The sequence below is a fragment of the Chelonoidis abingdonii genome, chromosome 3, assembly GCF_003597395.2.
Source record: "Chelonoidis abingdonii isolate Lonesome George chromosome 3, CheloAbing_2.0, whole genome shotgun sequence".
Lineage (NCBI taxonomy): Eukaryota > Metazoa > Chordata > Testudines > Testudinidae > Chelonoidis > Chelonoidis abingdonii.
Genome location: NC_133771.1, coordinates 200,064,037 through 200,136,125, shown reverse-complemented (window position 1 = coordinate 200,136,125; position 72,089 = coordinate 200,064,037).

The window sequence follows — 72,089 nt, the reverse complement described above, 5'->3', positions numbered from 1 at the left end:
CACTTTTCCAAATGTACATCTAATGCTGCTAGTTGAATGTATGCATCAATTTTTAAGTAAATTTTGTTTTTACTGGAGGGTTTGATCACAAACATGATACTTGATGTTTAAAATTCAAGTTGTGTTGCTCGGTTGTGATTGGCCAGGTAAGTCACATGGTATTTTTAAGTTCCCTGACTGGAAGAGTGCACAAACACTTCCACATGTAACTCTAAAATTTGCCCAGGGTGAACATTCTTGCAGACACTCAAATATCTGCTAAAGAGGCCTGAGCAAATTCATTTAAAGAGTCAAGAGAAAATGCAGAGGAATTAGGGGGTTTGGTATTCACACAGATTCCTTTAAAACATTCTGGGCCCATTCCTGCCCCACTGCAATCATGGAACTTCCATTCAGAGTTCCGACCGCATAGTGGCTGCAGGATCAGGTCCTACATATTGTAAATTTTCAAGTGGAGTTTTTATTTTTAGATGTAATTTGACTCCCGGGCCCTGGCTGAAGACAATACCTTCCTGCTGGGGCCCTGGAGATGTTTTCAGCACAGCAAGTGAGTCCAAGTTTAACACAAACGAAAAGGGATCCTTCCCAGCTGCCCTCCTCTATTAAAGGAGCCAGCTGTAGACAGGTGAAAGAGACACCACAGAGCATGACTACTGCTGCGTGGGAGAGAACTTGTCAGTACTGTGGGAATAGGGTGACCAGATGTCCCGATTTTATAGGGACAGTACTGATATTTGGGGCTTTGTCTTATATAGGCACATATTACCCAAAACCCTCATCCCGATATTCACACTTGCGGTCTGGTCACCATCTGGGGGAGAGACATGAGTCTGGACTCAGGCGAGGCGGGAGCTGTAGGAGCCAGGTTTAGGCAATATTGCCTCTGCAGAACAGAAGCTAGGAGAAAGAGCTCCCCCTGCTAGCAGTGACTGTAGGCTCTATTTCCCAACTCCCCACAGAAAACTCATTCTCTTGGTACTGTGTGACTGAGTTAAAATGTAATCTGACCAAAGTGGGTTTTTCATTCGTTTCATATAAGGTTAAACAAATAATTTTAGGCAATGTATTCTCATGTGACAGGTGTATGCCCTACATACTGGCCAGTTCTTGTCTGTAAATATGGAAAAATACAGTGGTTTTATAAAATTAGCTGCAATATATTGTATTCTAATCGGCTGGAACACTGTACATGCATATACAGTATGTAATTCACTCTTCATTTTACGGATGCAAAAGAACTGCAAAGCCATAGGTAATTATCATAGTTACATGTTGTGTATGTGTGTTTGAGAGTCAGACTCTATTTTGCAGAATAATATTTTCTTTTTCCGTGGGAAGAGCCCCATCTTTTTCCCATGGGGAAGTTAAAGCTGCAATACATTTCCTGTTCCATGTCCCATGTAGCACTTTCTATCACCAGTGTCTATGTTTGTATAACTGAAGTCAAGAAGCAAGACAGAGTATAGGGGAATCCCTGGTTTGATAGCTGGTTACATTTCATGGAGCATTTTACTCTCTAGTTCTAAAATTAGCTCACAGCAACAGGAAATCTCTGAGATTCAGTGGATCAGATAACACTGAGAGTCTAGCTCTGCTAACCGTGCTCATGTTGAGTTATACATTACTACACAAATAGTCTCACTGAAAGCAAAAAACCCTTCAGAAGGTCTTACAGATCATCCATAAAGCCACATGCTCCATCTCAGAGAAGGTAAAAAGATGACATCATTTATTGAGAAAGAAATGAAAGAAAACACTTATAAATATAAGAGAGAAGAAAACAAAGTTGGAATAGACTCTGCCTGGTCACCACAAAAATGCAACAGGAATTCAGAAAATGATTCAAAGGTTTCATTAAGGAAGCAGTTCAGCAGAAAGCTCCTCTCTTCCTTTAAATCTGGCACTGTTTAACCATGTTCACAATGAGGAATAATACATATGATTTAGAAAGAAAAGACTTTCAGTAAAAAAAAGTCCGTCTCAGACTCGAGAGCAATAAGCTGTACGAGCCTGATCCTACAAATCAATGGGAATCTTTCAACTGGCTCCAGTGAAAGCTGGATCAGGCACTAAGAGCCTTTATCTACCACTGTGTCAATGGGAGCTGAGGGCACTTGGTACTCAGCACCATGGAGGATTAGGCCATTGGTCTGTAGCGTAGTTATATCCTGTCTGGGAACTGGTTTAGCCTTGTAAAACCAGATCACATAACCAAGGTAGTTAGAATGAAGTTGCTAATAATCAAGTCTTCTCAAACAAACAAAAAATACTGAGTGCCCCAGTAACTCTGGAGCTATTCAGATATTTAACTCATGTTCACTACACTTGGGATCAGCTTTGTGGTCTCAGAAAGACTATCCAAATGGGAGGTCTAGGCTGAGCCAAACTTCTTGTCAGTGCTTCATACTCCAAGGCATTCGTATTTCTAAAGGTCTGTTACTTAACGCAACAGAGTCTAGCATAACAAATGCTAGAAGATTGCTGGGCTGAGGTCTTCATTTTCAGGGTCTGAATGAGCACCAGAGCTTAGCTAAATTAGAAAGCATTTGTAGGGCATCTCTGTTCGAGCTGCTGCTTGATGTTTTATGTTTTAATATTTTAAGTAAAGTTTATTATGACAAGTCAGTGACAGTGCTTTTAGTAGGATAATAAATCATAGGCCTTTCTTATCAGCAGGTGACAGTTATGCAAAGCACAAGGAGGTAATCTGATATTATTTCAACCAAACAGCAACCATAGCCACTCATGGCAAATACACTTCAGGCTGTTGATTTTTAATCAAAAAGGTAAATATTATATTTTGATTCGGATTCTTTGCCAATGTTACGCATTTGGCATTTCTAAACTGCTCATCGGAAAAAGTTTGATTTATTCCATCTAAAATGCTACTCCTGATGCTTGCAATGGAGTCTTTTCTATAATTACCTAATGTGGAGGGGCAGGAGGGAGAGACAAAACAGATGAAAAAGAAGATAAAAAAAATTCGGAGATACTGAATTCAGTCTTGGCCTCTTTCCAACCATATGGGAATTGAAGGGAAGCTAAAAAAATTCTGAGGCAGGACACATCAGGGTAAGGGTGGGAAGCTTCCCTAGTTAATATTATCAGAGAAAACCTCTTTATATATGCAACTTTTAAGTGCCTGTTAGATCTGGGTGTCTGAAGATCTGGGTGTCTGACTAATATACAGTTGGAAAAGCAACAGTAACTTAAACAACAATAACTTTAAATTGTTTACACCTGATCCAATACATGTGAAAAGTCCCTCATTGGACCTTTATATGAGAAGGAGTTTGATATGCTCTAAAAACATTCATAGAAAACAATGAGACACCACTGTTCTAGTCCTATTCCATGACACGTTGCTTTGAAATCTGTGACATATTGCACTATGGACAGCTATTGATCTATGTCTGGTCTAGTTCCTTGACTCCAATGCTGCAGTGGGAAAGATATTGCATCATTGAAGAACAGACTACTGGAAAGAACAAGGGAAGGGTTCATGTTGACACCAAGCATATAATTAAAATTAGACTGGAGGATCTAGTGTCATGTTTTTCCATACGTAATTGGCAAAACACCTGCTTTGATTCTGGGAGACTTATTTTCTGATTCAAGAAAGAATGAACAAATAAAAGACCTGGTGAGAAATACAATGCACTGAGGCCCAGATCCTCAAAGGTATTTAGGTGCCTAATTCCCATGGAAATCAATGAGTGTTAGGGACCTAAATACCTCTGAGGATCATGGCCTTAGGACCTGATCTCAACCCGACTGAAGTCAACAGAAAGACTTCTATTAACTTCAGAGGGCTTTGGATTAGGCCTATCATGTGTCACTCATTCTATGACAGCCATCTTGAGACGAGTCACAGCACAACTCCGTCAGAGAGGAAAGCACAAGCCTTGCATTTAACTGTGTAGTAAACATCAAAGAAAGTCACACCAAGCCCCCTACATTTATACAGCTGCATACTCCAAACCCACAAACCAGATGTTAAACATTTGGAGACCAGTCTATCTGTCCACTTATATGGCCATCATCACTGCAATATCTGAACCTCACATCACCATTAGCAGAATTTATCCTCACTACCCTCCTACGAGGTAGGGAAGTATTAACACGATTTTACAACTGTGGCACCAGGCAGATTAAACGACTCATCCAGTTTTATGTAGAAAACTAAAGGGCAAGCTCGATACTAAACCTAGGTCATTTGAAACATAGTCCAGTGCCCTAGTCACTAGACCAGTATTTCCCAATGACCAGTCCATGAACTGGTGCTGGTCCCTGAGATCTCCCTGACATAGCTTAGGCAGGCAGCAGGCCGGTCCCTGGTATGAAAAAGGTTGAGAAACACCATACGAAACCATCCTTCCTGCCCTACAGAAGTGGTCCTATTGAAGTCAATGGAACTACTTGTGTGAGGTCTTGCAGGATCAAACCCTTAGGATCAAATATAAAAACCGGAAGATTCAGGGCTGTATTCTCCAAAATATCACTAGTGCTACCTATTGGGATAAACCAATTTCAGCAGTACAGGATCATCCTGTAAAGATGGCAGGGCTGCCTGGGGGCAAGTGGGGCAATTTGTCCCAGGCCCCACAGGGGCCCCCATGAGAATATAGTATTCTATGGTATTGCAACTTTTTTTTATGGAAGGGGCCCCCAAAATTGCTTTGCCCCAGGCGCCCTGAATCCTCTGGGCGGCCCTGAAAGATGCAGCTGAAAAGTGACATGGAATTGATCGTGCTAGATTTGTGGCCTATTGCTGGTGGGATCAGAACAGAAGGGGCCTGTGCAAATAGAAATTGTCAACACTGGAACAGAAAAGGCACAGTGTGAAACTAGATGACGATTTTTAACTACCGGGCAGGGGGAAATGTCAAGCACAACTGAGGAAGCTATACAAAAGCCAGCAGAGGAAGCGGCTCCATTATTGCTCAGAGGGAGTGCAGCTTAGTGATTAGGGCGCTGCACAGGAGACGTGGGTTTTATTCTTGGTTCTAGCTGTGACATGTGCCTCTGTTTCCCCTCCATCCCTTATTAAGTCTTCTCTGTATCAATTATAAGATCTTCAGACTGTCTGTTCAAAGTGCCCGGTTATGCTTCTGCTGAAATCAATGGTATTTAGTAAATGATTTCATTGGGTGAAGGAACAAATCTAAAACAGAATCTCTTTGTATTGTGGTTGTACCTACAGTCCCTGATGAGAGGTCAGAGCCCCATTGTGCTGGGCACTATATACTCAGACAGTAAAAAAGACAATTTCCTGCCTCAAAAATAAATAAATAAATAAATAATTAAAAAAAGCTTAGCTTGGTTTTGAGACACTGAAGAAGAAAGTCTGATCCCACAAACCCTCACTCCCATGGAAAAGTACTTTACAGGTGAGGAAGGATTTGCAGAAGCAGACCAAGAGCTCTGGGAAACTTCAAAGCAAGAGTAGCCATAATCTATTTAGGGTTACAATCAAGGACTCAGGAGGAAATTAAACCTGCAGAATTCCCATAGAGGAAACAACAGATGGACGAGGGTAAGTTTAGGTTGGAATAAAACGAGAAAGCGAAGAGGGAAGGAGTGGCCGGGTGGAGTGGGGGATGCATTTGGAGACAAATGCATGCTTGCTATCTAATAGTAAATACAGCAATATAAAAAAAGAAGCCAGTGTGGATCAACAAGGAAGAGCAGGGTAAGGGTTAAAGGTAAGAAAGGAGCATATATCAAGTATACAACATTAGCTGAGAAGGGGGACTGTAAGGATCGCAGGGCAAAGTTAGTGTCATGTAAGTTGGTGTAAAATATCAGAAAAAAGTAAAGATGGAGAATTAAAGGGAGCAAGATCGCACTTTAGGGTAAAATAAATAAGACATTTTAAAGTACATACGGAAGGAGAGGTCAGTGAAGGACACTGCAGGGCCTCTTAAAGACGGCAAGGTTAATTTACTGATACAAGCAGCAAGGACATTGTTAAAAATAAAATATTATATGAATTATTTGCCTGTGTGTGCAAGACAGGAAGGGGGATAGATGCCAGAAAGAGACATACATTTCCCCAAGGAAAAAGAAAAATACTTAAGGAAACTCAGATCATCATACCAGGACTAGTGATCAAGAAACTGGAATGTTGGAAGACTGACAGAACTCTATGGACAAATGGGTTGCATCCCAAAATCAAATAGAGTGGCAGAAGTCCAGCAAAGATACTTAGAATCTGATACTATGCTACCATATGGTTAAAGCTAAATTTAGGTTGTGGATGCCATCTAGCAAGCTGATATTTTTACTTCAACAGTCTTTTGTTTACTGACAATAAAAAGGACAGTAATTTCTGCTTCCTTCATGTTTACACTGCTGTCTTCCCAGTAAATGGTTTTTGAATTCGATCACTTCTTCTTGAAATGAGGCCTAGTTAGCCAAGGCCCTGTACTTCCTTGTGCACTGAGATTGATGGGTGGGAGAGTATTCTCTGGAGGAGTGATGCAGTGCAGCAGAGTGGTGCCAGGGATCTGCACAATGCATCCCTCGGAGCAGTGCTGTTTTGCACTGATCGCAGCGCAGCCCTGTGCCTAAATGCCAATATATGAGCCTACAACAGAATAATGTTCTAAGAAAGGGAGAGGATGCAGAAGATCTAGGCCACCCAGAATAAATCACAGATTCAATGACCTTAGCTGATTCATAAAAGTAAGAGAAACTAAGACCCTGAGCCTGCAACTATGAACGCAGGTGTTTAGCTTAAAGCTTGCAATCCTCGGACTTACGATACAATTGGTTCCTGAATATTGTGTCTTAAGTCAAAAAACGTCATACTCAAATTTCACATAGGAACAATGTTGGATCGAGGTTGTTAAGTTGAAACCGACGTCGTAAAGTCAAAACACGACGACAATGTATAAACGCCATAAGTGCCATTCGTCGTAACTCAAACATCATAAAGTCAAGGACATTCTATGATTCTATGACTGCCTGTACTCACGGCACCAATCTCAGCACACATATTAGCAATTCTGTGAAGAAGTAGTTAAGAGGGGACCTCGGTGTTTACCATGGAAATAGAGAACAGAGCTAAAGCAGAAGTAATGTTTGAGGGAGACAGTGTCAATTACATGCACTAAAGCAAAACAAGGGTCATGCCCCAAAGGAATTTATGCAGAATTTCCTTACACTGAAAATAGATAGTACTTGAAACAAATCACTCTGAGTAACAATGGGGGCAGCTGGTATGAATAATTCTAAACTTGGTATCACAAGCATGTGAAGGGGCTAATTACTGCAGGTTAAACACAGGTTACCAGGAAAGAAGGGAGCGGATTGAAAAGCATGATTAGGCAGGGTGCTCAGCACCAGCTCCTCAAAGGAGCTACACTGATTTACACCAGCTGAAGATCTGGGGCTTAAGTGCTTCCAATGGGTGATGAACACCCTCAAGTCTCATTAAAGTTAATGGGAGTTAAAAACCCTTAGCACTCCCAGAAGTACTCAATACCTTGTAGGATTCTGCTCTGAGGGTCTGATCCAAAGCCCATTGGAATCAATGGGAGTCTTTTCACCAACACTAATGCACTTTGGAACTGGCCCTTGATAAGTATTGTCAGTCCAAACGTTTATCCTTATGTATCTATGCGCATTGAGGAATTAGCTTTATTAACTCCACTGCTCATGCATCAGCTGAGCCACACAAGTAAAGAGGTTTAATCCCAACTGTGTTTAGATTTATGTGTTTGGGGATTTTTTATTATTTTTATTTTGCAGACAGCAGGGGAGGACCTGAATACTTGTGACCAGAGGCCAGGATTTTAGTTCTGTGCAACTCTGGCATATCTCTGCACAGTAATCACTCTGCTGCCCTTGCAAACGATAATGATGTGCCTAAAATAAATAGAGCTGTGGCTAAAAAATTTAGGACAAGACAGAAATAAGAGCTGAAGCTGTTCCTCTTTGGGAGATTTATAATTTATGTTCGTTCTGTGGCATGAGTTCAACTGCGACCTCTTCGCTGGCAGCTGTCTCACACTGCTTTCTCCTTCCACCTGCCTCATGAGCAAACAGCCACCGACTTTCTGAGCACGGATAAATCTGTCATACTGACTTCCACAATGAACTCTCTGGAGGAAGACTAAAGTAGTCCAGAGAATAAATCTAACCCTCAGAAACAGCAGCAAGGTTGTCCAAGTTTACAACATCTCCTTTTAACCCCTTTGGTATAGACCTTATTGACTATAATTATAACTGGCATTGTCTGACATACTGAAGCCTGGAGTCCGCTGCAGCATGATGAATGTCTGGCTCTGTACAAATCTAAGCTGGACGCTGGAAACATCAGGGACAGGCCAATGATGCAATAATAAACTCCCATCTGACGTGGCAGCAGCAAGCGTTAGAGCTTTCACAAGGACATCCAGGTGGCTGCAAGGTTTTACAAGCAAAAAACTACTTACTGAAGGATTAGGATCACAAGGTCATAGCACTAGATTAGATTATTCATAGATTTTAAAGCCAAAAGGGACCATTAGCTCATATGGTCCCTTAGTTTAACGGGTCCTTCCCAGCCCCCACCTGCCCCAATGGGACATGGCAAATATTAAACTGACACTATACTTGATCTCAACTAAAAGGACATCATCCCTTTAATAAAATAACAGACAGGCTGTTGGGGTGCTCCAGTAAAGCCTCTGACACACACCAAAACCCGTTTTATAAATGAGAGCCGACGAGTTTGTGAAAATATCACAGGTATTTTTTAAAATAATAGGCCTTTCAATAATTTAAATACCAATTTTGGGTCATGCTGTATACGAAGGTTCCAATTCTAACTAATTTATAAAGGGTTAATAAAGTATTACTAGACGTTTTAATAATGGGTGAATCTATTGTTATAGAGGCCAGAGGTCAATAGACTTCCTAGAATGGTGGTTCTTAGCCCATGGCCCAATCAGCACACAGCTGCGGCTCATGTGACCTCCTCAGGGCCATACAGGTAATATAAAAAAATAAAAATAATAATAATAAAAAAAATATATTGTGTGGATGCAGCCCACATGACATATAGACAGCTGCATATGCGAGCCACAATAGTAATTAGGAAGAGAACCATTGACCTATAACCATCTACAACACCCTCTACTTGTGCTTATAACTGTCTCTGACACATACCACTCATGCTGGTAACATGCTTATAATATCCATTAACCCTTTATAAAGCATTTATAAATGGAAACTTAATATAAAGTATGACCCCCAATGTTCTTGCCCAAGGAAGCAGTAATAGATGATGATATTACCGGGAATACTATGAAGGCTACAAAACCCCCATGGACTTGCTCCAGTACATTTCATGTACTTTAGTTCTGTTTATTATTTATGCTAATATAGTGTCTCTGGTCTACAATAACCATGTGGGGGAGTAAGGTCTCCATACCACTATGCACAGCCAGATGAGATTTCCTCAGACTGTGGCTCTGGTATGGGGATAGCGAGGGAGAGGTGGGGAGAACAGTGGCTGAACCCCCAATATTCACCCCGTGAAGCAAATGGATGGAGCCATGGCTTCCTCTCCCACACTTGCCAGCCAGCCAAACTGGCTGGATGGGGGAGCAGTAGGCTGAGCTCTTGAAAAGGGCTGTGGGAAATAGTCTTCCCACTTCCCCCACCCCCAACCTGGAGCAAGTCGGAGCAGGAGAGGAATTATGTCTCCTCTTGGGACTGTGCAGCTATATGCTGCTCCTTATCCAGAGCTAAGATTGAATCTAGTCCAAAATATCAGCCTCCTCTTTGTTCCTTCTCATGATCTGGCCATTTGGTGTAACCTCCTCCTCTCCTTCAGCTCCTCCAGGAGAAGCCTTCCTCTAGCTCTCTGAGCCCCTTCACAGCTCACATTAACACATACATGTTCTTCCTCTACTGTGCCTAATTTCTCTCTCCACTACTGGCCTGAAAAATACTGCACAACTATCCTGAAACAGCAGATATTACACGTATATTTTTATGATTCAATTCCATAATTCTGCAATAACTGCAGACAGTTCTTTTCTGCTTACAAGAAATATGCACAACATGGCATGTGCCTCAATCTTCTGTGATTTATGTATAAAAACATAGTCAGTACATATTTAACTGATGGATGTTAGAATCATAGAGATTGATCTTGGTTCCACTTGTGGCCAATGGCGAAAGAGCACTTTAATCCGCTACAGGTTAAAAGGTAATGCAAACACTCTGATGTTTATTTAGGACAGCAATTGGGAATATTTCATGCCATATTTCAAATACAAATACGCTTTGACTGTCTCTGAGTCAAGGAAATATAAAGTCATTAGTACACGGTTTTCGACAATCTATTGTAAATATTAAAATTACACAGGTCATTTGACACAAATTGAGATTTCTGCCTAGTTTCTTCACAGTCTTGGATTTCAGGGGGCTGAGAAAGGAAAAACAGTCTCATTGTGGCAGTAAGTCCCTTCTGTTGTGAAGCGGAAATGGCATTTTAGGATATTCTTGGCAAATATTGAGAGCTGCCTTGTGACTTAGGGCATGATCCTGCTGCCATTGGTGTCAAAGGCATACTTGCCTATAACTTCAATGGAAGTGGGATTGAGGGCTATTATCAAAAAACTCCATATGTGACTAGCTTTCATAAACTGCTCATAATATTTGTTTTGACATACAGGGTCAGACCCTCAGTTGCTGTAAATAAGAATAGTTCCATTGACTTCAATATGGGATCTGTGAGTCTCCAAGGAAGACTGGGGGTTCCAATACTGGGAGCTCAGCAGATTAGTTCAAGCAATTGTTTTATACAAACTTGGACTGGTCTACAGGGCTCCAGGGAAATTTCCCCAGAAAGCCTCAGGATTAGAAGGACCCACTTCTTGGTTAGAGTGTGCCCAGGGCCTGTGAAGGCTGCAGGGACATTACAGCTCAAAAGCATCAAAATAATCTTCTGAATTGAATTTCTGGGTGCTTCTGCAATTTGAACCTCCAAATCTTTTAGTCTTTCACCTAGTACTAGTGTTCAATATCCAAAGAGATGACTCCAAAATGGCTGCTGGTTTGTTCGTTTATTTAGATTTAAAGTATCAAAAAGACCGCTGTCCAAGGCTCTAGGTACCCCAACACAATAACACAATGACATTCCAGCAGCATTAAAGGAATCATTTCAACAAGCACTCAGCCAGCCATCTACAGAAATTCTTTTCCATCTCTTCCTCATTACGGGTAGCAAACCCCAGTCTTCTCCAAAAGTCCTATCTCTCTTTTGCAGCATGCCCAGAAGGTCTAAGGCTTCTGCTAAGTGTTGGTTTTTCACTATTACTTTATTCTTTAATCAGGAAGGAAGGAGGGGAGATGGCAGGGAGGACCTATGAGAGACAGAAAAAACAAGCTAAAGGAGAGACACACTAAACCATATTCCAGGCCAAACAGACCTATGGCATGTGGGGCTGCAACTTCACTGAAGTCAATGGTTTCTTTCCACTTGCTCTTGCTGAAGTTGAATTTGGCCCTCTGCATCTTTACTGATCTGGAAATGACAACTCATGGCCTGCAGTTCCTTAAATCATCCTTCCAGTGAGGTTGGCACTGGGCAGAACTATGGTGCCACTCCTAATATATTCTGAATATTCAGACTATTCTGGCAGAAAGTCATTAATGAACCAGTTTAAGCAGTGTACAAAGCATGGTATATCGTGCAGCACAACCACTGTTGTTACTTTTCAGTCTTTCTACTACACTGACAATATTGTGTAGCATTAACAACACTGTTACACTGGCAGGAGTTAGTTTGAAACGTAAACACAGCAGCTACAGAGTGGAGAGCCATTCAGATAACCAATCATTATATTCTACCTTTATTAAATATGCCTTTGGTTGAGGCACTAAACTTGGACTAAGGAGATCTGGATTTAATTCCCAGCTCTGTCAGATTTCCTGTGTGTACCGTGATCAGTGGACCTGGAGTCAGAGGGCCCATGTTCCTTGGAAGGTCTGTTATTGACAGGAAAGCAAGGAGTGTGGGGAGTTGGACTAGAAGCAAATCAGCCACATGTACGGAGCAGTCTACAGGGCTTAATAAAGTTTTACTTTTCACTGCATTCAGCTTCACTCTCCACAAATGAACCAATGTGTGACAAACTCTCTGTGCCTCAATTCCTTTCTTCCACTTATTGTCTATTTAGATTATGCAAGTTGGGACAGGGAATGTTCCCTGCTGTGTGTGTGCATGCGTTCGTGCACCTAGTGCAATGGAGCCCTGATCTTGGTTGTGGCCTGCAGACACTGCAATAAATACACTATCATAATATACATGACTGCTAATAATAAATAATTTTTCCAAGAGGTTGGTAATGGAGCACAGAGTTTTATTGACCATAAGTTCTTGCTACCTGAGGACTATTAGTTGGTTTTGGTCCAGTTCCTGCTGAATAGGAAACTGTTGTAATAGCTGGCACTACTCACCACTTTCTCTCATTCAATTCACATATGTTGGTACCTTTGCACAGTTTTAGCACAGACAGCAAGGACATGGAGCATCTTTGAGACTTCTCTTATGCCTAGATCAGTGGTTCTCAAACCGCTGGAAGCCACGATCAGTTGAACCTGCGGACAAACTGGCCAGGCCCACCAGGGGCTTTCCCTGAACAAGCGGCAGACCGGCTTTGATAACCACTGGCCTCCAGCAGTAGGTTGGGGTATATTGGAGAGACAGCACTGCAATGTCACCGCCTGCAGGACTAGCAAACCACCATCTTTTACAGATTCAAAATTCTTCTTATTTTTAAAAAAAGGCAACTAAACACAATCTACAGTCCCTTCCTACTATCTCTTGAACAGAACACATACATACATTGCCCGGGATAGTATTATATGGAGGTTAGAGTATACAAAACCAGATCAAAAGATCAGTTTATCCCTTGGGTCCAGAAACCACTGACTGTGAATGTAAAAGAATTATTGCATGCCACTCTATTTCTCCAGGCAGCCTGGCATGACGTATTCCCATTCAGTTAAAGAACCTTCACAGGGAGCAATAGAAATGTTCTGCTACTTCAATATCTTTTCAACCATTTACACAAGTATTCAGGGGCTTAACCAGAAATGAAAGAAATTCATTTCAGGTTATGTGTATTAAGAGGCTCTGGGGTTCCTCTACCTGTCTGACTGTGCTCAAGTTTTGTTGTTTTTTTTTTACGCTAACTCTTTTCACCTCTGGGAGCCACAGGTAAATCCCAGGACTGGATTATTCTGCCTACCTGAAACTAATTCTCCCTCCACCTTAAGAAGTATTCAAGGCATCCAGAGATATGTGTGGGACTTATTCAGCATATTTACTGAAGAACTTAGTTTTAAACAGTTGGAAACATCTGTTGCATTTCAGCTTACTAATTATAAATCACAGAAATATAGTGACATCTGCATGCTTAATGTGAAAAGATCTGCTTTTGCAAAGAAAGAAAGTAACATTTTTCATAGGGGGTACTTGATCACGAAAAAATCACGTACAACATAGTGCTCAGGGAACTTGGGCTGATTAATGGACTAGCTTGCTAAACCATATGCTCTTGAGTACCCAGCTTTGAGTCCCAATGCCCCTAGCTGGGTCAGCAATTTTCATTCCTGGTGCTGAGAAGTGACTTTCTAAATGTTTAACTCCACCGGTGTTTGCTTCTAGGAAGGAAGGAAGAAATGGCTCATGAAGTTTCACTTGGCTTGAACAAAAAAATGGAAATATCTTCCAAGATTACGAGCAACTCGTTGGAGGAGTTCTGCAAAGCAGGAAGCCTGCATTTGATCAGCTTTGCCTGGAAGAGCAGGCTTCAGAACAGCTAGATGAGAATGAGAGCAGAAAACCTCGGAGGAGATGAGAATGATCCGACAATTCACAGAGCTGGGAGTTAGAAATTTAAAAGAGTAAAATATACTGGGGCTCGTGTCTTCTCCATTACGTGGTGATTGAATGCATTTCCTGATATTGTGTTTGATAGGGCCCGTAGCAGGTCATCAAACAGGCACAAGCGAACATCAGCCTAGCAGTAAAGGCTGTAATGATGTTTCAAACCCTTTGAACTAGATCTCACAAAAGCTTGAGGCAGGCTAAGTGCTGAACAAAGTTAACTAAGCACCAGAGTGGAGGCACAGAGACAGATGCTGCTGTTAGCTGAAATGTCAGATCAAGGGATGAGAGCAACAAGGTGCTGCAAGAAGGCATTTCCTGGTTCACTCAGGAATCTCCAGCAACCTTTGTAGTATTTCATCCAGGCCAAGTTGAAAGAACAGAGTGAGGGTTTTATAAGGGCGACAGAGATACAAATGGATGTTCATTTGAACTCGTCAGGTGTAACTGGAACCGTTCTGGGCAGCTGTTCTCTAGAGCCCACTATTTCAATTAGGGTAGTCACGGGTACTGTATGTGATGAAATTAGAGGACTCATCTTGGAAAGTACTGGTAAGGATTGCTTGTTGAAAAATGAGCAAATTTTTGTGTTACTTACAGGTTTTTGTCCTGTGTGTCATCTTACTCATTGCAACAAAGTGCCTCAGTGCTTAGGCACTGCCAATCCCTTACCTCTTCTTTCTGTATAATTTACTCTTTATGGAAAGATTTTCCATAGCAACAATAATTAACTGTTAATCGTTTACAGTCTTTCTATATCAGAGTACAAAGTGTACAGTGAAGGAAATTATTATAATTTAAAATGAGAATAAACCTAATTAAAAGTTTCACATACAATTAAAAATTATAACAATAAAGATAATGACTAAAGTGGAACAGTAGATGTACAGGGTTAGACTGTGGTGTTAATCCTCAGCACATGTTCTGGGGAGGATTTGTGAGGGAACATGCCACAGAGGGATCCCTAGAAAAAAATGTGCTTAAAATCAGAAAAAGTTTTTCTGGGTCAGCAGGGGAGCGCAGGTTACAGCAGCAGCTCTGCTACTTACGTGCCTGTAACATTCCAAGATACCAATCACATTCGATCAGTTTTAAATGTGGTAGTCTTTCAGTTCAGTTTCACGGATTGTTCCCCTTGTATTATGAGAAAGTGGGAAGAGAAGAGGTTGTGGTTAAAAGAGGTCCCTGGCCTGGGACTCTGGAGAACTGCATTCAGCTCTTGGCTCTGCTACAGACTTTTGTGGGCAAGTCACTTAATCTCTCTGTGCCTCAATTCTCTATTTGGAAAAGTGGATGATATTACTTCTTTTTGTCTTTCTTGCCTAATTTGACTGTAATCTCTTTGGGGCACAGTGCATCTTTTACTATGTGTATGCACAGTGCCTAGCACAAGAGGACAAACCCTGACTTACAGGGGTAAGTTGCACCTGTGCAACCCCTATTTTACAGTAATACAGCATGTCAACATTGGGGGTTTGCACTGGTTTGAAAAATCCCCCTATAGACAGGGTCACAGTTACTGCTGCTCTATGAGTAATACTGCTAATACTTTCCAAGGGAAAACAATTGAAAGTCAAACGGTGATCTTCAAATAAACGTACCTTTACAACTTGTGTGCACGCATGTGCACACACTTCATAGAATCATAGAATATCAGCACTGGAAGAGACCTCAGGAGGTCATCTAGTCCAACCCCCTGCTCAAAGCAGGACCAACTCCAACAAAATCATCCCAGCCAGGGCTTTGTCAAGCCGGGCCTTAAAAACCTCTAAGGTTGAAGATTCCACCACCACCCTAGGTAACCCATTCCAGTGCTTCACCACCCTCCTACTGAAATAGTTTTTCCTAATATACAACCTAGACCTCCCCCACTGCAACTTGAGACCATTGCTCCTTGTTCTGTTGTCTGCTATCACTGAGAACAGCCTAGCTCCATCCTCCTTGGAACCTCTTTCAGGTAGTTGAAGGCTGCTGTCAAATCCCCATTTCTTGCACTATTTGTGTTTCCATAACTATTTAAAAAAATCCCCTTATTTTTTACTTTTAGAAATGTTGGTTATTGAATTCTGAGTTAAGCCTTCCAAAACTTTCTAATAACATAAAGTAGGCTACAGCTTTTAGTGATCTGTATGGAATGTCCTGGTGATTGAGGTCCAGATCGTGGAGAACAAGATATGCCTTTGACAATCACCTGCACAACTGGCATTGATTGGCAGTTTCATCAGAGAGGCCAACATTAAATAGACCTTTGAGTCCAAGGATTAAATTAGACCTCTCATCCCAGAAATGGTTCAGCCAGGGTAGGACAACAACATAGCAGTCCTGGGAAAATTTGTGCTTCTACTAACCAAGCTGTAGCTGTTCTCTGTGTATAAAAAAAATCTATAATTTTGAAACAGTAATACAGTACACCACAAATTAATTTAAAAAATATAATTTTAGTTGTAAAAAAGTAAAATAAAAAAGACTTTCTTCCAATTTGTAATTCAGAGTACACCATGCTCTGGTAAAACGGTATGATATGTGTAATGTTTGATTAAAGGCCTCATTTAGATCTGTGAAAATCCACTGATTTCCATAAATTTGCATGGATGTAACTGAGAACAGAATTTACTCTAAAAGATTTATGGTAGCTCTATTTAGATGCTCGTATGTTGCTGCTCCCCCTCCCCCCCACGCTAACCAGCTTTCTACCACCTTATAGTCCATTCATCTAATCCATACTTCTTTAATTTGCTGGCAAGAATACGTGGGAGACCATTATCAAAAGCTTTGATAAAATCAAGGTGTATCATGTCCACCACTTTCCCCATATCCACAGAGCCAATTATCTCATCATAGAAGCAATCAGGTTGGTCAGGCATGACTTGCCCTTGGTGAATCCATATTGACTGTTTTTGATAACTTTTCTCTCCTCCAAATGCTTCAAAACAGATTCCTTGAGGACCTGCTCCATGATTTTTCCAGGGACTGAGGTGAGGCTGACTGGTCTGTAGTTCCCCAGATTCTCCTTCTTCCGTTTTTTAAAGATGGGCACTATATTTGCTTTTTTCCAGTCATCTGGAACCTCCCTCAATCAGCATGAGTTTTCAAAGATAATGGCCAATGGCTCTGCAATCACATCAACCAACTCCCTCAGCACCCTCAGTTGCATTAGATCTTGACCCATGGACTTGTGCATGTCCAGTTTTTCTAAATAGTCCTTAACGTGTTCTTTCACCAATGAGGGCTGCTCACCTCCTTCCCATACTGTGCCACCCGGTGCAGCAGTTTGGGAGCTGACCTTGTCTGTGAAGACCGAGGCAAAAAAAGCATTGAGTACTTCAGCTTTTTCCACATAATCTGTCACTAGGTTGCCTTCCCCATTCAGTAACTATCCCACACTTTCCCTGACCTTCTTCTTGTTGCTAACATACCTGTGGAAACCCTTCTTGTTACCCTACACATCCCTTGCTAGCTGAAACTCCGCTTGTGCTTTGGCCTTGTATTACACCCCTGCATGCTTGAGCAATATTTTTATACTCCCTTCCTTCTTTGGAAGAATTTAATATGTCAGCATGGTTACAATACACCAAGATCCAATAAGCAAGCCTGATGGTGAAGAAACTTATTCTCCAAGCATGAAAACCACAAAAGGGTATAATATTTTTAAACTGGAAGGCAGGAACTGATCACTTTTTAGATTTGTTCCAGTGTAACTCAAAACAGAATTTGACCCAACTTCTGTTGACCAAAATGCTGTATTCTTCTTGTAATTAATAGATTATATTGTGGGTAGGAGTCTGTGTGTGACATCTCATTTTCCCTACCTCCTCAAATCATTTCTTTTGGCCTTGAAATTCATATAAGAAATTAAATGAATGAAAATAAATGATCTCATCCCTCATCCCTTTCTCTCATCCCTCCTTTCAGGTACACACTGATTTGAATGGTCCATATGACATATGCTGCCTGCAGTTATCTTGTGTTAATGAAACATTCTGCTTATTAATTATTATTATTATTATATTACAGTCAATATCAAGGCTCTATTGTGCTGGCCACTGTGGAAACACATTGTAAGGCCTAGGCTACACTGGGCGGGGGGGGATGAGACACGATAAATCGATCCCTGATAGAGCGATCGCTACCCCCCGATCCGGCGGGTAGTGTGGACGTACCCTAGAGACAGTCTCTACCCCAAAGAGCTTGCAGTCTAAATAGACATGACAGAAAATGGGTGAGAGGAGAAACAGAGGCCCAGAAAAGACAAAGTGATTTGTGTTAGGTCATACCGCAAAGGAATAAAAAGCAGATCTTCTGGGTCCTAGTCCTGTGCCCCAGGCATTAGACCACACTGCCTCTCCACTTAAAAGGAACAGTCACAAGAGTGAAATGCTCACAAGCCACATGGCAACTTTGTAAAAACACCATAATAGAAGCTCACAGTTAGAATGCCCCCACAAAAAAATTAGTATACCCCAAATAACAGTAAATGGACCAAAAAATGCTGCTATAGCTAAACAACAGAGTAAAAGAGGCAGTTAGAGAGGCAAAGACATCTTTTAAAAATTGGAAGTCAAATCCCACTGAAGAAAATAGAAAGGAACATAAATTCTGGAAGTCAAAAGTATAATTAGACAGACCAAAAAAAATGTTGACAAACAACTAGGAAAAGACAAAAACAAATAGCAATTTTTTAAAGTATATAAGAAGCAGGAATCCGCCAAACAATCAGAGGGGACACTGGACATGTGAGGTGCTAATGGAGCACTCAAGGAAGATGAGGCCATTGCAGAGAAGCTAAATTAATTCCTTGCATCAGTCTTCACTGCAAAGGATGTGAGGAGATTCCCACACCTGAGCCATTCTTTTTAAGTTACAAATCTGAGGAATGTCCCAGACTGAGGTGTCAATAGAAGAGCTTTGAGAACAAATTGATAAATTAAATAGCAATAAGTCACCAGGATCAGATGGGATTCACCCAAGAGTTCTGAAGGAACTCAAATATGAAGTTGCAGAACTACTAACTGGTGTATGTAACCTATTGCTTAAATCAGCCCTGTATCAGATAATTGGGGGGTAGGTAATGTGATGACAGTTTGGAGAAAAAAGAAAGGCTCCAGAGGTGATCCTGGCAATTACAGGCTGGTAAGTCTAACTTCAGTACTAGGCAAATTGGTTGAAAACTATGGTAAATTACGGTAATTATCAGACACATAGATAACACAATATGTGGGGGAAGAGTCAACATGGCTTTTGTAAAGGGAAACCATGCCTCACCAATCTATTAGAATTCTTTAACAAACATGGACAAGTGATCCAGTGAATATAATGTACTTGGACTTTCAGAAAGCCTTTGACAAGGTCCCTTGCCAAAGGCTCCTAAGCAAAGTAGGCAGTCATGGAATAAGAGGGAAGATCCTCTAATGGATCAGTAACCGGTTAAAAGGTAAGAAACAAAGGGTAGGAATAGGTGGTCAACTTTCACAGTGGAGTAAGATAAATAATAGGGTCCTCTAAGGATATGTACTGGGACCAGTGTTGTTCAACATATTCATAAATGATCTGGAAAAAGGGGTAATCAGTGAAGTGACAAAATTTGCAGATGATACAAAATTACTCAAGATAGTTAAGTCAAAAGCAGACTGCAAAGAGCTACAAAGTCATCTCACAAAACTGGCTGATTTGGCAACAAATTGGCAGACGACATTCACTGTTGATAAATGCAACCTAATGCATATTGAAAAACATAAGCCAAACTATATATACAAAATGATGGGATCTAAATTAGCTGTTACCACTCAAGAAAGAGATCTTGGAGTCATTGTGGATAGTTCTCTGAAAACATCTGTTCAATGTGTGCAGTGGCAGTCAAAAACGCTAACAATGTCAGGAACCATTAGAAACAGGATAGATAATAAGACAGAGAATATCATAATGCCACTATATAAATCCATGGTATGCCCATACCTTGAATACTCCACACATTTCTGGCATCCCCATCTCAAAAAAGTTATACTGGAATTGGAAAAATTTCAGAAAAGCGCAACAAAAATGATTCAGGTTATGGAAGAGCTTCCATATGATGAGAAGTTAAAAAGACTGGGACTGTTCAGCTTAGAAAAGAGATGACTGAGGGGCGATATGATAGAGGTCTATAAAATCATGAATGGTATGGAGAAAGTAAGTGTTATTTATTCCTTCACATAACACAAGAACTAAATATCACACAATGAAATTAATAGGCAGCAGATTTAAAACAAACATAAGGAAATACTTCACACAATGAACAGTCAACATGTGGAACTCATTGCCAGGGACTGTTCTAAAGGCCAAAAGTACAATTTGGTTCAAAAAAGAATTAAATAAGTTCATGGAGGATGGGTCCATCAATGGCTACTAGCCAACAGGGTCAGGGATGCAACCCCATGCTCCGGGTGTCCCTATACCTCTGACTGCCAGAAACTGGGACTAGACAACAGGGGTAGATGACTGAATAAATTGCCCTGATCTGTTCATTCTCTCTGAAGTAGCTTGCACTGGCCACTATTTGAAGACACTGGTGGACCATTGGTCAGATCCAGTATGGCCATTCTTATGTTCTCTTAGCGTGTCTTCATTAACCCTATGAGATTGCAAAGGCATGTGATCTCTGAACAGCATATTCTTTCATACAAGAAGCATTCACAAAGTAAGAAAACAGAATTAAATTGTTCCCTCCTACTGAAATGTCCCTGTCTCTAAAAGTTTGTGCTCTAAATATACAAAACAATAAAAGGATTGGAAGGGGAAACATAGGCACAGAGGAGAAGGAGCATAGGGTTATGGCAGCACCCAAGTCCTCTCCATTTCTGTCTAGCATCCTACTCATTGCACCACCTAGCTGGCATTAATCTTTTGAGATTGGAATGGCATGGGAGCCTGGGCAGCATATACTTTCACACCGGAAGTGTAGAAAATGTAAGCAAACAGTACTTAAGTGTGGCCTCCTACTGAAATGGTCTCGACGTGGTGGACATTATAGAACATTAAAGTAACATCAATATTTATTATGAAGATATGTGTATTGATTGTGCAGTAAAATGATTCAAAGTAATATATGCCATAACAATAATTGAACTCCATTTAGAAAGTGCATTGATATGCAGGCAATGAAAATTATAAAAGACAATACTGATTTATTAAATTACTTTATGCGGACATCTCAACTGAGCAAAGAGAAAAGGTTAATCCAAAACTTTTGACATCCTGCCCAAATGAAGGAAATAGAATCTAAAGCCCAGATCCTCAGCTGGTGTAAACCAGCATAGCTCTATTGTGGCCAATGGAGCTACATCAGTTTACACCAGCTGAAGATCGGGTCCCACAAGTCTAATCTTCTAACCTTGCAAAACGTCATTTGTCTTAACACATGGGCCTTTCCCACTCATTCTCCTTACCTAGTGAATGACACTGAGTTATCAGGGTCGTGTACATTGTAAATCTCTCTACTCAATGTTTCCCTGAGTCACATCTATGCAAATATTGCTTGTCGCATTTTTTTGCTTACAAAATTATCAGCAGTTCAAGAACAGTAACTGTCATTACAGATGGGAGAATTGATCTGGGTAAAATAAGAACATCCTGGTCCTTTGCCTAAAATTCAATCTGAAGTTGTACCTTTTTTTGAAGGTGAGGTTTGGGGGGAAAAAGTTCTGTCTTCTTTTGGGTCTTCTGTTTGTTTTCATTGCCATTAGAGATGATTACATTGTATTCACTTAACTAAAAGTATGCTACATTTAGACCTGGTTGCAAACTTGTCTTAATTTCTGCAAATAGTCATCAGCTATAATTATTCCTCAAATGACTTTGACGTGTTTGTTTACTATTCACAAGTTGCTTATTTTGACTATGTGCTATTTACTGTCCCTGGCATGTGACTGATCACATGACACATTTTCTGCTCCTGTACTGGACGACTGAAACTTTTAAAAAGAATTAATATTGAACAAGTAATGAACGTGTGACTCTTTTGGGACTCATGAATATTTTCATGAACGCCAGGGGTTATATGAATAACATATTGTACTAGTCAACCAACAGCAGCAAATTGAATTTAAGTTGTTTAGCTGAGAATCTGATTTTCATTATTCCATCAGCTCTAATTATCCTGCAATTCTGTTCTTCCTTGGCATGGATGCAGAAGTAATGATACACCATAAACCCTTATTTGTGACCTAGACTGAAGCAGAAAGCAACAAAAATCTCCTAAGAAATGCTTTTGCAAGATCTCCAGTCTGGTTAGAATCAAAGAGGTTCTGGTAAGCTCCAGAGAAACCTCTGACCATATGGCACTCTGCAGAAAGCTTCCCAATGCTTCACCTGGTGGCAGTATGTCTCTCCACCACCTGTGCATTACAGGCACAACTGAGTCCTGACGACATTACTAGTGAGCAAGCAATGCAGAAGGGGCAGGGTAAATAATATGGAACTGCCTACAACCAGCTGTAAAGATAGCGGAGTCACAGACATTCAATGATGTCACAAGGGGTGCAAAGAAATAATCACAATGCTAGTGCCACTCGTCCAAAAATTACCCATTCCTGAGAACACTTACTCCTGCGTTAGGACTTTTGACTTTAGTGAAACTCTCTGAAGTAGTAGGGGATTGCTGAATGGGGCCTGTAGGGCCTAAGCCTTGAAATCCTTACTTACTGTTTGCTCCTATTGATGTCCGTGAGCATTTTGCCTGAGTAAGGCTTATACATCAGTAATCCACTAGTGTTTTAGAGACGTTACAGGAGAACACTACAGAATTTACTGGACTTCAGGATCAGGCCCACGGACAGCTTAGTTTTTCAGACATTGTCTAAAAGGGAGACAGACTAAAATGGAGAATTAGAACAAAGTCCTTTTAAAAATAAGGCTCTTCTGGACTGAAACTGGCTGTGTGTAGCTTGCAGCACTGTTTGTATGGTGCAGATGCACTAATGATTAATGATGTGCCAAATGGTTCAGGGAAATTCAATTCAAACCCAGCGATACTTGTCAGTCCCCAAGGAATGAGAGCATTTTTATACCTGATCTTCTAATTACCCATGAAAAAATTCAGGTAGTAGCACATGCTTGACTTTAATCTCATTGCAGGTAGCAAGCCTGATTTCAAAAGTGTTTCTTTTATTTATTTTCTCGCTGAAACCTTAAAAGGCCACAGTGCAAGATGTAAATTTCCTAAATTTTCCAGATGATATTTTGCGTGATAATGTGTCATTCCGTGTTGTATCAATCACATGATAGTATGTCACTTAATGTAACATAATGCAATATGATTGACACAATCTGAGATGACTTGTCACAACACAACATGTCAACTGGGATATCTGGTTGGGTTTTATATATATATATAGATAACAGTGTCTATCAGAAAACACCACATTCAGGAGTGGGGGGGAAGAGAAAGGCCTCTCTCTTTTAAAGATTTTACAACACTACCAATTGTGGTGATCAATAAATATCTGCTAAGCATATTTGAATTTTTGACAGTTCTTCCTTATGGCTACCCGTAATAAAAAGCTGCCGCTCTTTTGAAGTTTATTACAAACTCCTGTTTATAATATGTACCTTATTTTCACACACAATATGATTTGCTCCCACAAACAGCCTTATGTTGAATACAGAAACTCTTTATAGTTTTCATTTGTCATCTGGCTGTATCTGACTCTAACAGAGCTCTGAGAATAGTCAGGTCCCAACAAGTAATTTGGAAGTCCCACTAAAGCAACAGTAATATCCATCTAATTCTACTACTTATTGCACAGGTTATTACATTATGACAACCTTAAACCATGTTGTCATCTCCAGTCTTTGCTAACATCAGGGCAATCAGCAGGATGAGTGACTGTACCTGTGATCACTGGTACTAGGTTGGTTTAAAGATCCCTCTTTCCAAGAGAACTGGGATGGTATTATTACACACACAGGTACAATTCTTATATGGATCAGTTACCAACACAAACACAACCCTGAAAAAGTTGCAGCACCATGAGATTTAATATCTATAAAAAACGATATAGTTCCTTGATGCAATGACAGAGGGTGTACCTGCCGCAGGATCTCCAGACAAAGAGAAGAAGAATGGTTTAGTAATTAAGTCAATAAACTGAGAGCTGGGAAACTTTGGTTCAGTTCTTTTCACTACTGCAGACTTTCTGTGTACTTTGGGCACGTCACTTAACCTATTTTCTGCCTCAATTCCCCTCTGTAAAACAGGGCTCATGCTTCACAGAGGTATTTTGAGACCCATTAATGGGTTTGTGAGATATTTAGATGCTACAGCTCTACCCCGATATAACGCGACCCGATATAACATGAATTTGGATATAATGCGGTAAAGCAGTGCTCCGGGGGGGGGGCTGCACACTTGGGTGGATCAAAGCAAGTTCGATATAATGCAGTTTCATCTATAACGCAGTAAGATTTTTTGGCTCCCGAGGACAGCGTTATATCAAGGTAGAGGTGTATAGTGTTGTAGGTTATATAAGTATCTAGACTGAATATGAAAATAACCCATGTCCTTACTGTACCACGGCCACTTTTTTCTTATGGGGAAATATCCCACCTACAGGGACAGATGTGCAATCAGCACGTGACAGGACTCCTAGGTCTCTGACTACTGGAGCTAGCTGATTGATTCAACATGTCCAATTCAAAGATTTGGGGATTCTACAAAGACACTATGACAAATTGCATATCCTAACTGAAAGAGCCTTATAAGCAGAGAGGGAGGTGTAGAAAGTAAGTGAACATGTCAAACCACAGGTGAGCAGTAACGTCATGTTAGAAATACAGTATCTTCTACTTATCAGTTCTTGTGTACAGTATGTTAGAAAGAGATGCAAGTATGTACAGTAAGAATGAGACCTGTGAAAACTACAGATCTTCAGACAACAGTTATCTCATTTTTTTCTCTGCAGGCAGCTTCACTCAGTGCCCGACACAAACAGCTCTGCTTCTCTATTCTGTAACATGACCCATAATCACTAAACCACACATCCTCTTAATATTCTACCAGACACATCAGTTTAGTAACTAGAGCTGGTCTGGAATTTCCCATTTGCAGAAACCACATTTTCCATCAAATCAAAACTTTCTGCAGAAAAATATCAATTTTGCTGAAATTTTTCAGTTTTCCATCAGGAAAATTAAAATGAAACATTTCCTTTTAGGTAAATTTTCTATTCATCTGTACCCACCTGCACTGCTGCAGTACACCTCCTGGGAGCTGTAGCTTGTGCGCCTCCAGCGGCAGACAACATCTGGTGCACCATTGGTATAGTACTCCCATGATGCACTGTTGCAAGCCAGCCACAGGGGGACACATTAGTGCATCATGGGAGATGTAGTCCAGCATGGGTGCCTAACCAATAGGGTAGAATGGAAGCATGAAGCAGACATTCAGGTGAATGAAGAGATTAATGTTCACCCGAAATGAAAAGTTTTAACATTTCCCCATCAAATATTTTCAGAACATTTTGTTCAGTGAAAAGTATTAAGATTTCTGTTTTTTGATCCAGTTTAGGAGGAAAACAAATGCTGAAATACTGGAACTTCCCACCGGACAGAAATTCTGATTTTTTGTTCAGCTTTGTTGGCAAAAAAGCATGTGTGGCAATCACATACTAGGTCACAACGAAAACCTATCAAGGTGAAGTAGTAGATTTTTCCTGCAGTATGTCCTTTTCATGGGGAAAAATTAATAGCTGATGGGCCAAACTCTCCATAAGTGTAATGTCATTCATACTGTACATGTCATTCTGTGAAGACTGGACTGCCAAGATGGGAAAACATGCTGCACCCAATCTCATTTTTATGTTTGTTGTACAGTTCTGAACTTCCCATTCTCTCCCTGATTTCCAATAAGATTCCAACTGTTCCTGATGTCTCTAAAATTCCTGGCAGGCTCTCAATAGATCACATTGTCTGGCCATGCTGCTGTCACATGGTCTGCATTTATCTTGCAATCTGTGGTACCTCTGTCTCTTGACAAACCACAGAGCTTACAAAATGTAAGCAGAGAAGCCAACCTGATCCTCAGCTGACTGCCAGCTCCACTAAGAACCACTGACTGGAACATCAGCAAAAGAGGACAAGGGGTAATAATAGGGTTGGGCTTAGAATAAAGACCATTTCTTCCTACATCCCGTAAAGCACATGGAAATGATTAGGGCCTGATCCTCAGCTGGTGTAAGTCAGCATAGCTCCATGGGCCAAAATCTTTATACTGTCCCCACAACAGGGAAAGCAGCCACCTAAGAGTTCATTCTTTCAACAATAGTTGCTATTTTTGCCATTGTGGCCTCTGCTGTATTTTATTATGCAACCGCAACATAAAAGGACCCAAGAGTCAATCCCCAAAAGATTTCTAAGATTAATTCTCAGGGGCACAGGAGAGTGGGTAGTTCGGACAATATTCAGAAAAGCATCCACATTTTGGGATGCTTTTCTAAACTGTCAGACATTTGGAGCTGTGCCCATCATTCCAAAAGTGGAGAAGAAAAAAGGAGGAAGGGGTAGATGGAAAGGAGCTCACAATGTAAAAGTGACGTGGTCAAGTTGGTTTAATTGGGGAACAGCGAGAGTGAAGGGGGGAAAGAGGTAAGGGAGCAGAACAAGGACAGAGGGGGAATAAGTAACAGAATGGAAGAGATTATATGTGCATACATACATGTGTATTTGTCTGTAAGGTTTGCAGTCAAGACTACAGCCAAGCAAATAATTGTAACTCTGTGTGTGTGTCTCTGTGTCTCTACCTGTGCACATTTGTCTGTAACACTGGCATTCAAGACTAGAGAACCAAGAAAATATTTCATAACAAAAAAATTGACACATGTAGCTAGGGTGACCAGATGTCCCAATTTTATAGGGACAGTCCCAATTTTTGGGTCTTTTTCTTACACAGGTTTCTATTACCCCCTACCCGCTGTCCTGATTTTTCACACTTGCTCTCTGGTCATGTAGTCCATTCTTGTGTTTTTGGAACAGCCACAAGCAAATTGAAATTTATTCACATATATTCTTCTTTTCAGATTTTTTACTCTATGGACCAACCAACATTTGAAATTCAAGTGATGGTTGCTTGGGTAAATCACAAGGAATTGTTTCTCTTCCCTGAATGGATGAGCAAACAAGTACATTCAGCATGAAATTTGGAAAATCAGTGTCTTTCAGAGAAACTTGATTGCTTGAACAGTCATGAAAAGTGACCAGAGAACTAGGTACCACTGTGGACAAAGCAAATCCATTTACAAATTCCAAGGAATAGTCCCAGAAACTCTATGAAAATCTATATGAAACTAGGTCATTTTAGCCCTTAAGAGGACATTCATCATCACTATACTAAGCCCTTGAATTTTTTAGTTCTAGAGACTCAAACCTGCTGAAACAGGAAACAGATGCAGTTTCCTCCATCTTATTCAGTGAGACTGGCACTATTAATCACTGTATTCTTAATGCAGACTTATTAAAGTAACTGATTATTTCAGTGGAAGAAATTGTTACATTATGTTGCTTTTCACTATGAAAAATACTCAGTTTCTTCTGAATCCTAATAAAAATTACTTGATAATTACTTAGTATATTTTCTGAAGTAACAGATTACGTACTATTATTTTCCATGGCAGACCTGGCAATGAATTCTTGTCCCTGATGATATTATGACACTCACAATGCCCATATGCTCAGCCATCTTCTGCAACTTAGATGCACAATGTAAAGCAATTGGGAATATGTGACTATTTGTGTATCAAGTAATCAGCAGTTACAAATCATTATTTCTTCAAAGTGCTGCAACATTAACAGCCCTGACTGTAAGCCTGTGCTTACAAACATCATGGGACAGCTCCTCCGCTGGCGTAAATTGACATAGCTTCACTTAAGGCAAAAGCATAGGCTCTGTCCCTGTTTCTCTGCTCCCACTCTTACTGAGCAGCTGTTGAGGACGTAAGCCCAAAGCTTCAGGATAGGATTGTTGTTGTTGTTGTTTTTTTAAAGAAACTCTGGATTTCCTTTGAGTTATTTATTTTTCTAAACAAGTTTCTTGCAGCAGGTTGCTGGAGAATCCACAAGATTCCAACCACTCCTCTGAAAAGGGGGCTGTTTCGTTTATGATCATTGCTCAAAATGAACAGGAGCAATGGTCAGCTGCACGCCTGTATATTTCCCCCACCCCCACGCTGAGATCCAGGATTTCTCCTATAATATATCGAAAAAAGGTACTTAATTATTTCACTTGAAGAGAAGAAAGCAGCAGGCAGAATGAAATGGAAAGACAGTGGAAATTAGACCTGATAGAAGAGGTGAGAGAACAGTAAATATAAGGATGGACCAGACTGAACATTTTATTTGTCTGCTCCCAGGGGAAGGCAGTCACACAAAGGCCTCTAAGGTACAAACTGAGGCAAATACAATAGTCTGAGATCACAGGCCAGATCCGCAACTGGTGTAAATTGACATAGCTCTGCTAAATACAGCATAGTTGTAGCTGTGTCAGTCCCCAGATTGGTGGGGAGGGATTGCTCAGTGGTTTGAGCATTGGCCTGCTAAACCCAGGGTTGTGAGCTCAATCCTTGAGGGAGCCACTTAGGGAACTGGGGTATAAATCTGGTGATTGGTCCTGCCCTGAGCAGGGGGTTGGACTAGATAACCTCCCAAGGTCCCTTCCAACCCTGATGGTCTGTGATATCAGAAAGACAAGGTGGGTGAGGTAAGATCTGAGGAAGAGCCCTGTGTGGCTCCAAGGCTTGTCTTTCTCACCAGCAGAAGTTGGTCCAAGAACGATAATGCATCACTCTACTGAAGCCACTTTATAGCCACTGAGGATCTGACCCAACATATTTAGTAAATGCTAAACACAAACTACAAAAAAAACATGGAGGAGGAGGGCAAAATAGATTCTCTTGCTGAGAAGTTATTGAAAGTTCAATGCCAGGAAACAAATAGTTTAGCAGCAGGAATTTTCCAGGCTTCCCTTTTACAAATAAATCACCATTTTTGTCTGTGCTGCAGTGCTCACCCCAGCTTTTGCCACATTCCCAGTATTCTGTTCCCTGGCTCAGGACTGCATGGCACCAACAGGAGAAACTCCAGGGCAGGCAAGATTTGCACCCAGAAGCTCATCAAGGCCCAGGAGAAATGACAAAATCAAGAGGACATTGCCTTCATAACAGAACAGAGATGCAATTGCCAGTCTCCCTACTGCTTCCACTGGGAATGAGCTTAGAGCAACCAGATGTCCCAATTTTATAGGGACAGGCCCGATTTTGGGGTCTTTTTCTTATATAGGTCCCTATTACCCCCCACACAAACCCCATCCCAATTTTTCACACTTGCTGTCTGGTCACCCTAGATGAGCTGCTCTTGCCAGGTGATTCCTTGCAGCTACTCGTTCCCATCTTTGACTTCAGTTGTCACGGCGACTCCTTTTTCTAAGTTATTTGATTGCATTTTGTTTTATACAAAAATTTGAAAGTGCATAAGGGAAGAAAATAAGAACAAAAGCAAAAAATACCTCAAAACTATTGGCACAGGCAGCTAGAGAGATTGAAAATGCACTGCCTATTAACTTAGCATCAGATTGTGATCCCTCACACCCACTGGTGAGGCGTTATTCACATGTGCTGTCCATTTCTCCCACAGTTTGGGTGTGTAGATTATTTATGTTTAAGTGACTCATTGGTGAAGCTTGAAATAAAAACCAGAAGAAATTGAACACAGGCCAGGTCTAAACTACAAATGGGTATCATTGTAACTCCATCTCTCAGGACAGAGGTGATGTGTCAGGGAGGAATGAAGGGTCAAGTGAGCCCCTAGCAGTTGGGGGGGAAGTTTCAAAAAGAATGTCAATTTCAGTCAGCAGCTGCCAGATCTGGGAAAGCGCATTTTGCTTCTGAAACAGCCTGTGTTAGTGATTCTAAAACTTTTTTTTTAAAATTTCTGATTTGCAGGAGATTTCAAAATAGCAACATTTCCCACAAACTGGAAACCCCAAATTTTGGCCAGCTCTAATCATAATGCCTACACGCAAGGGAGGCAAATTAAAATTGCACAGGCAACCTTATGTCAGGCATTTCCTAACTTCCGGGTGTTTGACTTTGCAATCTCAATAATGTTTTTAACGTTCTTTTGCATGTGCAGGATATAACTTCAAATATGCCAATTTATGCACCATGTGCATGCACTGCTTCCTGAAAGTCTCTCTCTCATCAGCTCTTTTTAGTTGTAAGGTCTTTTTTTCTTTGCTCATTTCTCTTTTACAAAACAGTAACAAATTTATAACATCACAAAATAAAATGTAAGCTCGGTTCCCATTTGGTTTCTATTCCATCCACAGCAGTTCACCCAAACCCAGCAGGCATTTTCATTGGTTTCAGCATGGTGGCTTCAAGCGGCGAGGCACTTCAAAATGCCAATTGTTGTAATTACAAAACTTTAGGGCTCTATTCTGCACTCAGTCCTTGTACAAAATTCAAGTCAGTACAGGCAAAACTTCATTCACGCCAATGAGGAGCAGGACTGGGATTTGACTGATTCATGATGAGTGAGATTCAGTTCTGTACAGAGGCCAAACACAAAAGAGTTAATAACCATTTAGGTCCTACTTAAGCCATCAGAACAGATTTACATGGTGCACAGACCTCATGCTAGCTTCTTGAATAAGGCGGAATTTTACCCAGTAAGGATTATTTTCTGTCATATGGAAATTCAGATTGCTGGGCTGAGCAATCAGCTTCTTATTAAGGAAACTTATGCTTCTGACTTATAAAGCACAAAAGTAAGGAAGTTTGCATTAGGGCTGTAACTCTTGGTCAGCACTACAGCTGGGTGAAACTTCACTGGGCTGTGTGAAATGTTCACATTTTCTTCAGTCCACGTAAGTTGGCATCCCCTGAGTGTCACTTTGCAAGTCTGATGCAAGCCCCAAATCTCCAAATGATCCTCAGTCAAAATAGGCATGTTTCACACCAATTTCTCATTAAAAAGCCATCAGAAGCTGCTAATTTGGTGTGGTTTTTAACACAAAACCAAATGAAGTCTCAGCTCTGTTCAAAAATACTCTCAAATCTATCTAAAATTGCATTTAGGTTCCCTCCAGAAAAGAGTCTGCATTTTTTTTTTTTGCGCAATTTTTTGCTTGAATACCGGATCATTTTTGATTGGTAAATGGCCCATTTGTCAACATTTTCAGATTCTATTGCCAACATCACATGCAGATCTAGCCAGCATGTCCCTTGATGATGTGGCTTCTTAATATTGCACATGGTCAAAACTCCCGCAACACCCTCCACAATGGGGTGAATTAAGGACAGAGATTCAGCCGTCAATGAATTCTCTTGCTCTTGTAGATTGAAGTCAGTCTCTTAATGTTATTTCAATGTCTTTTTTGTGGGTTAATTATATACTGTAAGTCTGGCATATGTAATTAGCAAATGCATTTCCACTGATGAGTTGGACATATCAACCTGACTTTATTATAATTTGGTCAGTAATGGAAAAGCAAATTCTTTCTCTGACGAATATAATAAGGGCACAGGGCCTGATCCTGCTCTCACCGAGGTCCAAGGGGAGTTTTGCCATTGACTTCAAAGGGAACTGAATCTGGTACAATTCACAAGCAAAAAAATGCATTTTAATAAATGCTAAATGCTGACAACTCCCAAGAGTGACCAAAGTAATTCAGAGTTGGGCCAGGCGAAACAGTTTCACCTAAACCCTTTTTCGATTAAATATGCTATTTTGTCAAAGCTGAAACTTTTTGCAGAGATGTATCAATTTCAATATTTTTTTCATTGAGAAGATTTCTGAGGCCCAGGGTGGACTCTCTGATCACTTCCAGAAAGAGAAAGACCCACACTGAAAACCTGCCCTCAAACACAATTCTGTTTGGCAAAAACGCTCAGAAGATTTTGGTTTCATTCCAATGCGGAACAAAAACAAATTTGGAAACCTCAAAAAATGTCACAAAATGGAACTATCATTCTCCATCCAGCTCTGATTCCAAGTTAAGGCTGCAAATCCATGACTGACTCACTGTGCTCATGATAAGTTATTCACCACAGAGCACTTGTGGTGAATAACTTAAGACCACCCACTCTTAAAATCCGTATCTTCAGTGTAGGCTTAGCTTAGACCCTTAATATCATAATGTGTATGTACTGTGGGCGTTGCGATTACTCTGCCCTCTTTAAAAAATCATAATACAGTAAAAGCTCTGTTATCTGCATATTGGGGACATGGAGGTGCCAGTTAGTCAAAAATTCCAGTTAACTAAGAGGTACACTTCCCAATGGAATACCAATTTTCAAAGAATTTGAATACAATATAATGAATAAAGTATCAAATAGTACACAGTACAATCTCGTAGTTGTACTGCACTGCAGAGTGGTTGGTTTCTTGAAGCACTTAGGTGAATACAGGTAAAGTTTTCTATACAGTAGGTTATCTTATGACACTACATATCACTTCAGGCAGTGCATGGCATACACCCAGATTACTAAAAATACACTTAACACTAAAACTATACTGAACATAATTTAATCTTTCTTTGATGATTCAGAAGGCACTTCAGCATCTTGCAGTGCCTCAGGGTCATCATTATCAACATCAATTATCATTGTAGATGTAGAAGGTGTAGGAGATGGGGCAGAATCTGTATTGAACCTATGACACACCCTGGAAGCTGCTTTTTTTGAATAAATCCCTGGTATCAGTTTGCTTATTTGTCTTCTGCCTCTTTTGCATAAAAGCAGAATGCAGAATGTGCAATGCATAACCTGCCGGGCAGCATACTAGTCCGTTATTAAACTGAAGATTTGTACTGGGAGAAATGCCAGTTAATAGAGCTTTCTGGTTGATAAAGTGCCAGATAACACAGCTTTTCCTGTATTGTTATTTGTTTTCCTACTCTAGTAGCCCAATGTAAACAAATCAAAAAGGTGCATATGCCTAGGACCTATCTTGCATGCAAAGTGTGCACAACCATGTGAGCAGTATTCACTTCAGAAGAATCTATTGAGGGGTAAAAGGAGAAAGGAAAATGATTATGTAGCAGGTTGGGGAGAAAAGTGTGCAAGAAGAGCATCGCTACCATGCAACGTAGCTCTTGGGTTTTTAAATAGTGGTATTTGAAGAATCTTCTTTGAAGTATATGATAGTTGACACAATGGACCTGAAGGTCTAACACGGAAATAAATGTTCCACATACATTTTTCTTAAAAAGAAAGTCGTTTCTTCTTCGTTCTGGTTGCAGTGAACTTTGTCTTAACAGGGACCTCAAGGGCCCTTCCAAGCTAGTCGTGGAGGTAACACCCCCAGAGAGCAGTCTTCCTACTTCCTATGACTGTCTTACCACTTGCATTTCCCCCTCATGCTGTTCTGGGCATCTCCAACCTCTCTTAGGAGTTCTTCAGTCCCCCGGCACCCTCCTGTATGACCTTTCTAATACTGCCCCAGCTGTCTCTTGAGTTCAGCTCTTAGGATTCACTGCTCCAGGTCTCCCCAGCTTTAGTACAGGCAGTGACAGTGCATGATATTATCAGCCATAGTACTGCAAGATAGAAAAAATTAACCATGTGTGCTGTTACCAGTCATTTGGTTAGAAATTTATACTGGAAGACTCAGGCACCCTGCATCACTACAGTGAAAGCAAGAAAGTATAAGCATAAAAAGGCCTGACTATGGACTCCCTACTCAAGAACAGAAGCCCCACACTATTAGGAATCAAGCCATACAGATTTCAAAATCTTGACCAAAGAAGTAAGCCTGACGCTGTGTTCATAGTACCTGGGCTTTTTCAGATCTCTGGGCAGAGCATGTTCCAGAGGCACAGACTCTCCTTCACTGAGAATGTCATGCTGTTAAGTGCAAAGAAAATAACTCCAGGAACCCAGCTGATGGTAACTCCCAGGATGCAACAAAGGGGGGAAGCAATTTCTCAGATAATTTTGTCTAGGACCACTGAGGGCTTATTAAGACCATAATCAACACCAGAAATATCTAATATCCAGAAATAAACAGGTTGGCAGTGCAGAGCACAAGATGTTTGGGCTTCCAGTAGGACACCTTCAAGAAAGGAGTTGCTACATTCTGCATAAGCTGTAGGTTCTGAGATCTTTGCAAGAGCATCTCCAAGTGCAGCATCCTCCAGTAATCTAGCTTTGAGGTCATAAAGGCCTGGATCACTGTGTTGAGGTCTGCACCAAAGAGCCAGCCATCTCAGTTTCCATACCTATCTGAAATGAAAAAGGGACTGGGCCAGATGAGGAACCATTACTAACAATGGATAGCAGTAACTCACCCACAGTGCCCCATTGAAGTAAGAGGGACTACTCGTGTGAGTAACTGCTGACCAGTGAGAGCAAGGAGGTCACAGCTGAGCCCATTGTGAGTGACAATGAGATACCACAGCTGCAAATCATTACCAATGGAAATATAGTAATGCTTCAAATAAAGGCAATAAGTGAAAACATGTTACTGTGCAGTTGCTCAGCTGCCTATGAAGGCATTGTCTCAGGTCAATTTCCAGTCAGCAAGTGAACAGATTGTAAAATTTCACTGCTACAACTAGCAATAATTGCTAGCCTCAGCAGAGGACCAGGAGTGAATCTACATGGAGTGTAACAGAACTGACCTCTTCTTCTTCTTGGTACAAATGGCTCCTTCACACCAGGACTGAGGCACAATGAATGGCAGGGCAGTGTGGAGAATTCCACTGCCACTGACAGTTCCATAGATAAACAAACACCTTTGGTTTCCAGTTTCATCAATCTAGCCCATTTAGTGAATGGGGCAGAGGTGAGAAACAAGACAAGACATGAATTCAAAGACATGAAGCCACGAGTCTGACCCCGCCACTAATGCTGGCTAACAAAAATTACTGGGATGTTCTTTTTATTATTTTTTTTAAGCAGGGCCCTTTTCCTGAGTCCGTTCAATTGTGCTTATGAAACTTTTGTTTAGCAGAGAGATAAGCCTGCCTCTGATCCCAAAAATAATCTTTCATCTGTAGGTTTACTGCTCGTGATTTTATTATTTTGCTTTTCCATGAAGCCTTTGAGGAAAGAATAAAACTCCATGACTAGCACCAACTTTCAGGAAATACTAGGAGTCTCCCAGAAAAGCTCAGCAGTGACAATAGCAGAAGATGTCGATGCAGGGCTGTTTTTTTCTTCTTAATCCCATACCTGTGTTTTAAGGAAATACAAACTACAATCCATTCTACTTTGCAATTAATCCTGAAGGTCAATTTTGTTGCAAGTGCATTGTAAACAAAGGGGATATTTATTTCAGTGTGCAGGTACTTCGCAATGGAAGGAACCCAAAAGGAAGGGCAGTTAGTGCTGAGGATTAAAGAGAGGCTGCAAGACCCTGCGGAATCCTGTGCTGACAGATTTGCTTATTAAAAAGGGCATCCTTGTGGAAGGCCTGCCATTGATGGCTCTGACACGGCAGGACTTCAGAAAGAAAGGACACAATTGGAAGACTGTGCTGTGGTTGAGACAGTGAGGCAAAGGGGCAGTTCTAATTTGTCAAAGTTGTATCTAATTCCACAGAACAAAGTTAGCAAAGAGAGATGAGCAGAATCCACAAATGATTGCTCATTCACCAAGCCCGATGGAGTGATAGGCCAACACACAGCTTGGGCTTTGTAGAGTAACCTGAGCTATACCAATCAGATCTGGATAATTCTGCCTTGTGGGCATAACAGTTTTCCTTGTTTCTTCGTTAATAGGATTATTCCTGTCAATATTAAAAAGATAACATCAGTGTCTTTCAGTGTCCCTATAAACTATTTCTAGAGATATGAATGGAGACTTCAGGTGGTTTTGTTACTCGCTCTGACAGAACTTAACTTCACGTGAGATACAGAAGAAAAGAAAGCTAATTCAATTCTCAACTTTATCCTTGGCATAAGCCAAAATCCCAGCAACTCTTTTAGAGAGGAGAGATAGCTGAAATTGACAAAAGTGAACAAATATACTGTTTTATTTCAGTGCCTTAAAAAAAAGCTTATGGGACAATTTTTCTGCTGGATTAATTCTACCGTCTTCCACCAGAGAATATGGCCCTATGCATTCTGGGTCTGATCCAACTCCGCTGAAATAAATGGAAAGATTCCTGTAGACTACAATGAGTATTAGATCAGGTCCTCAAACAGGTAACTCACAGACGAGAAAGATACTTTAACGTATGCAAAGAATCCTGTTCAAAAATCAGATTGGGAGAGATGACATATTCAGTCTCAGCTGACGGTAGAGGAATAGAATAAAAAGGGCAAATACATTTTTCCTCTCCCACCAAGAAAAAGGCATAGCATGATATCATAAACTGCAAAAAAACATAACTGGCCAATTTCTGCCCTCATCTCCTAGTGATTCCAATGGGGCTGCCTTAGGTGACACCGCATGAAGTTTAAACAAGGAAGAGTTTGGTCCTATGGCACAGATTTTCGAAAGTGGCCACTGAGAGGCTCAGCTCAGCAGAGCACACGCTCAAAGTTAAGCACATCCTTAAGTCCCATGGAACTTAATGAGGCTTAATTGCATACCTAAAATTAAACCCATGCCAATGCTCGCTAACTTGAGGCCTAAGTGTCAAGTCAGGCAACCAAAATTAGTGGCCACTTTTGAAAATGTTCATCTATATGTTTTGTGGCTAAAATATACTTTAATCAAAAGCTGACCCCAAAATAAGTGCTTAAGAGTAAAGTAGCTGCCCTGAAAGGTTCTCTGAGCATGTCTTCAGCTTGAAAGGTCTTTTGCTGGGATGAGCTGATGCGCTATTCTTCAATCTGTTTAAAACCCAGTGGTTGTGAGACATTCATCAAACTTTGGATTCATCCATACATGGATCTCAGACCTGACTGATCTAACACAAATCTGGGGATAGAAAACAACTAGTTAGAGTTGCAGGAACAAGTTTGCTTTGCAAATATGTCCCGGACACCAATGCCATTTAGAAGTTTTCAACAGCAGGTGTGGACATGTATTCTGCCTACATCAAACAAACCAAGGAGCAGCTTCCTAGCATGTTATTCCTGTAACAAGGACGTAACAGCAATTGCCTGATGCTGTCACTGCTTTTTAACACTACATTTTAAGAGTGACTAGTGATCCTGCGTGCCTCAAGTTTTGGGTGCCTGACATAAGGCACCTTAAAGAAACCTGATTTTCATAAATGGTGCTAAGCAACACAACTGACCCAAATGTTTAACTCATAGCAGGTCTTTCTTATTTCTAGAAAAGTTTCCATCCCTGGCCAGTTTCTGTGTCTGGGGCAAATCATCCTGTCTTCTGAGTGGCCAAAGACTTCCTTCCTCTCTCACCCACACCAGCAGGAATACATGTATCATGGAGGTGGTTTTCTCTCTCCCAGAGAAAGTAGCAGGGATAGTAAATATTTTTTTCATATATACATAGATTTTTAACGTCACAAGGGACCATTACAATCATCTGCTTGACCTTCTGCACAAAACAGGCCATAGAACCTCAACTAGTTATTGCTGCATCAAGCCTGTAACTTCTTTTTGAAATCCAGTATCTCTTCGGGACAGAGATTCAGTGTTGACGTAAGATTTCAAGTGTTGAAAAGCCCAGTGGTTAATTACCCTCTCATTTGCATCGTATTGCTAGTCCAAATTTGTGCAAGTTCAGCTTCCAAACATTGGATCTTGTATCTTTTTCTGCTAGATTGAAGGGCCATCTATTGACAGAAATCTCTTCCCCTTGTAGGCTGATCAAGTCATGTCTTAACCTTCTCTTGGATAAACTAGTTTAATCCTTGTATCCTGCTTATCCCATTACAAAACAACAATGACAGCCACAGCAGAGGAAGCTGCTGGATCTGCTGCCTCCCACGTGGAAGATAAGTTCAGCATTTCTGCTGAAGGATGAAGGGGTATGAGGTAGTATCAGGGGAAGGACCATGTGAAAGGAAAACTGGGTGACAATAACCCACAATTGGAAGATCCAGGACATAATCCTAAAATATGGTTACGGGTAACTTTTTGTCACTGATATTTTTAGTAAAAGTCATGGACAGATCACAGGCAACAAACAAAAATTCATGGAAGCCCATGACCTGTCCCTGACTTTCACTAAAAATATCCTTGACAAAATGGGGGGAGGGTTCAGCACCCACTGCTGCTGGGGCTCTAGGGTCCCCCATCGCTGTGGTGAGTGGGAGCTCTGGTGGCCCCCTGCCTGCGGGGACTAGACTGCTGCAGGGTCCCCTCACCCTCCGTGGCAGCGGGGAGCTCAGGGGAGTCCCCTGACACTCGCCGCAGCTGGAAGCTGCAGGGTCGCCCCACCTCCCACCAAAGCTGGGCAGTTGCACAGAAGTCCCCCCACCACAGCTAGGCAGCTGCAGGGTTCCCCCACCAGGGTGGAAGCTAGGAATTGTGGGTAGCTGGCTGGGAGCTCCAGCCCTGGGGCAGAAAATGTCATGAAGGTCAATGGAAGTCACAGAATCTGTGACTTCTGTGACATATTCAGAGCCTTACATATATGGTTGTTCGTCTATTAATCCTCTTCTCCCACCTCCACCTTACCCCCAATAATTTGTCTAACAAAACTTCCTGTGTGTTTTAAAAATGTCACAGCTCCCATTTCACACTCTGGCCCACTTGTGTTCTCTGACATCTCACAATAAGATATGGCAGTGGAAAACTGGGCCAGATTCTCAACTGATTGTAAATCAGCATAGCTGCAACGAAGTCAATGACGCTATGCTGATTTCTGCCTGCTGAGGATCCGTCACTATATGTTGCTCAATACACTTTGCACATTTTCACAGTGTGACTGGTGCAACCCAGCCCGGAGTGTCAAACGCCAGTCTTCTCAAAAGGTAAGCTGAGGGAAACAGAAAATAATTTGTCTTTTAAGACTGAGCCACCAGCTACAATACAGATCATAGAATATTAGGGTTGGAAGAGACCTCAGGAGGTCATCTAGTCCAATCCCCTGCTCAAAGCAGGACCAACATCAACTAAATCATCTCAGCCAGGGCTTCGTCAAGCCAGGCCTTAAAAACCTCTAAGGATGGAGATTCCATCACCTCCCTAGGTAATCCATCCAGATGTTTGTTGCTGTACCTAGTCATTGGGGAGTGGCTGGTGTATTGGGTTTCCTCCCACAAAGAAAAGCCAATATTTTTTCACCACTTATGGATGCGGACAGGTGGCAAGTCTGCTGTACATATTGGGTTACTTGTAAAGAACCTTTCCTGGTGGGACTATACCATTAAGGCCCATCTACTCTGAGAACAGAGTTGTGATTGAAAATTTAAAGAAAACAGTTCAAACATCACCAACTGAACTGTTCTCTAACACAGTTTGGGCAGCTGGTGTAGAGGAGGCCAAGCGGCATTAGAAGAGCATTCAGGACTATCCTTGGCTATTCTGGAATGAGCCAGCTAAAATGTGTTAGAAAAACTCTTCAGCTGGAGCCTGGTTTGAACTATGTTTTAACATAGCTTTCAAAACTGCCTGTGATCCTAGCAGAGATGGGGCCCAACAGGTTATGTAAGCAGCATCTCTTTAACCAAGTGAAGAAAACATGAGGCTGAGAGGTTGATGCTTACACTTTGGATTGCAGTGGGGGCTCTTTCTTGTTGTATATGGGGGCTTTGCTAAGACTTGTCTGAATTTAAATAAAATACCTTTTGTTGGTTTACTCGATGTTGAGCCTTGGGCACAGTTTCACTCAGACGAGTCCATCACGTACTGCCCCCACATCTCTTATTAAAATACCTTTCCTGTGCATACTCTCATAGAAGCGCAGTCACAGTAGGTGATCGGATTTCTGTTTAAAGAGAGGCTTTCAGGTTAAGAATAATATTTTTGTACAAATTAAAATATCTTTATCTTGCACCTTAAATTATTAATCCTTAATGCATTTTTTAAAAACTAATTCACATTCAACTATTCATGCTGTTTGTTTGTTGCATTTTTTTCTGGCTTGGATAGCGAAAATAGGCTAGCCATTGTCACTTTTTGTTTATAATCAGTATCTGATCAATTTCATTGCCCCTCCCCCAGTCCCTGGCACAATCTTGCATTGTTTGCCTTTCAACACAGCAGGGAGGGGTTTTGTTGTCTGCAGTTTTGTTTTTTTACACTTAAAGGTATTAAATATTTTTTTCCTAATCAAATTTTCAAAAGCTTATTTTCACAACAGCTAAGTTTCTTTTAATTCTCTGATTTCAAAATCAGGGATTAAGCATATAAAATGCCTTGAAAATGCCTCTGGACATATGAAGTTCTGTTGCCCACACCTGCAAGTCTCTCCCTATTGCTCAAAGAGTTTTGTTGTTCTGTCGGAACTTAATGGTTATAGAAGGAGAGGTGACCTGCCTGGTAGGCAGGGCCAGTGCCTATAGGGGTTTTGAATATCAGGAGTGAGACCTTGAACCTGACTCTGTATTCAGTGAGAGCCTGTGCAAAGAGCAAAGCACAGGGGTGACGTGCTAATGGTGGCCTGCATTACTAAGAAGACGTGATCCTGCATTGTGTACCATAGATGTTAGAACTAGGGGAGAGGAGGGTGTTGCCGCACGCCCTATCTTGAAGTCATTTCCATCATATACAGGGTTTACAGTTTGGCTCAATGGCTCTCAGTACCCCCGCTATACAAATTGTTCCAGCACTCCTGTCGTGTAGCAGCTGAACCATTTTCAAGGTGTGGGTGGTTTCATGCATCTATCAGCCTACTGTTCTGTCTAACTTCCTTCTCTGTTTCCTTTTCCCCCCTTCACAAGTATTTCAAGGGAAAAAGAAGCAAAATATTGTTAGAGTTCCCTTGTCACAAAGCATGTTTTCCACTATTCTTCCTCTGTATAAAGTAAGACTTGATTCTGGAGACAGAAAAATACAGGTGGTAAAGAAGTTTTTAAAGGTGAATGGACATACTTAAAATAAATAAATACAAAAAAGGCTGAGTCCTATGGGACTCTGAATCAGTTCAGGTGTCTGTACGAACAGTTCCTCCTGCAGGATGGTGGTTTTTGGCTCTGATCTGGAAAACATTTACGTACAAGTGTAATGTGACTGAAGTCAGTGGGATTACTCACCCAAGTAACGTTGAGCACGTGCATAAGTGTTTCCAGAGTCAGGGCTTTATGTTGTAATATTGTCAAGATGGAGAACACGTCTTTTTATATGTTCTGTAAAGGACACAGCACATCCCCTCTCGGGCTCTATGAAACACGTTGAGAATAATAATGAACGAATTCATATTAAAGGTGTTAAAAATTTTATCCTTTAAAAGACAATGTTCTTTTTTTGCATCCTTAAAGTCACATGGAAAGAGAGAGAGAGAGAATTCATGTTATGAGTAGAAATACACAGACGTCTTTATTCTTTTAATTTTGTCCTTTTTCAAAGGAAAATGAGATCTGTAATTTCTGGAAGGCTCAGCAGCATCAGAGAACACAGTGATACAGAAAGTCGCATGTGGAAATCACTGGTATGGTAGTAATTTCCTAAGGTGGTATGAAAAGCTCTTTTTTGGGAGACTTAAGCCCATTGAGTCTTTTAAAATGTTTTGTACAAAGAAACTGATCAGTTTTCTAATACTGTGTTGAAACCAGAGGCCATATTACTTTTCCAGAATTTCCTTATATACGGTAGCTAGCCAGACTTTATTTATGGACCTACTGTAATTGTCTTGGGAAATACGGAACCTCTAGAGTACTTAAAATGAGGCAGAAAGGTCACATAGACGTATGGAGGCTTAAACATGATTTGCAATAATTTACTGATTTGAAGAGAACATTGTGACTTTATGAGGGCCAGCCTTGTTTTTCCACACACCAAGTAAAGTCATTTCGATGGAGAAATGTCTCCCCCCCCTTTACTTAATATGCAGTAAATATTGTTGTATTCTATGTTTTCTGATGCGTGTAGGATTGGTTATTATCTTAACACCTCACAACTGATACAGCTACCAATGAGACTGGGGCCTGATCTAATAACTTACTCAGCATTTAGAAACTCTAGTGAAATCTAAGACAGCAGTAACATCTTATGGACTTCGCTAGGACTATTTGTATGAGTAAAACCCAGGATGGGCTTCTGGTGAAGGCGCTGGGGGGAGATTTTCAAAGGCACTAATGGCAGTTCAGCAGTTAACTCTGCTAAAGTCTGGTTCGTCTACACTGGAGCAGGAGGTGTGGTTTCTAGTGTGGGCTCTGACTGAGCTAGTGCACTAAAGGTCAGCAGTGTAGCTGCGGCAGCATGGGCAGGGACAGGCTAGTCACCTGAGTATGTACAGTACGTGGGTTTCCAGCCTGGATTGTATTCAGGGCAGCTGGCTCTCCAGCCGCCCATGCCATGACTACACTTCTATTTTTAGTGCACTCGTTCAGTTAAACCAAGCATGGGTGTGTCAATTCACAATGGAAATTACACCTCTGGCTGGAAGTGGAGACCTACCCTCTGACTCGGAAAAGCAGGGTTTAATTCCAAACTGTGCCACACACTTCGTGGGAGAGCCCAGGCAATTATTAAGAGCCTGATCCAAAGCCCACTAAAACTAATGGAAGTTTTGCCATGACTTTAACGGGCTTTGGATCAGACCCGTAATCTCTCCGTGCCTCATTTCCCAAACTGTAAAGTGGGGATAACAATCCTGCCTTTTTCTCACCCTTTGTCTGTTTTGTCTGCTTAGACTGTAAGCTCTTCATTAGAAGGCCGGTCTCTTACCATGCATTTGTACAACATGTAGGCAGGGGTGGCTCTAGCTTTTTTGCCGCACCAAGCACAGCAGTCAGGCAGCCTTTGGCGGCTTGCCTGCAGGAGGTCCCCCATCCCACAGATTCGGCGGCTTGCCTGCAGGAGGTCCGCCAGTCCCACAGCTTCGGCACACCCGACGCCAAATTGCCGCCGAATCCGCGGGACCGGTGGAGCTTCTACAGGCAAGCCACCAAAGGCTGCCTGACTGCTGCCCTCGCAGGGACTGGCAGGGTGCCCCCCACAGCTTGCCGCCCCAAGCATGCGCTTGGAGTGCCGGTGCCTGGAGCCGCTGCTGCATGCAGGGCCCTGATCTCAGCTGGGATCTCCCCACGCTTTTGTAATACACATGATCAATAATAAAAAAACAGTGTGTTAAACTTTGTACTCTTAAAAATATGTCACACACAGAGAAGACGAATTGGGCTTAGTACCATTTTGGATACATTCCCATACATATGAATTTGTCATTTCATCATGCAGCTATATGGTAACTATTCAGCTCAGCTGCTGCCACTTCCTAGCGCCTTGCAGTATTTTGCAGTAAATCAATGTAACCTACATTACAGTACATGGTTTTACTACAACCTTGAGAAATTTTTCAATTGCCTCCCTTGCATTTAAATTGAGATCATTTAGCTGAAATTATGAAACACGCATTAGCGATTAATGCCACCAAGATTCCACATTAGTGTCAAATCACTAATACATTACCTTTCGTAATCTAATTTGTTCACACACTAAAATACACAGAACATGCAGAGCTTAGCAAAAGGCCTTCTGAAATGTAATAATAATTTTTTTCTGAACTCTTTTCTTAAAAAAATAAACAAACATCTAGATGTATAAAGCAGTCTCCGTTCCTAGGCTCATTTTCTCATCTGCATTACGGCCATACCATCATACCCTGACACATAGTGACAAGAACCATACAGCACAAGCAGTTGCTGCCTTCTGGAAAGAGGAGCTGCTCAGAGTAAGGGTATCACAATCTAGCCCTTACTCTTCTTCTGCACTTGCAGGTACCAAGCCTTGGGGCTTCTATAGATATCTGGTAGCAAGGCAATGTCCTGAGTTGTTTTTGTTGTTGTTTTAAAGTGGAAAACAGCTGGGAACTATTGGGATATCGATCCCTCTTCTCTTTTAAAGGAAAAAGAACTGAGAGATTGAAGAGTTCCACAACACGGAAGCACACAGCAGTATTAGCTGATATGACATAGATGTGGGAATTGAGAGTGAAATCCTGGCCCCACTGACGTCAGTGGGAGTTTTGTCGTTCGTTTCAATGGGTACCAGATGTCACCCTGGGTGTTTGAATCCATTTGTACACTCGGGATTTGTTGACTGTATAATGAATTAAAGGGGTTTATAATGTTAGCTGGAAACAGGGTGTGTGAATGATCATTCATTTCAGATCACCTCCCCTCCTTCCCACTCAATCAGCTTTACAGCTTTACTGAGACCAGAGGTACCAGGAAAAAAGTACAGGAACATCAGCTGGATGTAGCACTACCTTAGGAGGAGGGAGACCTGAAACAATAAGAGGTGTTTCCAACTGTGTAAAAGAAAGATACTCACAAGAGACAATGGCTTAGAGGGTTACAGAATAAAAATGTGGGCAAAGAGAGAGGTGTGGACGCAAGCGAGGAGAAACCCAGAGGGGTCTGGTAGTTAAGAGGGAGCTTGCATGATGTAAGAGGGATACAAGCAAAAAGAAGCTTGTTGGGGACAGGACCTTGGAAAACATGGGTCCTCAGACTAAAACAAAGGTAAACAGCATATTTGTTCAGCAAGGAAAACTGTAATTCTGATGTATCTATTTCCTTGTGCATGCTGCATGATGAGAACCATCCTCTCTAGTCAGAAAAATATAAAGAATCATTTGTTTTAAATTTCTAAAACTGTTTAGTGGAAGATCAAGGCCCCTTTTTGAAAAGTTCCAAAGGTTTCACAACCTCTTCCCCGCCCTCCCAACTCCTCTGGGTTCTCCCATCCCCCAGCAATTATTTATCTTCAGATCTTGGGCAAGAAAGGCTTTCCCCTCTCTGGAAGCACATCTGTCACAGTCGCTAAAATGTTGAGATCATCTTTCAGCCATTGCTAGAATGATGGAAGTGTACTCTGAATCATGACATGTCAGAAGTCAAATCCACACTGGCTTTAGAATTCTGGGCACAGCTGGAGACTTCTGATTGGCTGTCAGCAATGACATACCCTTGTTGGTGATTCCCAGTGAACGAATATGTCTGACTTTTATCCTTTCCATTTCAGAAGAGAACTATCTATGGCATTTCTAGAGGCTTATTGCACTCATTCTGGGGCTAAAGTCACTTGGGTTCATGCCTTTTACTAACACTAGAAACATTTAATAACCACTTAGGTATGTATTGCCTGTTGTATATGATTTCTCAATTGAAAGCTTAGAATAGAAGGATGGTTTGGGATAAAGGGACTGGCTTGAGACTAAAACAATAGTGGTTCTATCCCTGTCACTGTCACAGAAACCCTGTCAGACGATGATTTCCTTATACCTGAACTAACTCTCTGTAAAATGGGTATGGTGATAACAATGTTGTGGGAATATACTCACTACTGTTTAGGTCCAGGAGATGATCAGACATTAAAGAAACCAGTATCATTACAAATATTTTTTTTGGTCTTTTACCAAACAGTAGCGATGTATATTCACATGACACGTTCCTTGGTGGCAACTGCTTCATTTATGGTAACAGCCCAGTTGTATCCAATTTGTGACTGTATTCAACTCCTCTTACAAGCCTTTGTATAGTGAAGTTCTTTCAAAACTCTACCATTCAAAGCCCTCTCACCAACACATTCTTACCCAACTAGACAAAGAACAGCACATGCATGCCCAAACACTCCTGGTTCTACCAGATCTCTATGGTCCCGTCATCTCTCATTCTGTAGTTGTGTGTGATTGTTTATAATACCAATCTTTAAAAAGCAGGCTCCTACAAAGCATCGTGGAAATATTATGGACCAGAATGTCCACTGAAGTAAACAGGGATATGCCAATTCCAGTCCTATGTCTCTGATTTAAGCCCTGATCCTGCACTCACTGACAACACTGGTGCAGGACCAAGCCCACACTGAGCATATGTAAGAATTTCATTAAAGACAGTAAATACTTTGCTGGATTGATAGTGCTATAGAACAGAGATGCATATTGCTGAGAGGAAGGAGTAACGTAGGCTAGTCTATGGAATACAGGCATAAGCTGTAGGTAATCACAGTTATATTCTTTAAAGTTTATATTTATTTGATCTCAAAGGAGGCATCAAAAGCTGGAACTGACAATATCATGCTGCATTCACATACATTTCAAAGGAAAAAAACAAAAATGCTCTTTTCTGCAGAAGGAAGTAGGCTGGCTGGAATTTTACCCAGCCTTTTATTAGATGAATCATCCTGCTTCAACTGGCAACCATCCACTGACCTAGGAATTTTTGTACCAAACATTTTTAAAGGAGGTAATTTTCACAGCATACTTCAGCTTCTCAGAATGCTCTCTTTGAGAGCAAAGTGAATCCTAGGTCACTATTCCAATGCCGTTTCCTTTGTACTAAATCCTGCTTTCAAGAAAATTCTTGCCACGGTTCACTGGTGTTTAACCTATCATATAATATCCAGGTTTACTGTGTTAGAAGAAGCAGAACAGTATTAAGCTTTTCCCACAAGCCTGTGATTGCGTTTGACCCAGTAACCTGTATTAGATTAACATTTATTCTACAACTGCACAGCCAGCCTTGGACCTTGGTGAGCTGCAGTTTATAGAGGACACTAACCATTTTTACAAGTGGAGCAGGAAAAGGGAATTGAATCTGAGGGAGTAATTCCAAGCAAGTATGTTGCTGCTGCAGTTAAATTGTTTATACGAGGAGTAGGGGAATTACATCTGACTGACCTCTCTTTTTATCTGCTTAAAAGACAAAGTGCAGGTCTCCATGGCAAGTGCTAACTCCTGGGGAATGCAATTTAAAAATGCATAGAGGCTATAATGTCTCTCCGTCCACCAATAAGGGAGAGCTTCAAAAGCAGGAAGGAAAGTATGCAAGGTAAAATCACCGGGATTAGAAATGGTTTCATGTTAGCAAGGCTACAAATAGGTTCGTAAGTATTCTCACTTGTGAAACAGCTGCTTTTTAGACAAACTGGGAATGCAAGCAGAAAAGGAGGTTGCTGGCTTTATCGCCATTAAGTTTAATCCCATGCTGGTTTAGGAAGGGTGGGATTGTCATTATCAGCTGTGAAAAAGTTCCTCCTCTACCTTGGTGGGTCCTGCGCTTCTTGGCAGATTTGCTCACCTCAGTGATCTTCCCCACAGTCTGGGTCAACTCCTCCTGTATCTGATCAGGAGTTGGGAGGTTTGGGGGGAACCCAGGCCCGCCCTCTACTCTGGGTTCCAGCCCAGGGCCCTGTGGATTGCAGCTGTCTATAGTACCTCCTGTAACAGCTGCATGACAGCTACAACTCCCTGGGCTACTTCCCCATGGCCTCCTCCAAACACCTTCTTTATCCTCACCACAGGATCTTCCTCCTGATGTCTGATAATGCTTGTCTCCTAAATCCTCCAGCAGTACACTCTCTCACTCTCAGCTCCTTGCCTTCTTGCTCCCAGCTCCTCACTCGCACTCCTTCTCCTCTGGCTCCTCCCTGCCTGACTGGAGTGAGCTCCTTTTTAAACCTAGGTGCCCTGATTAGCCTGCCCTGATTGGCTGCAGGTGTTCTAATTAAAGTAGCTATCTCCACTGCCTTCTAGAAAGGTCTTAATTGGCTCCAGGTGCCTTGATTAACCTGGAGCAACTGCCATTTGGTTACCATGGTCCTAGGGATTTGTTTAGCCTGGGGCTAACATACCTGTTTCTCAGTACTTTACTGTAGCCATCTGGCCTTGCCCCATCACACAGCATGTAGGATAATATAAAACAAGATCCTCTGCTAGTGTAAATCACTGTTGTTCCATTCTCTGATTTATACTAGCTCCTATCACTGATCTCAGCAGCTAAACACTATTGCATACACATCACCCATTAAAAGAGAGATTGACAAAGAAAAGTACTAAGGAAGTTCAGGGGGTACCATGCGGAGCTAATCCCTGTACAAACAATAGCTAAATCACAAGCAGAGCAAATACAGCCCAGAGGCAGAATTTCATTTCAGATGAAATTTCTACTAAAATTAAAACCAATTCATTTTACTTGTTTTTCCCTTTCACTCTCATCTAGGGTGACAGGATGTCTCGATTTTTGGGTCTTTTTCTTATATAGGCTCCTATTACCCCCCCCCCACACCCTGTCCCGATTTTTCATACTTGCTGTCTAGTCACCCTACCTCATCACCCAGCATTTCACGTAGAGGCAAAGTTAATCTCTTTAAAGGAGATGTTAATACAAGGAATGCTGCTAGATAAGGAATTAAACAAACTTCTAAGTGGCAAATGCTTATCCAAGTAAAAAATCATCAAATCTCTTGGAAACCCAAATTTGCTATCTAAAAATTGGCTTGGCTCTAGTTACAAGCAAACTCTGTACTGAATACTTACCACAGTGATCCTTGGGTGGGGCAGGAATATCCACCACAGCTAATGGTGGATTCATCCAAATACTCTGACCAACGATGGCGATAAATCCATTGCTAGTTATCCCTGAACTAGCATCTGATTAAGCCACAAGCGGCGATAAGTCATTCCTATGTCAGGCTCCAGTCAATCCAGAAGCCAGGAGCTGGTCTGGTGAATTTCAGGGCAGGTATATAAGCCTCACAAGTGATATAGCAGCTCAGTTTGCCCAATGTCACTTCAGGGCTTGGAACTCTCCCCTGCCTGATAGTGGCAATAGACTTTAAGGACCTTAGCCTGCTCCAGCCCTGCTCTGACTCCAGCCCTGTTTCCTGCTCTGCTCCAGCCCAGCTCCCAGCCCTACTTTTGCTTTGTTCCAGTTTGGCTCCTGCTCTGACCGCTGGCCTAAGTGCCACTGCTCCAACCACTAGGTCTGACTCCCCATGGCCTGGTTTCTGGCCAGAACTGAATGCAAATGAAATGATGCCACTGCTAAATAACCAAATCCAATTCTTCAGAGGCTCCTGGGAACTGGACAAGAACAGAGTTCTCCAGAGGATTAATGTTCCAACCTAGGGGGCAGATCCTCAGCTAGTGTAAACCAGTATGCCTCCACTGACATCATGACAGTGATTTACACTAGCTGAGAATCTGGCCCAAGAAAACTAGGGGGTTTGGGGACTTCTGTGGGAATTTATTTAGGATCGAATTTTGTGGGATCAGTTGTTCCTTATATCACAAATGAAAAGTTCCAGATTGGTATCTTTTGGAGTTTTTTCTAGAAATCAAAATAAATAAAATAATAGCTGGAGGGGGAACATGGGAGATCCTCAAAGTAGCGGGGGAGGAGGTAAGGTGCAGGGATTGTGGTAAAAGGCTCTCTCGCCTTCATAAATGTTGTAAATTCTAGAGCGTGTGAAATCCTAAAAGGATATAAACGGTGCTTTGTTTATGAGCCATTTACCTTTCCTTTGTAAGGCTATTTAGACTCAGCAGCACAACCAACCCTGACCCTATTCCATTTAGTAATCGGCTCAATTAAAGGTTGATGAAACATTCTCCCTTACACTGCAATCAATAGGTGCAATTCTGCAGCTGTCAATGCTGCACTGTAACTTGGCACTGGAGCTGCCGTCCCTAGTGTGAATTTTCATACCCTTATTACATCAAGGGCAGGTGGAACCTGGAGGCTAATCCTGTAAAGCTGTTACTTCTTGCCCAGAAGAAGTTGAGGATTTGGCCTCAGCTTTTCAAACTGTTTGATTCAAAACAAGCAGGGCAGGAGGGGGGGAGGAGAGGGGAGAAATAAAGAAAAGTGAAGTCCAAGTGCACCTGGGAGATGTTTAAAAATAGTAATGGAATAAGGCCTAGGTCTTGGATCAGAGCGGAATCTGCCCTCAGGATGCCACCTACAAACAGGCCTGAGCACATTGATGAAACTGTTCATCTGAAGCGATTCCTGTCAATACAATGTGCTCTGGGTGGAAAGAACAGTGTGTACAAATGCCCTACTTTAAACCCTCTGCTTTAGGAGAAAAGAGAAACATTTCTAACAGCAAAACCCTTCACTCTCATATAGCCTCTCTCCTTTCCCTTAAAATAACCAGGTCTTGTATCATAGAATTTCAGGGTTGGAAGGGACCTCAGGAGGTCATCTAGTCCAACCCCCTGCTCAAAGCAGGACCAATCTCCAACTATTTTTTTCACCCCAGATTCCTAGCTGGCCCCCTCAAGGGCTGAACTCACAACCTTGGGTTTAGCAGGCCAGTGCTCAAACCATTCCCTCTCTCCCTTTGGCACTTAGTGTAATTCAAGTTCTAGCAGCAGAAGCAACTGAATGAAGCTGTTTTGCCTCTTGTTTTTGTGGACCATGTTGATACTGGATCCCCACTCTAGATGGAAGTGATACAAAGGCTCCCCCAGTGTTTTGCTCACTTAGAAGCAACATTTGACTGGATCCTACAGCTCCAGGCTTCCTAACGCCTAGTAGGAAATGACTTTCAGGAACGAGGAAGGTAGTGTTAGGAAGACAGGAATGGGGACAGTGCTTCCACAGAGACGGATGGGTTTTTGAATCAGATCTCCTCCCATAGAGACACTTTCTAAGTGGTAGGGTGTCATAATTCTTTAGCCATGTGCATTAAAGGCCTGATCTTTCAGCCACTGAAGTCAATGGCAAAGCTCCCGGTGTAACATGGGACCCTATATGATGAATGTACTGTGGTAGTGATGGATGCAAATCACCATTCTGGAAATGAGTTGGAAGAAATTGGTTCTGATTTAGCCTGTTCAGCATTAGTGGGAGTCGTAAAGCATCAAGACAAAGTTCCTGTATATGGCGTGTTGGATTTAAAGTTTCTGTCAGAGAAAATGTGCTCAGGTAGAGTCATTTAGCCTTTAGTATTAATTACCGATGAAAGACACAATATGGCATCCTGCAGTCTTTGGATTCTGTACCCTTCATTAACTATTTCCCCATTAACCTTGACTGGAATTGCATTCTAAGTCTAAGTGGTAACATTTTTTTTCTTTTTATTTGTGAGCGTTCCCATTTCATCCTTGAAACCTCTCTCATATTCTTATTTCATTGTAAATGGTCCAGCTTGTAATGAAGTGCCACTGAAAGTATTTACTGTTTGCTGCTTAATTTTGTCCTCATGGAAGTCATCTAATGCCAGCTCCAACAGTAGTTAATATACCTTTGAGCACATGCTGTGACCTTTCTCCAACTCATGCCTGACTTCATTCTCAGATCTCATTAAACAGGAGAAATTATCCTCTGAAAGAGCAAAACCAGAAATGTGCAGGTTTTCCGCAGAGCTACGGAGGACAGTTTGATTTAAAATGCACTACAGTGAAGGGGGGGGGGGGGCAGAGCAAGGGAAATAGGATCCATCTTGCACTCATGCTATGTGTCATAAAATAAAACTATTAAAAAGACACAGATTAGAGAACCATGGTGCTTTTGTTTTTTCACTGGACTGTTGTTTCTTAGGTGTTTTTTCTTTGCTTGCTCTAGCTGCTATCAGAAGACAAAGTCCTACAGTCAGTTCTTCTAAGATGCCAGAGTTTAGCTGCTCTCTCTGGATCAAAGACTGCACAGATTGGAGATAGTTATTATACTGTAGGGTCCAATTGGTCCACCCTTATTCATGCTGAGTCGTATCTGATACCATGACTAGTCCCTACTGATTTCACATAACACAGAACAACCTGGAGGATAATACTGGCTATTCCTCTCCTGGATGTAACGAATACAATGACAGTCCTCTCACAGAGAAACAAGGCAGGTGCGGTAATATCTTTTATTGGAGCAACTTCTGTTGTTGGAAGGTACAAGTTTCCTAGCAACCTAGACAGGGGCAGCTCCAGGCACCAGCACTCCAAGCGCGTGCCTGGGGCGGCAAGCCACGGGGGGTGCTCTGCCGGTCTCCGCAAGGGCAGCAGGCAGGTTGCCTTCGGCAGCATGCCTGCAGAGGGTCCGCCGGTCCCGTGGCTTCGGCAGACCTCCTGCAGGCATGCCACCGAATCCGCACGCAGCCTGCCTGCCGTCCTTGGGACAGCAAAATACCTAGAGCTGCCTCTGTACCTAGAGCTCTTCTTCAAATCTGGGGAAGGAATCAGAGTGTCTGAGCTAAATACAAATTGGGACAGATTGTTAAGCCGAAGAGGCAACACATGTTGGAGAGAGCCACTTGAAAAGAAGGGGGCAACTGGGGTTAGAGTGTTATACATAAAGCATTTGAAGTGGGCACTTAAGAGTAGCAGACAGTGTGGAGTGTTACAAATGGTTGTAATGAACCATAAAGCCAGTGTCCTGGGACACTTGGACAATACGGCTACACCACTGTGAAATACTACACTCACAGTAAGGTCTGATGTATTGTCAATAAGGATGGCAGCAGAGGTGATGCACGGGGGTTGCATGGGGTGCATACCCTCCCCCCAGCTTTGCTGCTTGGCTTGTACTGAGCATGCTCACATGGACTGAGCATGTTCAGTAACCTCTGCTGAAGCCACTGCCCTCACTCTGCTCCCCATTATCAGCAGGTAAGGATTGTCTCCGGATGGCAGAATTGGAGAGTCGGGTGCAACAGACTCCACGGTGACTGATCCATGCACCCATCCAGAACCCAATTGAAGAAAGGGCACAGGGCTCTGCTTATTCAGACCCTCCTGCAGGATCACAGCTTTATTTTGTATTTGGTATTGCCATGAAAATATCAGGCAAATTTGCTAATCTAAAATCAGATCAGTAACTATCAGAAATTGATCCCCCTTTTTGCTTCACTTGAGTGCATACTGCATGCCCTGGCGGCAAGACACTGTAGTTCTACATTGTCTCCCTAAAGCCCTCTGAGGCATCACAGTTATGGCTCAGCCACTGAAAGTGCATCTGCTTTGAGTGAAGAGAACAAGTCGTTTCACAATATAGCTCTTTCTGTACCAATATTGCTATGCAACATGTTGATGCACAGAATTCTATTACGACAGCAATGTAAAATATCTTCACATTTGGAAACTAATTAAAACCACGGACATAGCAAATTTCAGGTACCCACCACAAAGCACATTTGGTCAGAGCCCCACTGATGTCAGTTGAGTTGGGTGCTGAGGTGCAGGCCCTCTCATACGTACTAAGTTTCAGGATCTGGGCTATAAGCTAGAAAATTCTTCGCAAGAGTAGCAGCGTAAGAAAAGTGGTGCTGCTTTGTATGTTTTAATCTTCAAGAATGGCATTTTATAAACCAGCTAATGTTTTACAAAGACCTCTCTGCACTTTTTCTAAGACCTACTACATGGAATGATTAATGAATGCTAAAAATAATTACACTGGAGGTTTTCAAGTAGTGTGGTAGCTTTCTATCAGCTGAAGCCCCAAGCCCCGGCAGACGCCCTGAGCCCCAGCAGACACGCCTCACGGGGCTGAAGCCCCGAGCCCCAGCAGACGAGCCCTGCTCTCGAACTTCTAAAGATCATCATATCCAGCTCAGAGGGTCAGTAAATTTGGCCATCCCTGCTATATATTCCTTTCCAGATCTCAAACAAAGTTAGTTCACTGGCTGCATTTTACACACTACTGATTGAGCCATAGGGTAGTTTATGTTTTTTGCAGATGTAAATGAAATTTTTTCTTCAAGAGATGAGTACCATTATTAGAAATATAACTATCAGCTCCACTATTAGAGCAATCAGTGTTAAATTCTAACTAGACCCTGCTCCTCATTGCTTATAAAATTGTGCTTAAAAATAATAATGATTAAAAAGTTACCTCTTGCTCAGATTTAAAGAGTGACCAACTGTCAGAGACAATGGGTTTGGTTCAAAATATATTTTGCCTACGGTCAGCCCATTTCAGGAGAAATCAACTACAATGTTAATGGCCTTTTCGCACAACTCACTCTAATTTTATTTGGTTTATAAAAATACAAAATCTATAAGCAGCCCTTTGATAAATCCCAGCTCAGTGTGTATTTGCTGCAGCCATTCAGTTGCACTCTGGAAATATCATCCAGATGTGAAACTTCCAACAGTTGAAATCCCCAAGAGAAATCAATCAATCTCTGTTAAATAGAGAGGGGCTGAATCAAACCCTAGATCTAAAGACCTCCAAGATTCAGGAGAAGCTGGTTCTGGATCCAAGCTTCACAGAGCAGATCCAGCTCTCTTGAATGGGGGCTGAGTCAGGCCAACGCTGAGTGCTTTTGAAAACCCATCCTTCCTATGAGTTAGTCAGTGCCTGCAGGAGGTAGAATGGAACGTATGAGAAAGCCCGGTTTCCTCTAGCTCAGTATGGCCATCATTTCTATGCAGTGTGCTACAGCACACCAGGGCTCAGCTAGGAAAAGCGCTAGTGCACTAGCGCCCCAGGGATGTATGGTGTCAAGGAGGATGGAGAAGATGGCAGCAGTATTCAGAGCAGCATATGCATAGACAGTTAGCCTGGAGATCTGCTGTCCTGTTGTGTGTGAGGCTGCTAGTACAGACTTTCCTTCCATGTGTGGTCTCAAGGCTGGCAGGCTGCCCTGGGCTACCAGTGCTGTACAGCTGCGCTGTGTACCAGCAGAGTGAAAGAGAGAGAGACCATTCTATCCTTCTGACTTCTCCAGCTGCCCATTATAACATGGCTGGTAGCTGATGCCATGGTTTCAGAGTGTGGGACCAGCAAACGTTGCATTTGATTTTGACTTTGCAACACGTATGTCTGTGCTCTTTGCCCTTGTTTGGCAACCCCTTCCTGGAAAAGTCCTACAGCATATAATGGAAAATGAAAACCATTCTGTGGACTTTTGAAAGAGATGATTATAGGCCTGCTATAGAATGCTGAAAGAAAGGAAGAAAGATCATTCTTTACTAAATTCTATACCTTTGACTTCAGAGTAATTTCTACTGAACACTATTCCTTTTCTATAGGAATTGCATAAAGGGTTCCTCCCTGTTCCACTGTACAAGACTAATTCATAAAGCATGGGGCAAATTTGGTATTGATGATCGTGCTCCTAGGAAGAGAGAGTGTATCCTGTTTTGTCATATTTGTGTGCCCATCTTTTTCTCCCGCATGCTTTGGTGCACGAGGAAGGTCAAATAGGCCCCAAGGCTACAAAGACAGTAAACTAATTAACCTCAGAGTGTCACCAACAGCAAAGCTTTCTATATACTTTTGCCCACATGCTCTGAGGTCTGGAGGGAAGCAAATCAATGGAAAAGCCATTGGGGAAAGTGGATATGCAGGATGTTCACCCTTGCATTTCGTCACCTCTCCCAGTGCGGCAAAACATCCATGTGACTCACAGGCTTTCAAGAAAAAGTTGGTATGCCAAATGGGGAAGGGGCTATGAGAAGCCACAATATTTAGCATGGTTTCCATGAGAGTGCAGAAAAACATACAGGTACTTAATGCTGTGACTCGACTCCACAGAGATATTGCATTTGATTCTCCGTTGACTTCTGGAGCCACTCCCTATTCACACTTAAGGACCTATCGGCTCGCACTATAATTGTGAGGTGCTCAGACACTATCTTTAGTTTATTAATCCTCACAACACCCCTGTGAAGTAGATACTGAGGCACAGAGAGAATAAGTGACTTGCCCAGTGTCAGCCAGGAAGTTGGTGGCAGAGCAGGAAATTGAATCTAGGTCTCGTGTGTTGCATGGTAGCATCCTAATCCACTGGACCATCCTTCCTCTCTGTAGTAAGTGAGAGGAGAGTCAAGCCCACCTAGTGTAGCCTGAGGACTGCCAACCAATAGCTGATGGGAAGTGCCTGGAGGAAGTCCCCCTCCACGCAGCTAGGAAAAATGTGTGGTGATCCATATATTGTAGGACCAGATTCTCTCAGATCCCCAGACCATCATTGTCCCTCTGATTTCACCCTTCAAACCATGAGGGAGAATGCTCAGCCTCCATAGCTTCATTGGAGCCTGGGAATTTGACATGCATTGGGCTGCTTCACCTACTTCCAGAGAAGGCGTGGGCCTCCCTCAGGCCTATCTGTGCCAGCAGCTCAGCAGGAGGAGTAAGGCCTCTAGCAATCGCTCTGTAGTCTGTGCACATGGAACTATCAGGAACAGAAATGGGGTCAAATTACATGCAGGTTGATGAGGTGAGAAACACATTTCACAGCATGTATCCTAGAGCCACGTGGCTGCTGCTTCTCTGCCCATTCACTGGAATAACCAGAAATGCAGTGGTACAATTAAGTTAAATGCAGTTCCTGGGAAGTGGATAAGAAAGGTATGGTTACTGCATTCCTGGTCAATCACTGGAAGCTGGCCATGAAAACATCCATGTCACCTAATACTGTTATCTGTTTGCTGCTCAGGGATAGCACTAGCTTTGGAGACATTTATCCAAGCATAAACATGCAGGTACAGTACATGAGAGTTTCCGCATTGTCTTCTTTTTTTTAAGAATACAAATCAGATGGCGACCAAGACCTGGATCATCTCCTGGAGGGCCGACAAATCTCTCTTTCCATCAAAAGGCCTTTGCGGCACCTCTCCCTCCCCAATCCCCTGTGCCACACAGATTCCCCTCCACGGACACTCCTTTTAGAAGAGCTGAGCAGATGTCTGTGGCTGGAGCGAGAGTGGGGTTTCTGTGTGGAAATCCACGCAGGATGTAATACAGTTGTGAGCTACATGATCTCCCTCTACTGAGTAGCTGCATAGGAATCAGCCAGTGGCATCACTAAAGCTACTGAGGTGAGGAGGACCAATGGGGAGCCCCAGGAAGTTTCCTCAGGAACCCACCTTCATGCTCATCTCTGCTAACCGCAGGACTGGAATTGGCATTGACAATTTCTCCATGGCCTCCATATTCCACAGCTCCAATAGCCCTGCCCACCAGAGAGCAGCGCACCAAGGAAACTCCATTAAGGGCAACAGGAGGAGGGTTATCTTCCCCTCTTAGTCCTTTTCTTACATAGAAGGGGAAGATAGGGTCCCACATTATTTATTTTTTGCTGTGACTTGGTCTAATTCACCCATTCAGGCACTTTTAAATCTGAAGAACAAAGCAAAGATGGCAGTAGATTATGATTTTATTTGTGTGTCTATATTTGCCTGGTGCTGTTAGGAACATAAAGGGTTTCCGAAGTTTCAAAATATCCAAGATAGCATCAAGCCAAAACATTTAAGGAATCTAAATAAACCTCTAAGGCTCCTGAGATCAGCTTTGTAGTTGTGCCAGCCACAACCTGCCTAAAAAGCTCCCCTTCATCAAAATCAGCAGAGTTGGAATCAACATTTGCTGTGCACATTTTTAAAAAAAAAAAAATCCAGTGTGAACTGTTCGTATATCTATCATTAAAAAATAAAAGCCATGAAGATGTGTCTAATTCATGCTTGTTAACAGCACTGGGCAAAATAATCATCAGAACATTTTCTGTTCTTCTATTTTTGAGTACTCAAAATTGCAAAATTGGAAGAATTTTATGAAATTTTTCAACTGGCAAAATATTGTTCACTACCTGGACATTTGAAAAAAACAACAGAGGGCCAAATCCATAGCTGGTGTAAATTGGAGCTATGCTGATTTACACCAGCTGAGGATCTAGTCCTGCAAAGTCAGTTTTGTTGTAACTTACACCAGAGGGCAAGAAATTCAGCCTAGAATATTGGTTATACTAAGGCAGCGATACTCAGACTGAGGCTTCAGAGCTCTTGGCACTACATGATATTAAAGTGATTAACCAATCAGGATGCTTTTACTATGTTATTAACCAATTAAGTTATCGACTTGCACTAAGTTACACACACAATATTTTCCCTGTTTAACTATGAATAGTACTATAGTACTATAGTAAAATAGTAAAATGAAACAATGAATTCATATGACTGAGACTCTTTTGGGTAATGCTGATCGCTAATTCAGCTCCTGAACCCTGTGTTAGCTCTGTGCCACAGCGGTGTCATCTTTGCACTGCAGTGGCTCTCCCTGGGGCAGACAAGTCAGGCTGTGGCCAAATTAATCTAGCAGAAAGTGGTCACATCACACCGAAGGATCAGGCCCTGTACTCCTATATTCACTCATGACAAAGGTGGAAGGGTCTGATGCTGGTTTTTCCTCAATGGATTTACTCCTGTATAACTGAGACAGTAATCAGGCCGATAGTTTCTTAGATCCGATTCAATTATTAAGGAGGCTACAAAGAAAACTGAGGATTTCAAAAAGCTAAGCAATGATTTTGCACTGTTTAGGCATCAGACAGACTGTGAACAAATTCACTCTGCTACAGGTGCTGAGGGTTAGGAGACATTCTCCGCAGGAAAAGGACTGCTGTTTTTTTATGCAAATCTATTGTGTTTTGTTTAATGAAAGAACAGCCTCAAATACTGAAATTAAGCCTGGTAGGTAGAAATTTCCTGTGTGGGATTTAAAAGATTCTGGATCTGCAGTGTTCACAACTCTAACAATTTTATCCTGAGTCTCACAATATGTGGTGTTTTTCTTCAACTTCCATCTACTGGATTTAGAAGAATTTCACCTGTAATTAAAAAATAAAGTAAGTTTTCACTCCCTAGGGTCGTGGAGAAATGCTTGAAAATGTGACACAAGTGCAGTCTATGGGCTCAGAAACCAAAAGGAAAATAAAAAGAACCCAACGTTTATTATTTTTTAAAATGATTTTGAAGCCAATTTCATGATTTGAAGGGGTGGGGCTTGACTCCGTGTTTTTGAATGCTTGGGGTTGGCAATACTGCGCGTGAGCGCTAAGTCCGTCATGATGTTTTTAAGACCGCTGAGGCTGTGATGTGTTCCTAGAAGATTCCTAGTAGAACTAGTTGAAAAAAATCAAATTTTATGCCTGTGAAAAGTTTTAAATGTAACAATTTTATTTGGATTCTTTTCCTTCCTTTTCAGTGGAAAATGTATGCAGTTCCTAGCGGCCAAATCTCAGCTGGACCCTGTAGCAGACACTAGAATACTATATTATATACACACACACACACACACAACCACTGTTCATCCACTTTCTGCAAAGGCTTGTGCTACAGCTCTGACTGAGCTCCCACTTATGGTCGGACACCAGACTGTTTATGGGACCTAATCTTTGGATTCCATGTGCTTTCAAGCCTACTGGCTCTGAGTAACAGCCAGCCACTGTCTCTTAGTCTAGCATCTCTGGCACATTCTCATGGCAGAGACCCCTTAGGATGTGAGGCACTGTGGCCCTAGGCCTCAAGATCAGTGCTGGCTTCCCAGTAGCTTAAACACTCCCTCCCCAGAGCGCCACCCAGTGGGTACCCTGGTTTACTGTTTAGCCCCTTTCTACAGCTAAACAAGGGAACACAAGGACTTTGCAAAGGAACTTTTAAATCACACATGCTGCACCCATAGACAAAAAACAGGTGTTACAGATTGAAGCAAAAATAACAAACACCTGTTTGCATCCCTCCAGTGTCCTGACAACTCCAACAGCCTTTGGGGTTTGGGTTAGTGTCCTCTCAGGGTCCCAGGCCCTCCTGCTCTGCCTGCTCAGTTTTCTTTTGTCAGCCAATGGCCAGTGAGAGATCCCTGGCCCAGAAGATCCAGCCTTAAATAGAGTTCTGGACCCTCTTTCAGGTAACAATCCCTCACTCCCCACAGCAGCTTCAAAAAAAACCATCAGATAATCGGCTGCTTACCTCTACCCTCTCCCCAGCTCTACAATGGGAAAAGTAGCTCCCTTGGACTAGAGCCAATCTATAGTCCCAGGGCAGACCCATTTGAATGGAAGACCATCAAGGTTGAAGCTAGACAAATTCCAACTGGAGATAAGGCACATATTTAATAGTGAGGGTAATTAACAATGAGAACAGTTTACCCAGAGTTATGCTGAATTCTTTCTCTGGCAATTTTAAAATCAAGATTGGATATTTTTCTAGAAGATCTGCTCTAGTTCAAATAGGAATTAATTCAGGAGTGGCCTATGTTACACCTCCTGGTCAGACTACATCAGTGGTTCTCAACCAGAGATACCCTTATCTCTGGGGGTGCACAGAGGTCTTCCGGGGTACATCAGCTCATCTAGATATTTGCCTAGTTTTACAACAGCTATAGAAAAAGCACTAGTGAAGTCAGTTCAAACTAAAATGTCATGACTTGTTTATACTGCTCTATATACTATACACTGAAATGCAAGTACAACATTTATATTCCAGATTTTACAATTATATGGTAAAAATGTGAAAATAGGCAATTTTTCATTAATAGTGTGCTGTGACACTTTTGCATTTTTAGGTCTGATTCTGTAAGCAAGTAGTTTTAAAGTGAGGTGCAAGACGAAGCAGACTCCCGAAAGGGATACAGTTGTCTGGAAAGGTTGAGAGCCACGGGACTAGATGCCCACAGTGGTCCCTTCTGGGCTTATAATCCATGACATCTATGAAAGGTTGAGGACCCTTGAGGAATGTCTACACTACAGCTAGGAGCACACCTCCCAGCCCAGGTACACAGACACACACGAGCCCCGCTTAAGCAAGAGCACTAAAAATAGCATTGTGGATGTTGTGGCACTAGCCAGCCAACTGAGTCCAAGGGCTAGTGCTCAGGTGCTTGCGCCACCACTCATGTTACAACGTTCACAACTGCTATTTTTAGTGCACAAGCTCAAGCAGAGCTGCTGGGTGTCTGTTCACCTAGGCTGGAAGGCATGCTCCCTTGATGGTCTTCCCATTGTTATGCCCCTCTGCTCCGTATGAGGATTTCTCCTAACCTCCTGGAAGTCCTAGGGTCTAGTGCAAAAGTGAAGGTTCAGGACAGTTTACAATTAAAATAGCATTCACAAAAACAGAATAGAATTTGATTATTGCTATGAACCTATATAGACATACTAATCTGTCACAGCTTGTAACACAACCCTGTGAAACTCCAGATTTTTATCATGAGCTATATGCTTCCCCAGCGCATGTAACTTTCATTAAAGATTATGGGAGCTGTGTGCCTATAGTGAGGGCAATATAAACCCCTGACAGTGAAATGACCATATGTTTCCCAGATATCCACATCACAAAAAAAAACACTGTTACCACTGGCATTAATTGGGACATTTCTTGGAAGCCACAAAAGAAAGGAGAAGGATTGAATGGGCATGGAGCTCAAATGACCTTCTCAGTCAGTGGATGGTCAAGTGAGGTGGGGTGCTGGAAGCTTCCACTCCTACTAGAGCTAATCAGGAATGTGTTTTGGTCCCACCAAAAAAAAACAATCATAAAAACAAAAACACTTTTCATTTTTGTCAACCCCTTCCCCAAAAATAGTTTTTTATCCAAAATCCTCCAAACTGAAATGTTTTCATCTAATTCCAAAAAATGAGAAAATTGACATTTTCCATGGAAACTTCCATTTTGATGGGGAAAAATTTTTTCACTAAAAATATCAAGTTCTAACTGATGCTTCCCAGGCTGTCGCTGTTCTGCTTATGAGGATAGAGTTTCAGTTTTCAGAGAGCTATCAGCCCATATGATTCCTAAACTCCAAACACTGATTTTTAGCAGCATAACATTTGGTTGTTATTGTTGTTATTAATTATTTTAAACAAAGGCAATTCTAAAATACAGCATCACAGAATCCGAGTTGCTGACTCAGCAGTAGCCATACCAGTAATAAAACCAAGATGACGGCTAGTAAAATGTTGACCAAGTCCAGACTCTGTGATCCAAGTATAAGCTGAATCTTCTGACTCTAGAAAGCTCTGTAAATATTTTTAATGAACAAAGAGGAGCACTGCAGACTTCTGCACTGATTCTCACCATTGGGTGGTTCTAGATCATGGGAAGTAAGCAGAGCTTCTGTGATTCATCTTTATCCCTCCTCCACAAATGTAACCGTACACAGATTTCTGTTTCAGACAGAATATTCCTGCTGTGTAGCAGCCCATTTGTTTCAGAGCGCTCTCTGTAGCTGCAGCCATCAGTACGGCCAATTGGTATTAAATAAGGATGTGAGAAACTGGCCAAGAGCCAGGCTCAGAGCAGAACTCAAAGTTGTCTTGCAGAGTTTTAGAATAACTCTGTCAATTGCTCCTTAATAGAGTGCTGGACATTTCCAAAGCACTTAGTTATTATTTTCAGGTTTGTCAATTATACCAGCACTTTGTTCCCTCGTCAAACAAGTGAAAAGAAGGTAAACGGACAATAACAACCTCACAAATAACCATTCCCCCACCCCCCCAAAAAAATAGTGTGATTGGGCCTCAGGCTTGCCACTGACATTGATTAATAGCCCTCCCGGTTGCATCCTGGCAACCAGACATATTGATCTTGAACTAATCAAGTAGAAAGAGTCATTGGAAACTTGCAACTTTCGCAGTCTGATCATGTGAAATGAGCTGAGCCTTGGGTGTAGCATTCTGAGCGGAAACCAGACCATTTTTTCCTCAACACACACACACACACACCCCAGTAATGTGGGACCATGAATTTATTCCACAGGAAATATGGGAAGAACCATATTTTTGTGCCTGTGCTTGCAGCATACCAGGTCTTCTGTACAACATCTGGATTTGGTGCAGACCTTATTTAATAACATATTGGCAGGACACATTTGCTACATTCCCACAACAGCAGTAAATAGTGGCACTGAAGAAATTTGGCAAATTGAATTTCCCCCATTTTCCCTATTTATACAAGTACATTAATATTAAACAAAGAAAAAGAAGTCAAGCGCACGCACGCACTCACACACACAAAGGATCAATAGAAACCAATGTAAAAAATTGGTGAAAGGGGAAAATCTGTTTATTTGGAACACATGGTTTTCCCCTTCAGCTTAATCGGATCAATGATTTATTTGTTTGAGGAAAAACCAGAGAAATTTCCCCCCTAAATTATCTATTAACCAACTCTAAAGATTCAGTTTCTTCCCAGCCATGCAACAGTTTCCCTTGCTCTTCTCCATGGCCATGAGCAATCTCTCATTGAAATCTATGGGAGTCTTTCAATCAACTTCAGTGAGAGTTGGATCAAGCTCAATGGCCGCAATGCAACAAAAGCACTTAGGCTCATGTTTAAGTTCAGCTGAAGTCACTGAAGCATATGCTTTTAAGTGCTTTGCTGGATCAAGACCTATGGGAGCAGTTATACTCTGACGTGCATGTGTAGCCTCCAGTGATTTCAGTGGGTCTGGCCCTCTTTTGTGTGTGTGTGTTTCTGGGGGTTGGATTTTCATCTAATAAAAAGCACTGAAGATTGCCCAAATGTGCAATAATGACATGACAGAAAAGCAGCACCCTACTGTCCCAGTAAGTTTAAAAGGGGAAGATGACACATTTTGGTGGCCTCCCCTATATATTACAAACCACTATTAATAATCTCAGTTAGTCTACAGCTTTGAGACATTAGTGTGGCTTCCACCCCACCCAAGAATCTGATCAATAAAATACAGCGAAGTTCACACAGCTTATTGGGGCTTAATCATGCATTCCCCATCCAGGAGCATAGCAGCAGTCTGGAGGGTGCAAGAAACACGGCACTGGGGCACATGCTGGATTCCTGAAGTAGACGCACTGTATTTCAGAAGGTGTCTGCAGACCGTCCCGTAGGTGGGCAACCTGCACTGTTATAGGCAGACAGGTAAAACCAACAAACCAGTCTAGTGATTTTTTTTTCCCATTTCATTTCAGTTTTACTTAATTTTGATATATTACTTTATTTATGATGATTATTATTATTACTGGAGCTAGAAATGTCCCCTTTACTGCACTGATGGCCCCTGCTGGGGGGATGTCCTCTCTGGGGAATGTAACTGAGACAAGTCCACTTAAGTGTGGGCAAGAGCAGTTTCATAAATTTAAAAACAACACACTTACATGGTCAACGTGTGACCGCACTTTTCCCATGTAAATAATGTCATATTTGTGAGGAAGGGGCCCTCAATGATATGTTCATGAATGGGCCCATTATGTTGAACTAGACTTATAATCATTTCAGTGGCTTTTTGTTCCCCCCGGCCCTGTGATCTGTATGTAACCCAATGTTTTATAGTGCTAAATCACATGAAGATATTTCATTCTGCAGCGATCGAGGCGGCAACAAGTTTAGTCAATTTATGTTGATTCTACAGGAAAACCCCTCGGTGAAGATTTAAGCATCCAGAGATTTTTATTGGCGAGGGGGAAGGGCGTCTGTACAAAAATATTTTCAGAATCCCTCAGAGTTTCAGTCTCTAAAATAAAGATTATTTAGGGTTTGCTTCATTATTTTTTTTTCTACAAACAGGAAAGAAAGAATTGCACTAGGAGAGGTGGGCTAGACTCCAGATAGGCCCTTTGGAACAATTTGCAGGGAGTCTAGGTTAGCTCAGATCCATATTTGCCTCCAAGAAAAATACTCAGGAGAAACTTTAAATCCTCTGTGGGGAAATATTAGCAGATAGTCATGAATGGAAACTGATTATTAATTATTCCTCTCTCTCTCTTTCATATTTTTAGTTTAAAATGTCATGTAGAGCCAGACATTGATAAAAATGACAGGAAATGTTCCTGCTCAATTAAATTACCACAAAGACCAGCTTAACATCTGCTTGGCAAACCCTTCAGAAATGAGTGGCATTAATATTTAATCAAAATATCGAGAGCTTGGGTTGGTACTGGAGATTATTTCACACTCTGTTCACATGTGGAGTTTCATATAATTGCTCTCTGAAGGCTATTGCTTTGGACCTTTAAAAAATAAAAACTTCACAAAGGGGCTTAAATATATAAAAACTCTTCCCTAGGTGCACTGTCTTTCTGGGGGAGATAATTTCTATTGACTCTTGAGCAAAGACAGGGCACTTTAGCAAAGCTAACTTGAAAAAGGGCAATTTGAAGATTTCATTGTTGGATCTGGTACTGCTGGAATAGACTCAGACTTTAAAGCAGAAGGGACCATTATGATCATCTAGTCTGCCTCCTGCACATTGCAGGCCACAGAACTTCACCCACCTGCTCTTGTAGGAAGCCTCTGGATGAGTTACTGAAGTCCTCAAATCTTGATTTAAAGACTTTATATTACAGAGAATCCACCATTAACTCTAGTTCAAACTAGCAAGTGACATGTGCCCCACACTGCTGAGGAAGGCGAAACTCCCATATCCTCTGCCAATCTGACCTGGGGGAAAATTCCTTTCTGACCCCAAATATGACAATAATTTAGACCCTGAGCATGTGGGTAGACCCACCAGCCAGATACCCAGGAAAGAATTCTCTGTAGTAACTCAGAGCCCTCCTCACCTAATGTCCCATTTCTGGTCATGGAGATATTTCCAGTCACTGATGCGCCATAAGCTATCAAAGACAATCTCATCATACCATCCCCTCCATAAACGTATCAAGTTCAGTCTCAAAAAAAGTTAGGGTTTTGCCCCCACTATTCCCTTTGGAAGGCTGTTCCAGAACTTCAGTCCTCTGATAGTCAGAAACCTTCATCTAATTTCAAGCCTAAACTTATTGGTGGCCAGTTTATATCCATTTGTCTCTTGTGACAACATTGGCCCTCTCCATCAATAACTCCTCTCCATCCCTGCGTTTATTCCTCTGACATATTTACAGAAAGCAATCATATCTCCCCTCTGACTTCACTTTGTTAGGCAAAACAGCACTCCTTAAGTCTCCTCTCATAAGGTAGGTTCTCCATTCCTCTGATCATCATAGTAACCCTTCTCTGTACCTGTTCCAGTTTGAATTCATCTTTCTTAAACATGGGAGAGCAGAACTGCACACAGTATTCCAGATGAGGTCTCATAAGTGCCTTGTAGAATGGTAATAACACTTCCCTGTCTCTACTGAAAATACCTCACCTGATGCATCCTACATTAGCCTTTTCCACAGCCGTATCACAGTAACACCTCACAGTCTACTTGTGATTGACCAATACACCCAGGTTTTTCTCCTCCCTCCTCTGTCACTTCCAACTGATACAACCCCAGCTTACAACAAAAATTCTTGTTGTTAGTCTCTATATGCAAGATCTTGCACTTTGCACTATGAAATTTCACCTCTTTTCTATTACTCCAATTTTCAAGGTCGTCCAGATCTTCTTATATGATATTCCAGTCCTCCATACTGGCAATACCTCCCAACTTTGTGTCATCTGTAAATGTTATAAGTACACGCCCAAAAGGAATTAGTAAGTGCAATATATATGCTACACCACCAGAGGGAGCTGCAGAAGCAGCCAAAATGAGTTAAGACAGGGATGAGCAAACTACAGATCCGGCCCCTCAGGGTTTTGGATCTAGCCCACGGGATTGCCACCTCCATGTCCCCACAGGCCCTGCTCCAGGTAGCGGCCAGCACCATGTCCCTGCAGCCCCTGGGGGCGGGCAGAGGGCTGAGCACACTGCCCTTGCCTATGGGTACCTCCCCCGAAGCTCCCATTGGCTGGGAACGGGGAACCATGGCCACTAGAAGCTTTGGGGGAGGTACCCACAGGCAAGGGCAGCGCACTCAGCCCTCTGCCCCCCGCACCCCCAGGGGTCGCAGGGATGTTATGCCAGCTGCTTCCTGGAGTGACGCAGCACCAGGGCAGGCAGGCAGGGAGCCCGCCCTGGCCTCGGTGCACACCGCTGCCACCCCAGAGCAACTCCAGGTAAGCGGCGCCGGTCCAGAGCCCACACCCTGAACCCTTTTTGAACCCTGCACCCCAACTCCCTGCCTGCACCCCAACTTCCTGCTGTACCCTGCACCCCAACTCCCTGTCCTTAGCCCCCTGCTGCACTTTGCACCCCTCCTGCACCCCAACCCCTTGCCCTGAGCCTCCAGCCGCATCCCACATCCCTTCTGCACCCAACCCCCTGCCCTGAGCCCCCTCCCACACTCCGCACACCTCCTGCACCACTGCCCTAAGCCCCTTCCCTCCTGCACCCCTCCTCTGCTCCAATCCCTTACCCTGAGCCTCTTCCTGCACACCACACCCCCTCCCACACCCCAACTCCCTGCCCCAGCCCTACATTCACGGCCCTGCTTGCAATTTCCCCACCCAGATGTGGCCCTTGGGCCAAAAAGTTTGCCCACCTCTGAGTTAAGAGGAGAAAGCCAAAATGCCAGTGAGTCCTCTCAAACTGTTTGCTCGCATACTTCCATCAAAACGCAACACACACTTCAGGTCAGTCAGACTTCTGCCCATTCTTATGCCTTTCAAGACTCCCTCCATGGTATAGCTAAGAAAGAATTAAACACAACTAGATGGTTTGAAACGGACTGGCATATATTTTGTGTCAGAAGTTGTTCATGTGAGTCTGTGGATCCTGAAGTTCAAAAAGGTTCTGGCCAATCTATTTTTCACATAATCCAAAAATCTTGTGCATTCCCAGCAGAGTTTTGAATCAATGGATGTGTGCACTTTCATGGAGGCTTTCCAGAATGATAAATAAAGATGTGTGTCCATATTAAAAAATACCATGTAACCACCCGAATAGACCTCAGACGCAAAATACAGGATGCACAGCTCCTTTATAAAGTCTGTGGTCATGTGGAGAACAAAACAAAAGTTCACAAGTATAGGCCATTAACAAACAAAAAACAAATTCTAAAATTACAATTGGCTCTTGAACATATCTCGGACCTGAACCAAGGCTTAGATTAGATTAGATTTACTTAGACTGCAAGCTGTTTGGGGAAGGAACTGTCATTTGTTCTGTTTATATAGCACCTAGCACGGCTGGGTTCTGGTCAACGACAGAGGCGTCTTCGTGTTACCCAAGTACATAAATAATAAACAAACAAATAAATAAATAAATACATGATTTGATTTTTAGTGTCTTAGCATCACTCCTTTTGCATAGCTCCAGCCCTCAACATTTCTCACCTCATTTCAAGAAGGGAAGGAGATAGAGGAGTTTCCTCAGTTGTTCTCAGTTATTAAAACACTGGTGTAGAAGGAGTTTGATTTTCATTCAGAATATCATCAGTCTCAGGTTTAAATCCTGCATGAGACCTCCAAGGAGAAAGTTTTCTTCCACCTTTACTGGCAACGTGGAGGAAGAGATATTACATAAAATGGTTCAAGGAGGTATAAGTAACTAGAAGCGATGGGATGAAACTGAGCACAAAAAAAAAAAAAAAAGAGGGTGAATATCTGGAAACATTTAGTAAAAGTGGGTCTGTTAAACTGTGAAATAATCTCCCAAGGGAAGCCCTACTGATTGACTCTTTTTTACAACTACCAAGACACACAAACAAAAAACAAAAAAAATGCCATAAGGAACAATCCTGCATTTGCAGGGGTATATAAAAGATGGTTTTTAATAAGATTTTTCCACATCTCTAATTTCTATGGCCATCTTATGTCATCATCTTTTATGCCGCACTACTTGTTGATGTCACTGAGGAGTTCTGCTTAGCAACTAGTGGCTCAACCTGAGAAAGTGAGAATCTCTAGATGACACAACACTCTCCAGAAATCACTCAAAGATGCATCATCATTCTTCCTCCATCACTGCTGCGCATATGTGTGGGACACACTGTATGCAGTGAGTCCTTTTAAATGAACATCAATGCAACATTTTGTATTAATGTGCCATAAGGAAGTCAGGAGACAGAATCAGGTAAAGAACAGTATGAAAGAATAACAGATCAAAAAATATGTATTACTTTTGAGCAATTCAATTGCTGTTCATTATTAAACATACTGTGCAGCAAAACTTCCTTGAGAAAAATTTAAGAAAGAATACAGGGAAATGCAGAATTTAAAACCCACTTGAAGGGCATGCTGGATAGGAAGTTTCATCCTAAGAATGTGTGTAGTTATGGGAAAAATGAGTAGCAGAAAATTTAGATAAACTTCCATGGTATAAAAATTAGGGACCAGATCCTGAGCTGGTGTAGCATAGCTCCACTGGAGCCAGTGGAACTACTGTGATTTACATCAACTGAAGATCTGTGTGTCACTGCACCCCATATTCTTAACAGTGATATGATTATGATATGATTATGACATAATTATAATGTATTTTATGCAAGATAAATCATGTGAGGTGTCATTGGAAAGGTTATGATTTGCTGAATATGATTATCCTTTTGTATGCATGTATCATTTTTGTATCTGAAGTTATTACTATTGGCTATGTATCTGTATTTCAAATGTAATTACTTCTAGGTAACACCCACTAGACAAGATGCTTTCAGCTGAGATAGCTAGGTGGGGAAGCACCTATTCAGGACAATGAGCCATTAAGAAAAAACAATAGGCCTTAGGAGAAACTTATTTCCTACCCTGGAAGCCTTCCTCAGAATCCTACAAACATCCCCCAAGTAATGGCTATGACTCTACAAAGACATGTGATATGATCACATGTCTCTAGACTCCATCTTGGGATGTTAGTATTTTTCCACAGACCGGTCTGGGAACCAAGCTTTGGAAGCAAAGGGTTCCCACCATATGCAAAAGCTGTATAAGGTGGAGGTGACATTATCTGGTGTTCTTCGCTCCTCTCACAAGAAGACTCCTGTAAATAGAACATCTGGGGATTCCAAGCTGTAAGCAAGTGCAGCTTGCCTCTTAAGAATCTGCGGCCGGCTTGTATAACCTCTTAGGGTGAGAATCTGCTATTCACATCCAATCTATTTAGCGTATTAAGTTTAGTTTGCATTTTTGTTTATTTGCTAGGTAATCTGCTTTGATCTGTTTGCTATCACTTATAATAACTTAAAAGCTATCGTTTGTAGTTAATAAACTTAGTTTTGCTTTATCTAAACCAGTGTTGGAAAATCATAATTCAGGGGCAAAAGGCTGTTGCATATTCCTTTCCACACTGAGGGAGGGAGTGAATTTTATGAGCTTACGCTGTACAGTTCCCTGTGCAGTGCAAGATGGTATAATTTTGGGTCTATACTCCAGAGAGGGTGCATGCCTGAGAAGCTGGTATTTGCCCTAGCTGTAGCTTTCTTATGCAGGGGCTGGTCACAGCACCGGCATGTAACCGCAGCTGGGTATGTCCCCACCTGTATGTATGCTGGTGAAAGTGCAGGCTGGAGCCTGGAGGGCTTTGCAGCTTGTCACAGTAGTACAGTGTAAGAGCAAGCCCAGGCCGGTGGGTCAGGAGGGCTCGGGAGAACCCGTCACAATCTGATCCTAGCTTTTTAGCTGTATCCATTGCAAAGATAGCCTTCATGATGCAAACCTATTCATTACTGCTCTGTTAACCCACCCTTGCATAAAAAATCTGAGGTGAGCAATTTTTGGCATCAACCAGCACAGTATGATCAGAAAGTCAGGTAGGGGAGACCTTAAACGGTTTATAAATCACAAGCAAATTTTTATTTTTTAAAAATTTTTAATTTAATACCACTTTTCTAGTCAAATCAGCCGTTACACACATTTTTTTTAATTTACAAAATTTCCAGTTCAGCAAAAAAACATTCGTGCTTAAAGTTAAGGATATGCCCAAATTCCATTAACCTCACTGAAATGTACAATGGCTAGGTACTTTGCTGCATAGGAATGGGATTATTCACAATCCTAAAGTTAAGCACATGCTTAAAACCTTGATTCCGAAAAGCATCCCTATTCAGATAATTTAAGCACAATGCTTAACGTTAAGATTTAAGCATCTGTTTAAAATTAAGCATATTCTTAGTTGCTCTCCTGAATGGAAATCGTCTTAAACACGTCCTCAAATGTTTTGCTGAATTGGGGCCATAGCAATAAAAACAGTACTAATCCACATCACTAAGCAAACATCCCAACTGGCCATCCCGAGCAAGAAGAAATACTGAGTATGCTAGAAGAGGAAGAGAAGACAGCACAAATCACTAGAAAAAGCATTATTAACAATTTAACCTTTGACCATTTTGATCTTTTTTTCAACAATTCTTTCTTGTATCTATACCCTATTGGTTTTTGTTCCACTTTGACCACTACCTCTGCATTTTTGTCTTTTAATGTTTTTAAGAAACTCGGACGTGCCACTATTGTTGCTGTAGAAATACACTAACACAGTTTCAAGACAACAACTCTCCCTCCCCAAAACGCAGCACTGAGAGTTGAACAGCCTGTTGGATTTTCTGTAACAGCAAATATCTCTTCAAAAACAGTACGCCAGACTACCCAGATAATCTATTCTGAGCAATCTGATTAGCTGAAAAGTTTCAGGTGCTTTGTAATGCAAAAAGTCTGCCTGTACTTTAAACCACATAATTATACTTTCATGGCAGTTTAGTTTAACATTTGCATTTAAACCACTTCAGTGAACTGATTTTGAAGGATAAGTAGCTAGACCTGCAGAAAAAAAATGTTTTAGGGCCCAATCCAAAACCCAGCTAAAATCAATGGGAATCTTTCTATAGATTTCAATGACCTTTGGATCAGGCCTTTTGTCTTCTATGAAGCCAGCCAGGATCCTTTACAAACAATTTTTCTGAAGGGTCTTTCTTCAAAGAGCTTTCAAGCAAGCTAATATATCTGAACAAAAACCTCTTGGGAGAACAGAGTAAGCATTTGATTAATTAATGGATCTGCAGTGTTCACAGTGTTCCTGACTTGATCATCTTCACTCTCACAAACAAAATCTACTACATATCCTATTTTGCACCCTCTTCCCCCACTATATCAAGGCAGGCATGCTGCAAGTACTGGCATTCATGAAGCAATTTTCCAAGGTAGTGGCAAGATAAAATGGACCAAATTTACTCCTGGTGAAAGCGCACATCAGGACAAAAGATGTGGTTGGACAAAAGAATGATTGGCATTATGTGAAATTACAGTAAGTTACTGTTCAGTATTGTAAAGAAAAACATGAACAGATTATTATACTGTAGCAACTGTATTCACCTGAACCTCTCTCTTAAGAGTTACTGCCCACTGATTAGGTAATTAGATAAGGTAAAAAGATTGCAACCGTCCAAGAGCTACTATGGGGTGGATGGAAATGCAAGATCATATTGCCACAATGCTTGAAACACACCAATACACGTTGTGTGCCCTGACCCCACTGCTCCGCAACACTTAAATCCAGGGAATAAATTTAGTGAAAAGTGCTAGGAGAACAGCACTCTCATGTGATGTTTTCTCTCCTTGGCACCAAGTTCTCAAGGGCCAGCAAAGCTCCATTTAGTAAATCACACAGGCTGGGAACACCCTGAAATCCAGTGGGCCAAAATTCAGTTCTAATATAAGCAGGTACAACTCCACTGAAGTCAATGTCATTGCACTCACTTACACCAGATCAGAATTTGGTCCAGGAACATCAAAGCTAAAACAGTAAGCCCATATTTATAAGGATCTTGTGAGGGCCTGTGTGCACAGTGCAGGGAAAGGGGAAAGTCTGCAATAGTAAGTATGAATCATCAGGCAGCAGGTCTCTGTGGTTTACTTAGCTGGCGTGAGATGCCTTTCATCTATTATTTTCACCAACTGAGACAGTGCTTTGAAATGGCTGAATAGAAGTTCCAAAAAGCACAGGAGTATATGAG